Source organism: Macaca mulatta, chromosome 13 (assembly GCF_049350105.2).
Source record: "Macaca mulatta isolate MMU2019108-1 chromosome 13, T2T-MMU8v2.0, whole genome shotgun sequence".
NCBI classification, from domain to species: Eukaryota; Metazoa; Chordata; class Mammalia; order Primates; family Cercopithecidae; genus Macaca; species Macaca mulatta.
In genome coordinates this window covers 119,743,834-119,815,922 of record NC_133418.1, presented here as the reverse complement: position 1 = coordinate 119,815,922, position 72,089 = coordinate 119,743,834, and the positions used below count along the sequence as shown (strand labels likewise).

At 38.5% G+C, this 72,089-nt stretch overlaps 1 long non-coding RNA gene across 2 annotated transcripts; it reads right to left on the bottom strand.

Annotated features, from left to right (window-relative positions):
* Positions 1-37,144: 37,144 nt before the first annotated feature.
* LOC106992819 (uncharacterized) lies at positions 37,145-68,653 on the bottom strand. 2 transcript variants are annotated; one of them, XR_013402545.1, is made up of 5 exons: positions 68,401-68,653; positions 59,491-59,625; positions 58,200-58,427; positions 54,688-54,804; positions 37,145-39,167 (listed from the first exon to the last, which is right to left on the bottom strand). It is a non-coding gene; the product is annotated as an uncharacterized LOC106992819 (long non-coding RNA). The 2 variants fall into 2 exon arrangements; XR_013402546.1 differs by lacking the exon at positions 59,491-59,625 and having other exon boundaries at positions 38,939-39,167; positions 68,401-68,630.
* Positions 68,654-72,089: the final 3,436 nt, after the last annotated feature.

Genomic DNA, 72,089 nt, shown 5'->3' with positions numbered 1-72,089 from the left:
TACTGCCACTGCTACCATTACTGCTATGACTACCACTCCTACTACTACTATTGCTACCACTACTACTACTATTACTACTACTGCCTCCCCCGTTTCCTACTACTACTATTACTATTTAATCATAATTCATATAATGGGGAAAAGGATGTCTAACTCATTGGTTTATGCCAAAAAGGAAATCTCATTTTTTTCTTCATTTTTTCCCAATATTTTCCCAACCATTCTCCACCCCTGTCCTTGGTAACCACCTTTCTACTTTCTACTATAAGTCCCACTTTTAAATATATTCCACATACAAGTGAGATCACGCAGTATTTGTCCATCTGTACTAGGCTTATTACACCTCCATAATGTCTTCCAGGTTCATCCGTGTTGCTGCAAATGGCAGTTTTTCCCATCTTCTGAAGGCTGAGTAGTGTTTCATTGTGACATATGCCATATTTATTGATAAATCCATTCATTTGTTGATAGACACTTGGGTTGATTCCATATCTTGATATTGTGACTAGTGCTGCATTGAACATGGGAGTGCAGGTCTCTCTTTGACATACTGATTGCCTTTGGATATATATCCCCAGTAGTGGGATTGCTGGATCATGAAATCTGATTTCTAATGCAATAGTTCTAAAACGGGGTGTGATTTTGCCTGTCTCCTTAGGAAAATGTAGTAATGTCTGGAGATTTTTGGTTTTCTTTTTGATTACCAACAATGGTGGTTGCTACTGGCACCTATTGGGTAGAGGCCAGAGGTGCTGACTGGCACCCAACACCACGCAGGATAGCCCCCAACAGAGAATTATGCAACTCCGAATGTCCCTGGTGTTGAGGCTGAGAATCATGGAAGTAGGCCAATGCGTGGTCCATTGCTGGGGAGCGACGGGCAGCTCTGCCCTCGTCTGCTAACACTGGCCTGTCACAACCATCTCACACCTGGAGCACAACTCTGCCTCCTGCCTTGAGCTCACTTTCAGGAAACAAGGCAATGAAAATCAATTTGATGCCATCAGGCTGCTTTCATGGGCAGGCTCTTGCCACCTGGGACTTCTCACCTTGTCTCTGTTTTCCTCCTCCGGAGACCAGCTGGGCCCCGGGAGCTGGCCACGTTGGCGCCAGGAGCCTGCTGGGCCCAAGTCCCTGGAGCCAGCTGGGGCACATGGCTGCCTGCACGTCAGCTGTCTGGGAAATCCTGCGATTCGGTCACACGGGGGCTAGGAGCGGAGCACCCAGGCCCTACCCTCGCCCCTCACTCCTCACAGGGTGCTGAGGGCTGCCTCGAAGGAAAAATGAAATAAAATAAATGAGTAACAATAAATAAATCCCGAATGTGTCATCATGGGGCATCAGATGTGCCTCCCTTGAGACACCTCCCAGGGTAGGACCCATTGCTATGGTGAACAGTGCCGGGGAGCAGGGGAGCATGCTGAGGAGTTTCAGGGGAGGGTGGCATCACCCGTCAGCCTCTAGAAACCTCTCTCCTGAGCTTCAAAGGAGATCTCGCCCTCAGAGGAAATGCAGGAGGAGGATGTCCTTTCCCTTTATAGATGAGGATATTAGCAACAAGAGCTAACGCTCACTACATGCTGGGTCCAGCTCTAGAAAGTGTTGTATGTGGGAACTGATTTCACTCTCATTACTGACCCTAAAGGATTGTAAGGTGTGGTCAACACTCCACAAATGCATGGGATGAATTGGATTCCTGAGTTGGTTTCTCTTGACAGTTACCTGGGTTTAAGGCCAATGGAGACATTTGGGGGAAATGTGCGAGGATGAGGTTCATTGAGACTCCTTTTAGAACCCAGCTGATAAATAATATTCTCAGTGTAAATCTGGGCTCCAGACTTTTACGCATGTCACTTTATACACAGCCTGGTCTAAGCACTGGCTTATTGTGACCATTTGGGTGATACCAGGTGAAATTAGTGAAAAGTCAAAAATACGGAATTTTTAGACGAATAGGCACTTTCTTTCAAAGGTTGTTAAAGAAGCTGATTTTGTACTGCTTTTGCTGACTTTGATGAGGTGAGAGCACTGTAATTAGCCCAGCAAAATAAACACTCATGTTATTTCATGTATATATACTTTTTAAATCTTTGAAGATAATTTTATAGAGAAGACAAATAACTTCTCCTATTTATTTTGAGATGTCACTTTCCTAATTTGTGAAATCTAAATTTGTGAGAGTTAGAAAGAAAGCCAACTACCTAAGTTAGGCCTCCAAACCACTGTGCGTCCCTTTCAGGGCCCTGCCCATCTCTTTCTCGTTCCTTGGTTGAGAACACGAACTTCAGGACTTGCCTCACGTTAGGGCCTGTTCTTTGTTTCCCAGAAAGAAAAGGCTCTCAACACAGAGTCCCATGTACACCAGGCTGCCAACAAACACGAATTGAATGAAGGAGTGGATGGCTGGGTGGAAATGATTTAAGAAATCCTAACTAGGGAATTTCACTGGAAACTTACGAAATTCAATTTATGTGAAGTCTATGAATTGTCCATTTTTGCGTCTGCATATTCAATGCCGTAGCTAATTTCCTGCTAAACAGTAGAAATTCAGTAAGTGTTCATGTTGAAAGAATGAAATTTGGAGCTGGGCATGGTGGCTCATGCCTGTAATCCTAACACTTTGGGATGCTGAGGCCGGCGGATCACGAGGTCAAGAGATTGAGACCATCATGGCTAACACGGTGAAACCCCATCTCTGCTAAAACTTCAAAAAATTAGCCAGGTGTGGTGGTGGGCATCCGTAGTCCCAGCTACTCGGGAGGCTGAGGCAGGAGAATGGCTTGAACACGGGAGGTGGAGCTTGCAGTGAGCCGAGATCGCACCACTGTACTCAGCCTGGGCGACTGAGCAAGACTCTATCTCAAAAAAAGAAGAAAAAAAAAAAAAAGGCCAGGCGTGGTGGCTCACATCTGTAATGCCAGCACTTTGGGAGGCCAAGGCGGGTGGATCATGAGGTCAGGATTTCAAGACCAGCCGGACCAATATGGTTAAACCCCGTGTCTATTAAAAATACAAAAATTAGCCAGGCGCAGTGGCAGGTGCCTGTAATCTCAGCTACTCGGGAGGCTGAGGCAGGATAATCGCTTGAACTTGGGAAGCAGAGGTTGCAGTGAGTCGAGATCACGCCATTGCACTCAAGCCTGGGTCCTGGGTGACAAAGTGAGACTCTGTCTCAAAAAAAAAAAAAAAAAAGAAAAGAAAAGAAATTTGAGTGCTCTTTCATCCTCAAATAAATCTAGTAAAATAGAAATAAGATTAAGTCATGAGCATAATCATGAGAAGGCGGTCATTCTAATAACAGTGTCTTGACAAGTAGATGCTACATGTAGTGTAATATTTTGATTTAAAAAGTCCCTCTCAAAAGTTTCCGAAGTGAGATAACGTACAACGATCCATGTTTTTAGCTACCTTGATAAGTTTAGTGCATCCAGAGCTCTTTCTTACTGGTTAACCGCCGAGTTTCAAATGCTAAGAAATTCTTGATTTTCTAACACAAATATTCAGTATAATTGCTGGTTGTTTGGGAGAAGAAAAATTTAGAATTCAGGAAGAAATAGAGAATGAAATGTTCTAATCAATCGAAAAAGGATTCTATAGACTTTGACGTTGTCTGGTTTACAAAGCAGTCTGCTAATCTCTCACGTGAAATGAATCCTAAGTTGTAGCATTAAAATAGTGATACTTAGATATAAAATTAGAAATGCAATTACAGTTAGAGGGCTTGAAAGAATCATAGAACCCACGTAGGATGACAGCACAATCGGGTGTGGGGGATGAAGTGTGCTGAATCCATCCATTTTGGTGCTAAAGCAGCAGCAGGAAGGAGCGCAGGGAAAGTGCTTAGAGGACAAATTAAGCTTCTAGCAACTGCAGCCGGATTGCATCAGTTAGCATCAATTAGGCTGCCAGGCACAGGACCGAGGCCACTGAGAAGGCTGCTGCAGTAATGAGAGAAGGACATTTTGCGCACCTGCAAAAGATGAAGTCTGTGAACTTGAGTTCATCACCGTAAGAGAAGATGCTGTGAGGGATGAGAGAAGATGAAAAGCACCCTAGGCTCCTGGAAAATCTGGAGTCCAGGGCCTGGTGTCCGGCATGAGGCCACTGTGCAATCTTGCCTCTCTGTGCTCGCATCTGTAAATCAGGACATAGAGGTACATCATCACTTAGGGTACGGCTGTCTTCTTATAAACCAGTCTGAGTCTGTGGTACCACATTAAAAATCACATATTGCAGAAACCAGGGCAGCCACTAGCCCCTGGGACATAGTGTGAATATAGCGATGGATGGTTTATTTTTCTATACCTGCCCCTGTGCATTGCTGGAGGACAGGGTCACTATCTTCTTGATATTAATAGTGACAAAACTGACAACACATCAAATTTCTCTGAACAGTAATCTACTATCTACTGCACATTCAAAATCTGAGAAACTCCTCATGAATTATATCACTGAACCTTTACTTGTGCTTTATGAAAGTGCACAAGCAGGTTAACAGTAGGAGAATTCACCAGGTCACTTCCTTACCCGAGTTCCATGCTTTGTCTTCTCATTAACTCCTGTTGACCTGGACCCAGAAAGTCAAGATTTTATGTTTTTTCTAGAGTTAAAATGTTTGTCAGTTATATAATTTATAAAACGTAGCTTAGAAAGGTAAATAACTACCCCTCAGTCATATAACTAAAACGGGATAGATTTATATTTTAAATACTTTTCTCATCTGTTTCCAAACCCCACACTCTTTTCACGTCTCTACTGTTTAATAAATGATCATGTAATAGAAAATATGGGAGTGTATGAAAAGGGAACTAAAGAAGAGGACATTTGAAGAAAGAAAATTGAAGAGAATTATCTTCCACAAGGGAATGTATTTTTAAAAAATATTATCTAAGTCCTAATTTTTTAGACAACATATGAACCAAACAAACAAAACCACCTACGAAGTGCAATGAACATGTAATGTTCTCTCCTGGACTTTTGCATACAGAGCACATATTTTAAAGAGGTGGAAAGAACATTGGCCAAGACCCAGCCTTCCGTCTCTCTTCCCTTCCTCTCTCCCTCTTTCCTCTATTACTTCCCTCATTCATAAATTAACTCATTCATTCTTCAATGTGTACAGTTTTTTCAGATCTTGTCAGCTTATCTGGAGAATAAACTGTATGAAGGGAAGCAGTAAACAATGAGTTTGGACAGGCAGATCTGAGTTCAAAAATCATGCATTCAGGTAGGTGAGCAAACACAAGGCAATGAAGCTAAATTAATTACTATAGTAGATTCCTATGTTCATGGCAGGTTTAGGGAAGACTTCTGGAAGGCAGGAATGAGCTGAGATATGACACAGGGTTAAGAATTGCCAAACTGAGGACACATTATCCACTAGAATACTCAAAGGAGAAATTGGTGATTTCCACTTTATTCCATTAAAATAAACTCTTCCCAGAGGAAGGAACTTGGTCATCTTCACTTTATTCCATGAGGACAACAAGATTAGGGACCTCACCTGACTAATCGTCACTGACTTCCACTCATCTAGCCCAGCTTGTGATAGAGAGTAGTCTCTTAATACTTAAATAGTGAGTCAAGGAATATTTTTCCTTGTCTGTTTTCAGAAACTCTTATCTCAAAAGATCACATGCTTAGGATCGTTGGTACTGAGATCACAAGGAAGGGGAAAATGGAAATAAATTGAGATGTCATAGACACAAAAGTCAAACTGCATCTTCTCATTTATTACCCCCAATACTATGAGCATCCTGAGGCTGAGGTTAATGATCAGGGAGGGTTACATCACCAAAGTCACCTTTTCAGTAAGAAATCAAGCTCAATACTATGAGTATTCTGAGGCTGAGGTTAATTATCAGGGAAAGTTGCATCACCAAAGTCACCTTTTCAGTAAGAAACCAAGCTGGAGCTTAAGACTTGAGCTCTGTGATTCTAAAACCCTTGCCCTGGACCATGTATAAGATGCAAGTTTGCAAATGCTTCCTCAGGCTAAACATTGGAATACATAACTAGGCATGGTACCAACTTGGAAATTAACTTGAAGAGCAACAGAAGCACTTGCTTTATGAAAGTGCACAAGTAGGTTAGCAGTAGGAGAATTCACAAGGTCACTTCCTTACCCGAGTTCCATGCTTTGTCTTCTCATTAACTCCTGTTGACCTGGACCCAGAAAGTCAAGATTTTATGTTTTTTCTAGGACCAAGCTCCAGCCTCATCAATCATTTAGTGTGCTCCTAATGTTCTCTCAGGGTTTGACTCACACGTCGGCTGTATTCTTGTTGAGGACAGAGCAGATTCAGCCGCCTGGTGCTTCTTCTCCAGCGCAAGGGAAGAAGACACCATTGTGGCTAAATAATCTGAACTTTGCAGTGTCTTGCAGGATAAGGAAGATGGCAGAAACCACAGTAATACTAGATCAGGCAAGCGAAACTTCAAGTCTGGTGAGACAGGGCAGCCTAGGATAATGATTAGTGATGGGGACTAGAGGCAGTTCTTAATTTGAATCACTATTTTGTCACTAACTACTAGTTAGACATGATGCAAGTTATTTATCTTCCCTCAGTGTCATGTCATTTTTTTTTTTGTAATTGATGAAATGGTGATAATAACGGTGATACAGATCTTCTATCATAGAATTGTGTCAGCATTAAATGAGACAATCCATAGATGGTTCCTTAGTACTGAAGGAAGGTTTGTTATCGTCTTTGACTAAGTAAACCAGTATGCATTGTAATAAATGTTTTTGCATGTTACATTAATTTTTAGTAAATAATAACATCCTGATCTAATAATAATTAAGCTTTTACAAGCAGGTATAACAACAACAGTAATAGCTTCCCTTTCCTTCCCCGATGCCCAGTAGGGATTTTGTTTCTAAATATTGACCAGGCTCAACAGATACTGTGAACATGGTCAGTCCTGTTGGCCTCACTGACATTTCTTGAACTCATCTTTCAAAGCACAAGAAGGCAAGGAAGTGCTGAATCCAGAGGAAGACAATGTTGACCATGCGCAAGTCAGCTCAGCACCATCTGCAGGAGGCCTCATTGTTTTCTGTTTAGATCTTATTTCTTTTTTTCTTTTCATTCTTTGTGATACTTTTTATTTGTTTATTATTATTATTTGGGTTTTTTGGGGTTTTTTTTTTTGACGGAGTTTCACTCTGTCGCCAGGCTGGAGTGCAGTGGTACAACCTCGGTGCACTGCAGCCACCACGTCCCAGGTTCAAGCGATTCTCCTGCCTCAGTCTCCTGAGTAGCTGGGATTACAGGCATGTGCCACCACGCCTAACTAATTTTTGTATTTTTAGTACAGACGAGGTTTCACCATGTTGGCCAGGATAGTCTTGATCTCTTGACCTCGTGATCCACCTGCCTTGGCCTTTCAAAGTGCTGGGATTACAGGCATGAGCCACTGAGCCTGGCCTATTTGTTTTACATATTACTGCACTGGCCAGAACATCTGGAAAACACTGAATAGCTGTAATAGCCAACATCCTTTCTTGCATTCCATGATTAGGCAGGATGCTATTTAAGATAAATTTGGAAAGAATGTATTTCCCCTTTTCTAATTTCTTATACATATTTTATTTTATTATTTATTTTTGTAGTAATTTCAACTCTTATTTCAGATTCAGGGGGTCCATGTGCAGGTTTGTTACCTGGTTATATTGCATGAAAATGAAGTTTGGGGTGTGACTGATCTCATCACCCAGATACTGAGCAATAGTTTTCAACCCTTGCTCAGGGTTGTTCCTGAGCCCTTTGTCCACCTTTATGTGTCCTATGTCTACTGGGTCCACCTTTATGTCCACGAGTACCCAAAGTTTAGCCCCCGATTATTGGTGAGAGTATGTGATATTTGTTTTTCTGTTCCTGCATTAATTTGGTTAGCTTAATTCTTCCAGCTCCATCCATCTTGCTGCAAAGAACATGATTTCATTCCTTTTTATGGCTCTGTGGATTATATTTTTAATTCTTTTCTTGAATTTGACTTTGAATGCATATTAGAAACTTATATTCTCTTTATTCTTTCTTTCTGGATATTTCTGTCTCAATACTTTGTGATTTTTCAGAGATGCCTACCACCAAATTAATGTTTCATGAAATAGTATGTGTGGGCTTTAAGAGGTTGGATGAGACTATGAACTTTGATATGAAAATGAGGGTTATATATTCATGACCTTCTAGAGGAGAGAACTCCTAATTCCATCACCAACACAGTACCTGGTACATAGCAAATACTCAAATAAATGTTGAACTGACAAGGTAATCATCAGATGGCTGTTTTGATTTGCACATGGCAAAAAAGAACTGAGAATTAGCACGGAGACCTAAGAGAGATGATCCATCTCCATCATTCTCACTGTACTTGTTGGTGTTTACTGTATTATAGTAAGTCGATTTGTTATTTAGACGGTTGCTTCTGGAAAAAAATTATGAGGAAGGAAGACTTTACTCCCTGTTTAATAGACAAAAAATAGGCCATTGAGGACACAGACCAATTTTCCAAGGTCAAATGTGGACATTTTTACCAGGGCTCTACTTTTCACTCTGTGGGATTTTTAAAAAATCTTGATTTTTAATATCAAAGTGAATAGCATTTCAAGCCCATTTTTTTTTTTTTTTTTTTTTTTTTGCTCAGATGTGACATTCTCATACTATAAAAGAAAAAATTCTTAAAAGAACAGATAAATTTAGCCCATGAAATGGAATTACCAACTGATTCCAAACCTGTATCTCTCCTTGACTGACTCTTAGATGGTAGGAAGTCACCTTGTGAGCCCCTATCTATAGAAATATTCAAAGACAATGGTTACCAGGAGGCTTGCATCAGAGAGTCATTTGGGGCCTTAATGGATTATTGTAACAAAAAAACCTTTTTGCCCTAAAGTAGCCATAGAATTATTATTAGATTGCTGGAATTGAAAGGACTTTTAGAATTGTGTAGTCCAGTCTTCTCATTTTTTGGATAAATCAGTCAAAACCCAGGAAGACTAATTATATTACCAGAGATCTCACAGCTACTTAGTGAAAGAACGGGAAGGAGATACCAAGCTTCTGGCTGAGCCATCTTTAATACAGCACAACGTCTTCAGAAAAATACACCCTAGTGTTACAGGTGACCTCCCCGTGACTTTGGGGATGCCCTTACAAAAAGCAAGCCATTTGGTAATACCAAATACGTCCTTCTGTTGATTTTCTAGCTTTTCTCCCTTAACTTCACCCTATTATTGAGGGACTATCTAAAGTTGGAAACAATTTTCTGTAACTAGTGATTTATAAAAATAGAACAGAATGATATCCTCAATCTCTCTCTCTCAACAGAAAATATTTCCTGAAGTTGGAAAATGATTTTTAAAAATTGTTGAAGCCCCTTAATTATAGTTTTCATAAAAAATCACTCTAAGTTTGAAAGAGGATGAAGAACACTCATGCACACATGCACAACACAGACACACATACACACACACACATATCCTAAGAAACTAGAATGTGCCTAAAGATTTGGCTGAAAGTATTGAATTTGTGAGAATAAAAGTTATGTTATAATCATATAATAGAAAAGATACATAATAAAAAAGATTTAAATTTTACATTATCACATTAATCTGATTATTGTACAGATAGGATAAAACAGTGCAATATAATATATTTGATAATTTCAAACACTCAGAAAGAACAACAATTAAATTACATATTGGCATAAAATAAGATACTAAAATTTGCATTTATATAACATATTTGGGATTATAACACTTCTTTCATAAACATTAACTTATTGTATACCTTTAAGAATTTGGGGGTTAGGTACAAATATGTTAATATTACCTTTCCAGATGATTGGCAGCTCAGTGAGATTGGCTTGGCCCAAATCATATAGCAAGTCAGTGGTGAGGCTTCAGATCATCTAGAATTTCATCCAGCATTCTTACCCCAGATCGGAGTGGTTCCTGGAGGATAAGGAAGTACCAATGAGGAAGACTTACGTTGCAGAAATGATGACACATAAAAATGTTGAAAAAAAAAGGAATGCATGATTTTGAAAGCTGAAGATTAATGACATGTAATAATTAGTGACATGGAACTGGTCTTATTTTGTTCACAAACTTTTGACTTGATAAAGGGAAAACAAAATCCAAAATCAACCTATGCTGACTACATATCAGGAAGTCCATTTGATGTTGAAAAACTAAAAATGATTAAAAAACAGACTTTAGTTTTCTGGTGCTCACAAATGAGAAACTGAATTATAGCCAAAAAAAAACCAAAAACAAAACAGAAACTTGGAATATGAGTTCTAATAAGAAACAATTTAAATACAATACACCTTCAGTTAAAAAGGAATATGAGGTCAATATTAAATATTAAAAGAACAATGTAAAAATATTTGTATGCCAAAAAAATTATAATTATCTTTCAAATCTGATTTTTAAAGAAAACAAGGAAGTTATTCTCAAACAAAGAGTTAATTTTATATAAATGTAAATTAAATAATCATTTGAATGTTGGACTTGTAAATTATACAGAAAATTTACAATTACGGGTCAGGTCAAGTAGCTTCTGATTTAAGAAAAAAAATCCTTAGTTTATGTAATATCAGATTTTCCTCATACAGCTATCAGACAACTACAGCTAATGCACATAAGCACACACATGCATATATACATACACTGATACATAGTTATATCTATCAGAAAGATATAAGAAAATTATCAGGTTTCACATCAAGTAAATTGCTTTCCAATTTTATTAAATATTGGAGGCAAGAAGGTTTTTAAAAATTATTTATAAAATAGTTCATGTTTATTGTAGAAATATAAATGCTATAATCTAGAATAATTTAAAAATAAACTTATTTTTCTGCATATTTATAGCCATTTAAAAATGAAAACTGGACTCATAAAGCTTTTTGGAATTCAGGTTAATATTTTTATATTATCATGATTAGAAATTCTTTTGAGAACATAATTTTAATAATTTATAAAGCGAAAGTGTATACCCAATAGCGTTGCTAACAATGGTTTCCTAATCTTAACAGAGAGGAGAACACTAATGGCGTGGTGTGAAAAAGGGTCTTGGCAAACGTGGATAGAAGGAAGCCTGTGTGAGAAGTGGGGTGCGGGGCTGTCGGTGTGGGAGCAGAATGTAGACACCCAGGAAAGATCAAGCGGAGGACAGATGAGGATGAAGTGGTTCCACTGTGCAGGCTGTTGGACCCTGAACGTGGCTGGGAACCCTGTAGATTGTGAAGCAGAAACTCTGAATCCCAGAGCTGACAGGTTAATTGTTAATCACATAGGTTAAAAAAAAATACATCGTATATATTTCACTTCCTTAACTACTTCCTTAACTTCCTTAATCTTTAACAATCTTTAATCTAAATCTCTGACTTTCATCTTCACTTTGGCTTTTTGTTGTTTTTTTTTTTGGTGGTGGTGGTGGTGGTGGTGGTGGTGGTGTTTTCGACATGGAATCTTGCTCTGTCACCCAGGCTGGAGTTCAGTGGCATGATCTCAGCTCACTGCAGCCTTTGCCTCCCAGATTCAAGCGATCCTCCTGCCTCAGGCTCCTGAGTAGCTGGGATTACAGGTGCCGGCCACCATGGCCGGCTAAGTTTTTTTTTTCTTTTGTATTTTTAGCAGAGATGGGATTTCACCATGTTGGCCAGGCTGGTCTCGAACTCCCGACCTCAGTGGACCCACCCACCTCGGCCTCCCAAAGTGCTGGGACTACAGGCGTGAGCTACCACACCCGGCCTTGTCTTCACTTCTTTTATATAAATTCTTATTGCATGTCCCTGAGAAGTTACCTAACATCCCTGAATCTGTTCCCTCATCCATATAATGGATTTCATGATTATGAATGCAAGTATTTTAATATATGTATAATACCTATACAACTATATGCTATAGCTAGTTTAGTATATAACATTCAATTTAAAATAAATTTTCTTCAATTACAGTAAGTATAGCATTTTGCCTTCTGTGTTTTACAAATAATTTGATAATTAATTGATCTCAATAACTGATATCAATAATAATTTTAGTTTGTTAGGTAAAGGTATAATTTGACGGCTTCACTACGCCTTTCTTTAACCCATCTTAAAACCAGAGAGCCATACTTCATTATTCACAGGGCGGAATGTTGCCAGAAGAATAAAAATATGTCTGATAATTATTGATAATTATTGCTTTTACAGAGTCCGTGCCTGAGTGGCTAGCACTCAGTGAGTGAATATCCTCAACACTCAGTATTTTGCAAAAAGCCTTGCATGATAGATGAATGGCTTTTATGCAGAGATGGGATGATGCATAAGGAACAGAAATCTATTATAGATTTTCTATTAAAATTAGCAAGTAAAATAAGTCATGGTTATTCCAAGCTCTTAGGTAAGAGAGGAGCAAATGTATTACTGGTGACTTTTTGGAGGACTCCCCCTCCTGTGGTTCATGCTCATTCTAAATTGCCTGAGAGTAAGCTGGAGACGGCACTGCACAATAATCCCATATGTAATGTGCTGATAATTAAATCCCTCTGACAATTACATCATGCGTTAGCAGGCTCACCCCGATCCATTACTCATGATCACTGTCTTGGACAAAACAAAATGGGCACACGAGGGACCATTCGTACAGCAGATGCTCCTATGGAAGAAGGTAGCCAAATTCTGTTTATGTAATGTGATCCAGGCAAGGCTAAAGCAAGGGCTCCCTTCACCCTCCCCAGTGAGCACCAAGTTCATGGAGATAATGACACCCAATCTCTGCCACCTGCCTGGCCTGGTCTCATTGCCAGTCTAAAAAAGTACATGGTAAAGGTCAACCAGCATGGATGGCACCAGCATATTCCAGAGGGACTTCTGGTGACTTTGAGAGAAGCAGCAATGCTCTCATATTAAGCCTCACAGAACAAGGTTCTCCATTTAGAAAGAGCCAAACTATTTTTTAATTGCTAGGTTGAAATGTTACTCTTTATTTGATCACATAAAGATCATTCTGAAGTGACAAAAGATAAACTGTTACATAATTACAATATTAAATTATAAGTACTTCCAAAATAGACTGTTTGTATGTGTACACACACACACACTCACACACACACACACACACAGTGTTGAAGTTTCACATGTCCATGTATTTAACACAAGAAGTTAAGATATTCCTCAAAATTTTTGCAGACAACATGCATAACAATTTAATATTTACCAGATATATCCAAAGCTGCTAATATTGTAATTAATAAGAATTCAAATAACCAACATTGTCAATTATACAAAATGTTTTCTTCTTGCAATAGACTTTTAACATAAAAAAGAAAATAACAAGAGATGATCAGATATTCATGTTAAAAATTAACAAAAAGCAAGCTAATTTTTAAAAGTCAAGTTTATCCTGGAGTCATTAACCTTCTGTTTGGATCTACATATTCAGTATAACCACTGCTATTTTTGGATAAACATCAGAGTAATGACTTTGAAATTTTTCTAAGGAGTGCTGACACTCTACCAGTATGTACTTACAGGATCAAACAAGGTATTCTGTACTTAAAATATCAAACCATGGTCTATTCTGATTGGTTGTATATCTACTTCACTGATACTCCAATATTTTGACTATTATTTCTGCTTCCAAGCTACAATAAACATGCAATAATTTACTCATGTTTATTATAATCTATTAGCTCAGCAAGTGATGTAAACTCATATTTTATAAATTATTTCTAAGACGAACATAAAATACGAAGAGCTTAAACCAATGAGAGAAGTCATCAAACTGTGGGAGAGGAGGTGGGGAATTGCTGGAACAGCTTCTTCCCATGGGCCTTGTACATATGTGCATGGGCAGCCATCTGTTTGTGTCTGCAGACCTGCTCCCTGGGAAGCTTTTGCTCTGGTTTGACTCCTGGAGACTGAGCAGGTCCCCTATCTGAGTGAAGCCAGGAGAATATATTAATTATGCACTTGGCTATGTGGGGGTCATACTAGCCTGATTTCAAAACCTGGCCCTGCGATTTTCCAATCTCTGATCTAGGCTCATTCTTTACCCTCCCTGCACCATGCCTGCTTCTTTTTCCATTACTCGAGACTGTAAGGCTCTGCTGCTGTAATAAACAAACCTCATAATCCTGGTGACTTAACACAATAAATGTTCATTTCTTACTCTCCTAACCTCCAAAGTGGGTCAGAAAACCCCAAGAGCACCTGCCTTCTGCATGGTAACATTGAGATCCAGGCTGCCTCCATCAAAAGATGCCACTGCACGTCTGGTCACGGTGGCTCATGTCTGTAATCCCAGAACTCTGGGATGCTGAGGCGGGCGGATCACCTGAGGTCAGGAGTTCGAGACCAGCCTGGCCAACATGGTAAAACCTCATCTCTATTAAAAATACAAAAAAATTAGCCAGGCGTGGTGGCAGGCGCCTATAATCCCAGCTACTTGGGAGGCTGAGGCAGGAGAATTGCTTGAACTCGGGAGGCAGAGGTTGCAGTGAGCTGAGATCGCGCCACTGTACTCCAGTGTGGGCAACAACAGCAAGACTCCATCTAAAAAAAAAAAAAAGATACCACTGCACATCATGTGAGAATTTTGCACTTGTTCTTAATTGCCTGTGCTTGGAAATGACGCACAGCTTCTCTCCTCAATTGGCTATAACTATTCCAATGGCTACAAAGAAACTCTGAGAGAAGCTGGTTGGTCGGTTCACACGTGCAGGAAATGCAGAAGAACCAAACATCAAGAGTATGAGTAATCTCCACACAATAATTCATAGAGGAAAAGTTAAAAAAAGTAATATTTTCCAAAGCTGTTGGTATACTACTTGACAGTAAGTATGCAAGAAATGATCATTTTTATTATGCTGTGTTTTATTTCCATTATTAATTTATGATTCAGTTACATAGGAGACTCCTTTATCGATCCCATCCCTCCATTGCCTATGATGATTTTATTGCCTTTCCAGGATCCTCTTCGGCCGGCTAGGGCCACGAGAAGATCAGGCTGTCTTCCCCAGATGCCTTCTCGGGAGATGGCTGTACATTTAACAGGCTACCTTTCCTGCTGGCCAACCAGACCAAGCCAAATAGTAAAATACGCAATGTTTTCTACCTCCCTTTTAGTTCAAACTTCTGACATTCATAGGTATTCTGGTGATCTGCTTTTATTCCAAATGTCCCAGGATTTGCCACTTGTGATAGCCTCCTGGCTTGCCTGCTTCATCCCATCTCCTCCACAGAAATCCAACCCAAACTCCAAATATGGCTTCCCACAGGGCTGAGAAGCAGAGCGCTAATAAAAATTTGGAGAAGCCTGAGGCAAAACAGATGAAATTTAATTTTAAACTAGGGAAAGAGAATCACTGTCAAATGCTATATGAGGAAGGTTGTATTGAGTTTCAGAAGGCGGTCTAGGTGACACGTGATCCAACGCATTACGAGAGAAGAGTGGGAAGAAGTGAAGTAGAGAGGACCCGAATCTCGAAGTCTCTGTACTGTGTGATTTTAACCTATGTCCTAGCCCCTGCTGGCCTTAAGACTGACTTAACCTCTACTCTAATAATTTCTAATCAGACATTTGATCAATTTTATGTCTGGTCCAATTTTATGTCTGGTCCTACAAGCATGCCCAATTGCTTAGAGCAAATAATTCTTCCTTCTTCACCTTGGAGGCCAAAAGAAAGCCCCGAGAAGCATAAGTCAATCATGTGCTCTCTTAATGCCTTCTTTTAAAAGCTATATATATTTAGGATTCATTTGCTTGTTTGCCAATTGTGTTAGTAGTTTTTCACAGTGATATAAAGAAATACCCGAGACTGGGTAATTTATAAAAGAGAGATGTTTAATTGACTCACAGTTCTACATGGCTGGGGAGACCTCAGGAAACTTACAATCATGGCGGAAGGGAAAGTAGGCATCCTCTTCACATGGTGGCAGGAGATAGTGAGAGCAAAGGGGGAAGAATCCCCCTTTAAATTATCCCTTGAAAAGGTTTCACTCTGTCACCCCGGCTGGAGTGCAGTGATCCTTTGAGGCTCTCTACAGCCTCAAACTCTCGGGTTCAAGTGATCCTCAGCCTCCCAGTAGTCTTTGCAGACAGCCTGATGGAGTCTCATGGCACAAGAAGATTAATTAAACAATGTCTTCTAATTTTAATAAATTTCTACAATCCAAAACAAAAAAGAATCCTTTATAAAACCATCAGATATTGTGAGAACTCACTCACTTAATCATGAGAAAAGTATGGGAAAAACTGCCCAGATGATCGAATCACCTTCTCCCTCCACACATGGGGATTACAATTCGAGGTGAGATTTGGGTGGGGACACAGAGCCAAACCATATCGCCAGTTCTTACTATTTTCTCATTCAGTAAGACTCAGTATTCGGGATCAGTCTCTGGAATCTAAGGGTTAGAACCATCTGCTCATGAAAGCCATCAGGGAACAATGCAAAAGATGTGGTGCATTTCAAAGGTGAAGTGAGAACCATGTTGTTTTAATGTGCTTTGCATCTGTGTGTATCAGAGCAACACTAGTGTTCACTAAGCTGTCTGCCTGTCCTGGCCACCATGCTAAGCACTTTAATTGCATCATCTCATTCACTGTACAACACAAATCTATGACACAAGTGTTATTTTATCCTCATTATACAGCTAAAGACATAGAAGATGAGAATATTTTGTGAGCTTATCAAAGTCACACAGATGCAGAACTAAAAGTTTCTACTGTATGTGCTCTCGGATTGCTGCAGTTCAGACAGCAAATCCTTGGCTTGTGAATAATTCTCAGTTCATTGCAGAATACAAGCAAGGTACAGCCTGCTCTTTCTTTCATTAAATAAAAAGTGTGTGTGTCATAATAGGAAGCTGCTCACGGAAGGGACGAAGGCACATTTGTATGTCTCATCAATCTCTCCCCTATTAATTCACTCAGAGCTTTGAATGAAGCAATGAATGGATTCTCTCAGGCCCTCAGTGACTAATTCAGAGTCAGTGCCTGGCAACCAAGGTGTCTTTAAATACTTTTAGAAGGAGGAAAACAAACAAACAAGAAAACCTGACTGAATAACTGATAGATTTATCACCACAGTAACTAGTCTTAGTAATTCTTCTCAGGTAAACTGGTTTATTCAAGCATTCCCCTTGATTTTGATTGACCTCTGAAAAAATAATTGAGATGCTTTTCTGGGTTGGGAGATGGAAAGGTGACAAAGTACTGTAGTACTCAACCCCTTTCAGCTCAAGGAGTATCCTAAGTGAAGCGGATAAAGGTCCTTCCAAGCAGCCTGTCATCATCTTGGACGAAGGCAGCATCTTGCGCATAGGACACTTCCCATCAGCTCTCTCCATTATGGAACTTTTTCTTTTTTCAGAAATTTAGTCCATAAGTTTTGAGGTGATACTAATCAACCTCCTGTGAGAACTTTGCAGCTCTATCTCCTCTATTTGGGTTCCCGAATGGAGAGGACTAGGAGAGCCTGACCCCATTCCCTCTTCCCTTATTTAGTTCCAAAGTCTGCTCCATAAGTACTAAGACGATGCATTCCAATCTTATATGAAGGTTGAGTGTGAATGCAACCTGAGGATGCCTGAATACTGGTTGAAGTGCCCTTTCACTACAGAAGGTAAGACACAAAACAACACTTACACTGATTAGAGAAAGAAATAGAAGCCCAAAGACACCATGAACCAGGAGGGTCCAAGAGAAGACACTCATTGCTTCATAAACCTGTGAACAGACATTCAAAACCTCCCGTCTTCCAAGCAGGCCGCAATCTACTAGCCCTACCGGGTAATTAACAATCCTGGGCTTGGGATGCTAACGGCCCCCGTCTTCAGGGAGGGGCTGACTGGTTGGAGCACATTTTTGCCCATCTGCTGTCTAGCACTAGCTCTGAGTGAATTAATGGGGGAGATTGATGAGACATACAAATGACTGCCAGTATTTTTAATATGACAAGAAGGCATATGGGTAAGGACACAGAGGATATTCCTGTACTCATTTAGATAGGAAATAAAGCCAATATACAATCCACTCAAAAACTCTGAGTCTGCATACTATTAAGTAAGATCTCAAGTCACAGAAAAACTACTATAGTCATAAGTTTCAGTCACTTGGCATGTTTGGGAAAACGAGAATTCCACAGAAGTGATTTTTAGAAACTGCTGCATGCCCTTTTCTTAGAAGTGGCTCCGCACCCACCCAGCTGCAGGGACACCAGGCTCTCCTAAGACTCAAGCACGCTTCCTCTGCACTCCACCGCATATTTTATTGGGCCAGTTCCTCAAGTCTCTGATCTTAAGATCCCAGATTACATGTCAATTCCTCAGATTAAACATTACTAAGACTTAAATCTATACTGCTTTTGTCTATGTATTCGCCATTTAAAAATGTCCCCCGTATGAACTGAATTGCTTATCTAGTGGTCTAATACTTGATTTTTCCGGCCAAGTGTAAACCCGGAGAGCAGAGTCTAAGACTCATTTACTCTTGCTATGATTTGAATGTTGGTGTCCCTCCCAAATTCCAATGCTGGAACCTTATCCCCAGTGTAATGGTCTTAACAAGTGGAGCCTTTACGAGGTGATTAGGTCATAAGGGCTCTGTCCCCAGGAATGGATGAGTGTCTTTTTGCAAGAGACTTGGGGAGCCTATTTATCCCTTCCCTGCCTGAGGACACAGCAGGCATCACTCATGAGGAACAGACCATCTCAAGACACCGATTCTGCTCGTGCCTTGTCTTGGACTTGCAGGTTTAATAACTGTGAGCAATACCTTCCTCCCCTCCCCTCTCCTCCCCTCCTCTCCCCTTCCCTTGCCTCATTCCATTGAGACAGGGTCTGGCTACGTCATTGGGGCTACAGTGCAGGGGAGCGATCTCGGCCCACTGCAACCTCCACTGCCTGGGCTCAAGCGATTCTCCCACATCAGCCTCCCAAAAGCTGAAACTGCATGCACACACCACCACAGGGGCTAATTTTTTTGTAGAGATAGGGTTTCACCAATTGCCCAGGCTGGTCTTGAACTCCTGGATTCAAGCGATTTGCCCGTCTCAGACTCCCAAAGTCCTGGGATTATAGATGTGAGCCACCACGCCGAGCCAATTTCTATTGTTTATAAGTTACCTAAAGGTATTATGTGATGGTAGTCTCAAAGGACTAAGACAATCCCACATTTCCAATGGGTGGCAAATTGCTCTGATGAATATTTGCTGACTGTTGCCTAAGTATGCCCTTGACCATTTTTCTTCGAGACTTAACTGATTCCCATGTGCCCCATCTTGCCCTCTGCTTCCAATACATCTTCCAGATTAAAGCCAATGTGGTCCTGCTAAAACAAATCTTATAATAACATTATTGATTCTACTAATGTCTCTGGTAATTGATGGAAATGTAACAAAACACCCTAAACTGAGTAGTCTACACCAAGAGCAGTTTGGACATGGCGTAATCGAATACACTCAGGATTCCCTTCCCTGGGTAGCTCCCAATTCTGTCGATGTAAATTGGCCAAGTCTCGCAACTCCTTTGTATATACTTCATTTTCTCCTGGGTCACACTTTTTTCCTGTTTCTCTGGGAAATGCCTGGACTTGAATCTGGTTATAGGTTTAAAACTACAGTTCCCAGCCTGTGCATCAACCTGCCCCAGGGTACCACAATAGCTTTACAAGGGTTCTACAGGATATTTTAAGGAAAATACAGAGATAGTCAATGTTTGTCAGACTCCATGGGAACGACTCGCTTGGTGTACGTCCAGTTTCAGCATGAGATCATGCTGCAGCCTCCCATGGTGTCCCGTGTTTCTAGATTGAGATTTTAGGTGTGCACGTGCCATTAGCAAATATTTGTGGTTGCTTAAGAATGAAATACAATTATTTTTTCTTTTGGTTTATATGTAGTATTCTTTCAAGTAATAACAAAATAAAAAGAAATAAATGAATAAATCAATAAATATTGAGGGGTAAACTTCATGAACAGAATTATTGGGTATTTCATTTGGCCCAGGGCACTGCAGAACATTAGAGATGCTAAGGTAGCCATCAGTTGAGGAAATCTGGAAATTTCTAGACTAGAAGCAATGAGATTTGGTGAGAGAAGGCCCAAAGAATGATCCTAAGACTCTCCTTAGGTGATTACTTCAGAGAATGCTATTCCAGCTTTCTCAGGCAAGGGCTGGCTAATGTCCTCAGACAGGAGAAAAGGCTGTTTCTGTGGGCAGAAGAGGCTCAGCAGAATGTTTGAGGTCCTCAGTTCATAGGGACCTTCCCACCTGCTCCCATCCTTAGCTGTACTGATCCAATTTTCATGGCAATCTGGCCACCCACTAGATTAGACTTCAGGTTCAGCTTATAGAAATCTCAGTCCTGTAGCTAGAGATCAGATTGCTTTTAGGGCAATCTCATAGCTTTCCGGTACATTTTGGACCTAGAATTGAGATTTTTAAATCCATGCAATTTTACCTGTTTTTTTTTTTCCTCCAAGATCTCTAGGATGTTTGCAAGCAGCCAATTAATTCCATTCTAGGCACATGTTGACTGGTGCTCACAGGTGAAAATTTAATCAAGAGCTTTGTCACTGCTTGGGAAGGGCCCTCAGTGCCTCCTGTGCCCCTGCAACATGGTCACTGATGCCCTTTAACCTCATCAGAGTATCCAAAGAATTCATTTCACTTTCTTATCCTTAAAGTTATGTTGCCCTAGAGCTACTCTTAGTATCACCAACTATATTAATGGAAGCAGAATAGAATTATAAAATATTCTGCATTAATAAATTAGATCATAAAAATTATGGTAAAAACTGAAAAGTAAAGTTCTAATAAGGAAAATGTGAAAAACAAAACAAGTCACTCACCAGCTCAGGAGAATGTGAATGAGTTGGAGCTTGGGGGAAGCTCAGAGCTGGACCTGCCTAGATGCTGGAGTAGAACCTGAAGGGTCAGACATGGTCGTCTGTGGGAATTTGTTGGGTGTCAGCAACTATCGCCTGCCTCTGGGTTTACGGCAAAGCTTCTGGTGATCAGCCGGGATTGCTACAGAGTCAATAGTTGAAAAGAACAGGGCACGCAGAGCAGAAAAGAAAAATGAAAAGCCTTCTGTCTCATTGTCTGTCACTGCCTGCCACGAATGATGACCTTCAGAGTGTGATGCAGATACTTCACTTCCATCTCCCAACCTAGCACAACTTAGTGGCCCAAAAGGACAAGCACAACCCAGAAATACAGAAAGAAGAGGATTCCAGGGACTTCAGTTTCCAGTTAGTCAATTTGCCAATGGAGCCATCAGTTTGCACACGCACCCATTTGTCACCGTTATCTGCTAACTCCTCTGTGGGCGTCTTTCACCACTGTTCTCTCTGGTCCTATTTAACTACTCACAACTTTGAAAAAGAAACCGATTTCTCAGTTTCCTCTGGGCTTCTTTATCTACCACCCCCCAGTTGCCATATATTGCTTTTGGAACTCATTGACCTCAATATCAGTAACTCTTCTCCATAAAAACCTTCCCAAGCTCTCGAATAAAGGTTAAACACTGCTCCTCCTCCATCTGTAGCCCCGTGTTATTTCTGTCACGGTGTTTTCCTCACTCTCTTAAAGGTGTCTAATTCTTTGTTTACCCAGTTATATATAAACTCCTTTCGACTAAGGATTCTAGTTAATATAGTGTAAATACCTAGTGTAAATCTTGGCCTATAATAAATCCTAAACTAATTTTTCTTGTTGGAATAGAAAGAAAAAGGGGAAGAAAGAACACAGGACTGGAGGAAAAGAAGAGAGGAAGGAAAGAGGAAAAGGAGAAAATCAATTAGAAAGGGCTGACTTTGAGAATCTACTATTTTCCATACCTCTCTCCCGGCGCTTATCCTTTATAGGTCAATGAACCCTCAGGGCCCATCCAAGGTAACGTTTTGTCTTCTACCCTCTGGCATTCACTATTTACGTCACTGTAGGTAATTACTTTTTCCAGCTGGAACCAATCTTTTGACCCTATGATTATAAGGGAAAAATCTTAAGTTTAGTTTCTTTTAATAATTGCTATTTTTATAGTTTTAGATGGTACAAGTGCAGATGTGTGACATGTATATATTGTGTAGAGGTGAGGTCTGGGCTGTTAGTGTACCCACTACACAAATAGTAAACATTGTACCCATTAGGTAATTTTTCAAACTTCACCCCCTCCCCACCCTCCCACCTTTCGTAGTCAGCAAGGTCTGCTCTCCCCCTCCCTACGTCCATGTGTACCTGTTGTTCAGCTCCCACTTATGAGTGGGAATATGCAGTATTTGACTTTCTGAGTTATTTCACTTAGCATAATAGCCTCCAGGTCCATCCAGGGTGCTGCAAAATACATGATTTCATTGTTTTTAATGGCTGAGTAGCATTCCATATATTCTATGTATATATGTGTATATAAACATATATACATCTATATAGTACATGCATACACTATATATACTATACTTGACATATATGATATAGACATATATATTACATATAGTATGTATGTAGTATATACATATACTGTATATACTAACTCCTCAATGGGCCTCATATATATGTATGTATAGGTAGATATACTGTATAGATATGTATATGTATATACATGTACTATACATCCACAGTATATGTATATACTACATACATGTATATATAATATGTATATACACAGTATATGTATATATGTATATAGTCTATATACACAGTATATGTATATACTACATACATACATAGTATAATGCATATGTGTAATTTATATATGTATAATACAGTATATATGTACTGTGTATATACATACATGTAGTATATCATAAATGCTATATATATGGTAGTACTTATATAGGTAATATGTATGTATGTGTTTGTGTGTGTGTGTAGTATACCATAATACTTTTATAGTGTGTATATATATATATATGTGGTGTATATATATACACACACTATATATAGTATAGTATTATGGTGTATATGCAACACTACACACATGAATGAAATACACACACACACACACACACACACACATTTTCTTTATCTAATTCTCCATTGATGGACACTTAGGTTAATTCCATATCTTACTATTGCAAATAGTGCTGTGATAAACATATGAGTGGAGGTATCTTTTTGATATAATGACTTATTTCCCACTGGGTATATGCCTAGTAGTGGGATTGCTGAATAGAATGGTAGTTCTCTTTTCAGCTCTTTGAGAAATTTTCATAGGGTTTTTCATAAAAATTATACTAATTTACATTTCCACCAACAGTGTATAAGCATTCCATTTTCTCTGCATCTTCACCAACGACTGCTGTTTTTTGACATTTTAATAATAGCAATTCTGACTGATGTAAGATGGTATCTCATTGTGGCTTTAATTTGCATTTCTTTGATGATTAGTGATGTTGAACACTTTTTCGTGTTTGTTGACCACTTGTTTGTCTTCTTTTAAAAATATCTGTTTATGACTTTTGCCATTTTTTAATGGGATTTTTTGTTTGTTGTTGTTGTTGAGTTGTTTGAGTTCCCTGTAGACTCTACATATTATCCCTTTTTCAGATGCATAGTTTTCAAATACTTTTTTCCCATCTATAGGCTATCTGTTTACTAGGTTGTTTATTTTGCTCTGCAGAAGCTTTTTAGTTTAATTATGTCTTATTTGTCGGCTTTTGTTGTATTTGTTTTCGAGGACTTGTTCATAAATTACTTGCCCAGGCCAAAGTCCAGAAGAGTTTTTCCTAGTTTTTTTTCTGGGATTGTTATAGTTTCAGGTCTTACACTTAAATCTTTTAATTCATCTTGAATTAATTTTTATATTTGGTGAGAAATAAAGAGTCCAGTTTCATTCTTCTGCATATGACTCTCTCATTTTTCCAGTACCATTTATTGAGTAGGGTGTCCTTTCTCCAGTGTATATTTTTGTTGACTTTGTCTAAGATCAGTTGGTCGTGGGCCTGTGTCTTTTTTTCTGGGCTCTGTATTCTATATAATTGATCTATGTGTCTATTTTTATACCAATATCATGATATTTCCTTTGCTATAGCCTTGTAATATAACTTGAAATCAGGTAATGTGATGACTCCAACTTTTTTTCTTTTGATTAGAATTTCTTTGTCTATTCAGGTTTGACTTGTTTGATGTCACAAAATTAAGAAGACATAAAGTCACTTTGTTTTGTTTTTTCAGTTCTGCCATTTGTCTGCAAGCTGACTTGCAGTCTTTAGGATTTAAAAGGAAATTGCATCCAGGTAATGTCTTAAACAAGTGATTCACCACATAACAGAATTACTAACAAAAACCATATGATAATTTCAATAGATGCAGAAAACTCATTTGATAAAGTTCAGCATCTTTTCATGGTAAATCCCCCATCAAACTTGGTATCAAAGAAACATACCTAAAATATGAAAAGCATATAAGAAGCTATATAATTGATCTATGTGTCTATTTTTATACCAATATCATGATATTTTCATTTGCTATAGCCTTGTAATATAACTTGAAATCAGGTAATGTGATGACTCCAACTGAGCTTCCATTTATGACATTCAATGATGGCAATGGCTCCCATTTACTGAGTGTTGCTGAATGCTTCATGTGCATTATTTGACTTAGTCTTTTCAACAGCCGTGTTAGGTAACTATTATTATCACCATTTGCATAGTGTCAAGAATGTTACATTACTGTCTAAGGTCACACATCAACCTAGAGGAAAATCCAAAATTCTATTCTAAAGATCATCTATTAGGCCCTATGCTACATAATTTATTATTGAAGGGAATGCTCCATATCTACCCTGCTTATGACACAGGACCAACCCAACTAATACAGGTGAGTGCTGTTTGTAAACCACTAACTATAAACTATAAAATGTGAAGATTTTATTGGAATAGTACTTTGCCTTCTGAGACAGTTGCTATACAAAATAAATTTCTGACAGTTTTCCAAGCTTGTACAATTTTTGATGTTGGTTTTGATTTTATTATTTTTGTCTTTTCCTTTTGTAAGGTAGTCAGCTATATTTGCTTTTTGTTCTCAGTATTTCTATTTCTAGGTGCCCTTGTCACAACCTGCAGAACTTAATCTTTTGTGGGTGGAAAACTAGATAGTCAAAAGAAGTGCCGAGTAGATTTAAATGTGGAAAATATGAATTATGAAATACGGGTTACATGGGATTTGGAATATGAATTTTGAGTATAAAATATACTTTTACCCCATTTTAACAAAATCTATGTCCAGTTTCTCAAGAGTTGAGGTCAAAAGGACCACTTGCTTTTGAACAAATACGATTTAATTATATGGTAAAGCCAATGACCTATTAGTGACAAAATATCCCATGCAAATGTTTAGCATTAAAAATACTTTTACCAACAGACAACATAAAAACGACTGTGACTAATGTAAACTAGCATCAATATCTTGATTTTATCCTAAAAAAACAAAACAATATGAAAATCGCAGAAGGGGTACATTTTTTTCCCGTTAGCAATTTATGAGAAAACTGGAAATATAGATTATGAAGATTTTTGGAAAAAAGATAACTTCATTAAAATACTGCATAAACCAAAATGAAAATGAGAAGCCACAATTTCATTTCTGCAACTCCAGTTTTATGTCCGCCTTTAATTTGGGGAATCCAATTGCACGTAGGGAGAATTATACTATAATTTACTAAATGTGGCCATAATTTTCTTTCATTTTTGAGAGTACAATTGGCTTGCTTAGCCCACAATTACTTTAGTGTCCAATTGCCTACACAATTAATTGCAAATGTAAAATGTTACTGGGTAGAGGCTCTGGGAAATGTGTTCCTGATGCCTGCCAATGCCAATAGTTGCCCGATGAGGACCAAAAAATTCACTTTGAAGGACAGAGCTGGCTCTGCATACTGACAGAGACTAATATTATTAAAATTGCCTTTGAACATAGATTGCAAGCAAGACATTGGCAAAAATCAAAGTGTAATTAAGAGATTTAAATGTAGATTTCAAAGGAGACTTGTTGTTAGGGCTTTTTAGCCAGTGGAGGAAGGATTAGCAGAGACAGCAAGCAAAACAGATGTAAAAGATTCTTCTTTAATGAAGTGTTTCTGTGAGTTCGTCTCCAGAGTGTTGGGAAGCAACCAATAGGAACATTTTGACATTTTGACATTTCAACCAGCAGCTGGAAGAGAAGCCTCTGCTAGTTTTCAGCACCTTCCATCACACACCACAGGGTGTCAGAGAGGCTTTCACAGCAAAGGTGAGAGGTATTACATGCAATGGACCAGGCTAGACTTCACCATTTGAAAAAGTCCTGAGAATTGATAGCTTCTCACCCAGGTATGGTTGTTCATTTGCAATACTTCCAGAGTTTCTACTGTGTATATAAAGAAAAGAAAGAAAAAGCAGATTGCAAATACCTTTTATGTTCCTAGAGAGAGGACTGCATTTTGAACTGCATTTTGGGACCAGTTTAAATAATACATTTCTATTCGTGGATGTGAAAATAGGTTCAGAATTCAAAGAGGTTGCTGACCTATGATTTGGTGATATCATGATAAAATACAAATTACATTTTATTAGATAAAAGCAGCTTTAGCCTTTCTTCTACTTCAAGGCTATGGAAGAAAAAAAAAAAGTAAAACCGTACAATCTGCCATCTCATTCTCTCTGTGAACATTTTTCTCTTCCCAGTGCAATCGAAACACACATATGGTGCCCAGAATTAACATCATAAAAGGGATCCCATTGCTCTGCAGAGAAGACAGTAGTGAGTCATATTCTGAATCCATTTGCACAATTTAGGAATTCAATAGTTAAGGTCAACATACATATGTGAATTTTCATCTCTCACTCCCTCTCTCTCTAACCATGATTTCACACTCCAGTCGCAATCCAACACTACACATTCATTCTTGTTTTTCTTCCTTTCATATTTGCAATTCTTTTCTCCAGTGGTGAGAAAACCAACTCCTATTTTTTTATCTGATCAATTTCCCCTTATGCAAACAATGTCTTCTCACCTACAGGCACACCCCTATGTAGGAGCCCTCCTTACCCATCTACCCTAGCACATGAGTGTCGTGCTCACTCTCCTTGGGCTTCTGTCCTCTGCACCAGCTGTTTGTTTGGCTCTACATCCTCCTCACTCCCTTCTGATTCTGAGACGCCCCCTGCAGGAAATCTTAGCATGGATGCCCTTGCATGGGTACCTGAATACCCAGCTACATCCCCACACCTCACACTAGGCCACCCCCCTAGAGTGGACCTTCTTCTCACTCTGGTTGGGAGTTAACGCCTTGCCCTGGGCCACTGCTCCCTCCACTGCCGGACTAGTCTAGAAGCCTACTTTGCCCCATCTGATGGATTTTTGCACAAAATTCATCAGAAATAGAAGGGAAAGAAAGGAAAAGGAGAGAAGCTGGGAAAGAAGGAGATGGAGAGGTGAAGAAGAAGAAGAGGTAAGCTCACGGTAGACTTTTTGTGGATGAACTTCATCAGGTGAAGAAGTTCTTTTCTATGCTTTCATTACCAAAATGTGTTTGTGTGTGTGTGTGTGTATTTAACACAATTCACATACATTTTAAGTTTTATTAAAGCTTTTTTACTGTATAGAAATATTCTCATATGGCATTTCTCCTTTTCATACATTTAATGGGATGCAGAAGTCTGACTTTGTTAAGTATATTAAATAAGTTAAACTCTTGTCTACATTTGTATTTGTCTTCTTTATTATTATTGATATGCTATAGTTCTTTATATAGTCCGGGACTAGTTCTTGGTTGACTATACGTGTTGCAATATTTTTCTCCCATTCTGTGACTTCTAATCTGTTAATGTATTTTCTGACATTTATTGACTTTCAAAAGTTAAATCAGGTATGGATTACAGGGGACTGGAAGCAGGGAGATGTAACTGCGTTGGGTTTGGATCGTAATCTGGAAAGACACTATCTTGAATGCCATAATCCCAAATGTTGAAATCTCTAAAGATGAGAATCCCTAACGTGTAAGTCCCTAAAGTTGAAAATTCCTAATGTCTAAAATCCTGAAAATCACTATCACAGGATAATTGCCTAATGTTAGGCAGAACTATCACCTTGTTATTTTCTTTATGCAGCAGAAAATGGGTTTCAGCTGAATCCTCAAACCATGTCAGATTTGGAATTAGGTGCAATCAGACTTTGAAAAGTGAATTTCAAGATGTTACCAGTAAAGGGTTTTGTTACTGTTGTTGTTGTTGTTGTTTTTTAACCTTCAGCCCAATGCATTTGGCCGAAAAATCAGGTGAGTGGATTGGCCATAAGCTACGAAAACAATGGAAACTTCAGTTTAAAAATATGCTATTCGCCTGCATTGGCATTCATTCCAACTGATGACATGTCACGACCTTTTAATGAATTAAAGCCATATTTGCTGTAAAAAGCCAGCGAAGTTACTGACTGGTTCAAAACTAATTACATGCATGGTGGGATGACAAGACGTACAAAAGTGTTGTTGGTTGATCACCAGTAATTGTTCCTGCCAAATGTGTGGACTGTATATGAGCACATGTGGAATAAATTTCTGTGGACCAAAACAGCAAAGAAGTGTGGCAAAGAAGATAGGAAAAATTATTGCAGAATGCTCTTGTTGGTGTATATCAGATCATGAAAGAATTTCAAACTGAGTAGCGCCACACAGAAAATGAATGTGAATGTATTCTCTAAAAAGAGGACGTCCTAACATCTATCCCTGTAATACACTTATTTGTTTGAGTTCCTTGTAGATTCTGAATATTAGCCCTTGGTCAGATGAGTAGATTGCAAAATTTTTTTCCCCATTCTGTAGGTTGCCTGTTCACTCTGATGGTAGTTTCTTTTGCTGTGCAGAAGCTCTTTAGTTTAATTAGATTCCATTTGTCAATTTTGGCTTTTGTTGCCATTGCTTTTGGTGTTTTAGACATGAAGTCATTGCCCATGCCTACGTCCTGAATGATATTGCCTAGGTTTTCTTCTAGGGTTTTTATGGTTTTAGGTCTAACATTTAAGTCTTTAATCCATCTTGAATTGATTTTTTATAAGGTATAAGGAAGGGATCCAGTTTCAGCTTTCTACATATGGCTAGAAAAATAATAAAAATGAAAAATATTTAAGCATATTCTTTTGTATCTTTAGAAAGAGAGAATAACTCTCTTTCTAAAGATACGATCATATAAATATACCTAATTATATTTTCAGGATTTTAGTCTTCCCGGATTTCAGCACTCAAGATTTTAGCACCTGAGATTGTGCCTTTTGGGATTATGATTATCTTCTAACTGAGCCCTATTAAATATTGTTGAATTTGATTGTCTGTATTTTGTTTAGATTTTTTACCCATGTTGACATAGGTGAGATTAGCCTGTGGTGTTTCTTTCTCACAGTATCTTCTCTTGTTACTTTTCTTTGATTAACGTGGTTATGATAACCTTATAAAATGAGTTGAGGAGTATTTGCTCATCTTCTATCTTCTGGAAATGTTTAAAAATTTTTAAAGTTGTTATTGAATAATTGGCAAAAGTTGTTGGTAAAGTCTTTCAGCTTTGCATTTTGATTGTGACATGAATTTACTGCAGATGTGGTTTTACTGAATTTAAGATTACTTAGATTTCACTGTGGGCTAGTTTTGTTAAGTTGTAGTTTTCTAAGAATTTATCCATTTTATGTAAATATGCAAATTGACTTAAATAAAGCTATAACTAATCTATTTAATTGGGTGTCTAGGTTATTAAAAACAGTAAAATTAAACACTTATTTTAGGCTATGGGTATATTAATTCCCCTTAAGTTAAAAATGAGGATATAAATAGCAGAAAGCCTTTAAAATAAAATATAAAATATGATCATAACCTCAGTGCAGGGAAAGAGGTTTTCAAAACGATACAAAATTATTAAGTATAAAGTAAAATATTGTAAAATTTGCTTTACTAAAATTAAGATTAAAAAAATTAAAGATACCGTAAGAAAAATGAAAAGTCAAGCCACAGAATGGGAAGAAAAACTTGCAAAACATATAGCTAACAAAGAATGAATACCCAATCTATGGTAAAAAACAAAAGAGACTATAATATACCAATGAAAAAAGATACATACAGCTATGGATTAAAAATAACAAATAAAATTGACAAAACAAGGTATCTACATCAAGACACCATAACTAGGAATGCATTTAAGTCTGACCAAACATTTACGGCGGTGTGGAGCAATGGGAACTCTTGTATGCTGTTGGCCAAAATAAAAACCAGTGCAAACACATGGGACAGTCTTCTGGCAATATCCAGTAAAACTTGAGTATGTGTGAATGTATGATCAGCAATTCTGCTCCTAGGTATCTGCCCCTGAGAAGTTATTGCTCATGAGTACGAAGATATATCCTAGAATATTCATAGGTGCATTTTCTGAAATAGTCTGAACCTAGAAACTACTCAAATTACTATGCCTTATGGAATAGATACATATATTGTGGTATGTTTATACAAATGATATTACATAAAATAAAATAACTACAGTTATCTTCAACAACATGAATATTCAACAAAGCATATTATTGAGGAGAAAGGCAAGGCCCAAGAGAGAAGGTGAAATTTCCAGTGTGATTGTGTCACTCTGAACCATCAGATCAGGGGACACTTCTGTCCTAATCCCTTCATCTCATTGAAGTGTAGCAGTGTCTCAGGCCAAACCATCAGACTCCCAGTTCTGCTTTTGGCTTCACCTTCTACTGGCCACCACCCCCTGACTGTCTCCACTCTAGTCTCACTGGCTGCCACGCTGGTTTTGAACACACCAGGCAAGGTCACTCTTTGAGTCTTTGCATGGCTCTCCTTCTGTGGAGAACCCTCTTTCCCGGATGGCTAGAGGGCCACTGCAGCACTTCCTTCAGATCCTGATGAGAATGTTCCACTTTCAATGAAGCTTTCTCAGGCCACTGTCTGTCTTTTGCTCTATTATTCTTCAAAGCATCATCACTACATAATCTAATATTCATGTCTTCATTCTTTATTTATCTCATTAATCATCTGTTTGCTCCTAGTAAACTGTTACCTATGTGATAATACTGGTGCAAAAGTAATTGCAGTTTTTGCCATTAAAAGTGAGGGCCAAAAACCTCAATTGCTTCTAATGGCAAAACCCACAATTACTTTTGCAACCACCTAATATCTTTTTTTAAAATTGCTTCATCCTTAGTTCTTATACAGTGTCTAACTCGTGGTTGTTATTAAATAAATACTAGTTTATTGAATGGTAAAACAAATGGGAAATCCACACTCCAATTCCAGGAAAGCGATTACCACTGAGGGTGGTGAATGCAGACAGCATTAGAAGCTGGTGGCTTATATATACCTATTAAATGTGTCTCATTAAAAAGTGAATAATCAAAAAGCATATAATGCAAAAATGTTAACAGCACTTTACCTCAGCTGTGCATATATTGGTTCCTATTTGCTTTCCTGTGTGCTTGAAATTTAAAATGTTTTATGATTTTTTAACATAAAGAGGAGAAACAACTTTGGAAGTTTGGCATATTGCATTGTTCTTTTGGGATATAACATATTATTTCCTTTAAACTCAGTATTTCTCAGAGATCTTTTAACATGAGACACATTTTTTTCAAGTGAACAGCTATAAATGATTTCTGCAAATAAATGTGGTTCCCTGTTTGTTTTACTACTCAACCAATCAATATTTATAAAATACCGATTACGAGTTAGACACTTGTCTAAAAACTGAGGATAGAGCAGTTTAAAAAATGATACCATGTTACCAGGTGGGTTATAGTCCAGTGAGAACAGACAGATGACAAACAAGTGGAGTAAATGAATGATTCAAAGCAGGGATGATAGATTAAGTAGCAGGGATGTTACAGAGAAAAACAAAGCAAGCAAGAAAGACAGTGGCCTGAGAAACGAGATAAAACTTTGACTTCATTTTCCTTTCAACTTGGGTCTTGTTTATCTCTAAGGTTTGCCAATATGTACTAGGACCAGAGCTCTCCTGTAAAATACTTTAACACTGAGACATTTACAAAAGTAGATCTCATATCACATTGTATTACTTATGTATATATGTATATATGAATGTATGTCTGTATATATGTATCAGTTTTCTAACCATGCTGCTTGATTTCCCAAAGCAAGTGCATCATATTAAAAAACATCATAAAGAGTACCTCATATTAATTTCCCAAATCAAGCTGCATGATTTGGTAAATTCAAGCTACATGATTTGGGAATGAATATGATGTACTGTTTATGTAGATCATATTAATTTATATTCACTTCTGCACTTGTCTAACTGAATTCATTTTTTAAGTTATATGTGGAGCTCTGCCTTAGATTTTGAGGGCGTGGGGGCTACATACATACATATGTCCTCAAGGAAAATGACAAATATGTAACTGTTTTTCATTTTATTTTGGCTTCCTGGGAGCTTATAGCCCATTTTGTTTTTCAAATAAATTACATAAAATCTTGGACAAACTAAGCTAAACCAAGGTGAACCTGGTCAGAATGGTAAAAGAATAAGAAAACAAATCCTTTGAAGGAGAAAAATGGCAGAAAAATTTGCTAAGAGAATAAGCGAACTTATTTTTATGTTTTCAAATATTTGAGAAGTGTATACAATTTATCTGTTGACCCCAGAAGGCACAACTAACACCGATGAGTAAAAATGCAATACAGGAAAGAACTTTCTAGTTATCATAACCATCAAGATGGACTGAAACATATCATTAATGTCTAATGAGCATGTCTAGTACACATGGAAAAATCTTGAAGTTTCTTTCCAACTCTCCAGTTCCATAAATCTATAAATATTGGTCCTTTGATATTTATGCCAATCTTCTCTGTAATCTGGAATGAGGGAGCTCACTTCCCACAAAAGACCAACGCTTCTTCCTCATTTAGCTTCTTTCTAAAGGCTCTGACATCTATTTACAAAAATTCTTAGTGTCACAGAGTTCAATGAAGGGTGTTTGCACATATGTAAATAAGTGTGCATGCCTTGTCCAGGGTTGTTAAAGGTTACTGATGCGTGCCATAAATTTTTAAGAGTCATCTGCTGCTCTGGGCAGAGGCCACGGCTGGTAAGGCTGTTGTGCTGCCATCCACTCATCATAAATCCTTCAGAAGGCTTCGCACTGTCATGGGCAATTTTGTTTTTATTGTTACTCTTTCATTTAACAAAACATGATAAATTGGTTCTGTCTATTGTGCGTTTCTCAAATAGCCACTTCCTGGTTCATTATCATGATTATATGACACGTGAAAAGAATAGGGAAGGCTGAGTTAATGGGGCTGTCTATGAGCCACAGACTGCTAGGAAACTAAAAAGATCTGCATGTTGACAGCATCACAGCTGAGTATCGGGACCCACCAGATGTCCCTGAGCTGTGACCAAAATCAAGGAGCCTTTGTTGACACCCCACCCACACACACCAACACCCGCAAAGGTTATGCATTAAAGAAGGATGATAGATCAGTATTGTGCAAAAAGGAATAAAAATAAAAAAATAAAATATTGAATGTTTTCCTTATGAGTCTTCCAATTGCTTTCTTTGTATCCCCTATAACTCTCTCTATTGTGCAAAAATTCAATTAACAATTTCATAAATCAATTACAAGAGTCTTTTTTTTAATGAAGTTATCAAATATTTAATGGATGTTTTTCAGAGCACAATGGTGAAATTCAATTTCTAGTAAATTAGTTTTTTTAACCTAATCCCAGAATATGCTTAATTATGTAACATAATTTTGCGTTAGGTATTTAGTGACAGAAACAAGTACTATTTGGTCATTACAATCTCATGATTATAATTCATCAAAGTACATTCAGAAATGATTTTACCATGATTCAGCAACAATATCAACAAAACAGCAAATACTAAATTGAAGTGGAGTTAGATATTTTCTAGCTTCAGAAACCATTTTTCTAGGCCCAGAGTTTTCTGTGTGCGCACTGCACATAACCAACAATAGTAGTGATGAGAGCGAACACATGCACAGGGCTTTGGAGTCTGAAATGAATTTGCTCACCTGGTCCCTTCTTTGATCATCCTGATTATGCTGAGAGGTAGACAAGCTCTACTTCATTTTCCACATGAAGAACTGAAGATTCAGGAAGGTTAAGTGACTCTTCTTGAAGATGAATCTAAAATGTGCTAGGCTGGAATTCTGGCTTCAAAATCTGTTTTCTTTTCCATTTTATTTTCTTTTCCAACTCTGTCTCTCTGTCCATTAAAAAATCTGTTCCTTCCCCTGCCACACCATGCCTTGTGGTTGATGCCTCAGTAACACTGAAATGCTGTCGGTGAACAGACCTGCCATGTGATTCCAGAAGCCCATGGCTTGCACAGCCTGTTCTGATTGCTTGGAATTCTTCTCCAGGTGAACAATGAAGCTCCTGTTGATCTTCTAAAATTCTTCATTGTCATCATCTCCTTAGTATCACATTTCCAGACACCTTTCCATATTTTTTTAAAGCTTTGTATTTAATGCCCAAACACACCCCAAAATAGAATTTCTTCCAGCCTCAACATTTGTCAATCTTCAGTCCTTTGTGATTCTTCCATCATTTCCTTGATGTATTTGTTGGTTTTGTGTTGCTGTTTGCCAGAAAATTTCAAAACAAATTTTAGACATCTGTGAATATGTTCATATACATTCTAAAACATTTTGTTTCCCATTTGTAACCTATTTATGATTATGTCATTTCTTTCCCAGTATGTCATCAATTGTCCTCAGTTTTTTCAACATGTATCTTCTGTTGGCTTATTCAAATAAGAATTAGAGGAGATTCTCATACTGTACCTTCTTGATGTGGAACTTGTATCCCCCTCAGTCTATAGCAGGCTCCCCACCTACCTCCGACATTTCCCCCATGCTTTTCCTTTCTTGAAGAAATGGTAGAATTTCTCAAAGTCTGGATTTGATTCATTGCATCTCCTGCTATTTAATATGTTCCTTTATCTTATTTCTTATTAACTAGGCAATTAAGTCTAGATGCTTGATTACATTCGGTCTTTATATATAGATAGATGAAACTTGATTAAATGCTTGATTAAATACATTTTGTATGTATGTATATGTGAATAATTGAAATGGTGTATCAAGCATTTCCTATTGCACCATCTCAAAGAAATACATACAATCTTATTGTTCCACTTTTAAAACAGTAAAGTTAATGTCTGGGTTCAGACATTATCAATCTGATCCATTCATTAATGACATCCCTGTCTATCTTTCCCGGTGGATTTCACCCGTGGTAAAGTAGTAAACAAAAGAAAACAAATATTTGTTGCCTAGCACCATTATTTCATTGGAAGTAGCAAAATGGTAATTTCTAAATTCAAACATTTGTCCTTTTTTGTAATTTTTTTCTGTAACAAACTTAGCCTCACCAAGTATTTTTTTTTCTAAAATGCAGTCTGTATTAGAAAGGCAGGATAAATGTTGTTATCTTCTTTTACTTAGCAATATTTAGAATAATCAGTGAGTGCCCTAGCAAACTCCAAAGTTGATCAATAAGGTTATTACTTTTAAAAATGTATTATTATAAATGAATGGACGTGTGCACATTTGTGTGTATGTATATGTGTGTGTACATTTTCAAAATATTTTTATGGTGTAATTCACTCCACTGCAGTTGACATTCTCTTGGTTGCTCAAATTTTCTCATCAAGGGCAGTAGAACTCCGTTTTGCAAGTTGCTTCTTATACAGATGGCCTCTTGTTCATCTGTGGTAATTTATTTGCTTTCGACATGACCAAATGTCCCAGGCTCACATTTTATTAGATGAGACCTTTTAAATTGCCGAAATTCAATCATTTTGGACCTACAAAGGGACAATGTAATACAGTTCAAACTAATACATATTTTGCTCCTATAGTAGAGTGAGCTAGTTCAGGGAGTCCTGGTTCCTTATAGTGAAATAGTGTTTAGATATCATAGGGGATGAAATGTTAATTGGTCCTGGCTTTTGATTACTTCAATATATATTTCTTAAAAGAGAAAAAAAAACACAAGTGTGTAATAATTTTTCAATTTATGTAAAGATTATATGATTTTACTTTTATTGAAATTCTTTTTATTTTTGTATTTCATTTCTCTTATGAAAATCTTCCTTTCTAATTATACTAATAAAAACATATTTTCTTTATCCTATTTAAACTATGCTAGGCATATGCAATAGTCTCAAAAAACAAAGTAGTAATGTCAATATTGCTGACACAACAAATATATTATAACAAAATTGTTATAGATTACCAGATGCAATATAAGATACTGTGTTAGGTTTTTCTTTCATTGCTGTAAAGAAATACATGAGACTGGATAATTTATAAAGAAAACGAGTTTAATTGGCTCATGGTTCTGCAGGCTGTTCAGGAAGTATAGCACTGGCATTCACTTCTGGAGAGGCCTCAGGAAGCTTCCAACCATGACAGGAGGTGAAGGAGGAACAAACACATCAATGGCAAAAGGAGGACCATCCGGGCGAGGTGGCTCATGCCTATAATCCCAGCACTTTGGGAGGCTGAGGCGGGTGGATCACGAGGTCAGGAGATGGAGACCATCCTGGCTAACACAGTGAAACCCCGTCTCTACTAAAAATAAAAAAAAATAATAATAATAATAAAAAAAAATAGCCGGGTGTGGTGGCGGGCACCTATAGTCCTAGCTACTTGAGAGGCTGAGGCAGCAGAACGGCGTGAACCCAGGAGGTGGAGGTTGCAGTGAACTGATACCGCGCCACTGCACTCCAGCCTGGGCAACAGAGCAAGACTGCGTCTCAAAAAAAAAAAAAAAAAAAAAAAAAGGACCAAGGAAGGTAAGGAAAAGAGCCACATGCTTTTAAATGACTAGATCCCCTGTGAAATCAGAGCAAGAGCTCACTTCTCACCAAGTGGATGGTGTAAACCATTCATGAGGTATCTGCCCCCACGATCCAAACATTTCCCAGCCGGCCCCACCTCTGACACTGGTGATTGCATTTCAGCATGAGATTTGGGAGGGACGAATGTCAAAACCATACCAGATACCTTGTGTTTACTTTTAGCTTAGATTATACTTGGGTTTTAGAGTAACTTAATCATTATTTGACTTCCTGTACTACTTAATTGATATATTTTAGGTTCATTTATTTCTACTTTTACAGATTGTTTTCTTTTTCATTCTTAAAAAAATTACATAATATTTTTCATGGTTTTAGAGTCCTCCAGCTATTTTGTAACACCATCTTAATATTTATATTATTTGCAATCATTGTATATATGATATTATACATTTGTGTGTGTTCATGCCAGTATATCTCACTTGACCAGGAACTAAGTGGGGTCAGGTTCCGTGTCTATATATAGCAAAGTAGTTGGCAAGAGAGAAAGTTCTAAACTTAGACGTGAGTCGTGTGTGTGTGTGTGTGTGTGTGTGTGTGTGATGTGAATACAAGAATGAAACAGTTGTACATCAGAAAGGTAAACTTGTAGTGTTCATTTCTGGAATACATAACATGTGTGTTGATCTCAATAAAGACTAGGAATATAGGTTGCTGGGGTATATTTGGAATCACTGGGTGTTCTTCCATGCCGAAAAGTGAAAAAAATTAGTGCTGAGTTAGGTAAAATGAACACATCTTAGTAGAATGAAGATGGGATATTAGCTGTGCAGGGCTTTTTGAAATTAGAACCTCAATGGTCAAGCTCTACAACTCCAGTTAGACAGATCTGGATTCAAATCCTAGCCCAGCTCTACCTCTGAATAAATATATAATATTGGACAAGTTATCTACATTTTCTCTAACCCAAATTCCCTTATTATGCAATGGAGACAGTAAAAATTCCTGCCTCTTAAGGTTGCTGTGAGGAATCTGTGATAAAATAAATATAATGTGCTTATCACAGGGCTATGAACATAGAAATTAAGTAGCTATTACTAAAGAACTCTTATTACCACCATCATCATAATTATCTACTGCTACTGCTAATACTACTATTTACCACACTGTTTTTAAATGCACTTCAAATTTATTAACTAAGGTAGTAGTTCTACCTTAATGACAAGTACATGACTCCACATTTAATGCCTAAGGTAGTAATTCTCAACCTTTACTGTACTTGGAAGCGGGGGAGGGACCTAAAAAGTACAGATGCCCAGTTGCCACCCCTGAAGATCTGTTGTCCTTGCTCTACAGTGTGGACCACGCGTGGGGTTTGAAAAGCTCTCAGGTGATGATAACGTAGCACTAGGATGGGGGAAAACTGCTGAAGGCCTTCAGATTTCAAACGATCAAGTGAGAAGCTGTTTGTTAACATTTGACTTATTCATTTATAGGCACAATTCTGCCTGGCAGTTTGTGAAAAGTCAAAATAATCAAAATCAATTTCCATTAAGAGCACTATGCACACCCCAGCTAGGATTCAGGGACACCCTTTTTCTTTCTGCCATTCTCTATCTGCTAATCTGCTAACTATGGATAAAGGTTTTCATTATCAGTAAAAAACCACTTGTGACTCAGGCTAAAGTACCAGTGAATCCCATTCACGTCATATGAAATAAAGGTAAAATGAATCAGTACTCCCAGGGACTAACATCCCGAGGTCAGTGAAGACCATTCTGCTTAGGAAAAAATAGATATGAGGCACATTATCTCCTGTCCCAGCTATTGTGTTAATCTCTAAGTTTGATACACGTTAAGAATGAATCCTTAAAAAGAAAAAAGCACGCAGTTCAACCCCCTGCACCAGCATGAGCTGAATCTCTAAGTGCCGTTGTGCTTTGTATTTTTTCGTCTTATTCTTCCTAATGAACGTAAAAGCATTGAGGCTCAGAACGCAACTAGGATAATCAATAAGGACCTTTACAAACAACTCAGGCATTTTAAAGCTCCTCATCATTACAATGGAGACATAATTACATAAAAATTTTAAAAACCCACAGCAGGGCAGTGCAAGTATTACTGTAGTACCTTAGCTTTAAAATCAGATCCTGGGCTGGGTCCTACATTTATGATTCATTAATTTTACTCGTGATTTTCACATGAACATAGTTTTCAATGCTGAACAGGCACAAGGCAGCACCATCATCGATGCAGCAGGCTGGACCACGCCCCTCTCTGCTTACTCCACGTGTGTGCCGCAGGACAGCTAAGGATGGGGAACTGGAAGGCTGAAACTATTTTCCTCAGCTCTGTTTGAAAACTGTATCATTTAGAAGAAAAATTCAAGAACTTCTGATTTCTCTTTAGGCCACTGTACTTGCACATCTGCTTAATTTTCCGTTCATTGAGAAGCCTAGTTTTGAGTTGTAAAGATTCAAGGACAATAGTAAGTCGTATCTTTTGAAAGATCTGAATAATAAGAATCAACGTCACCGGAATTTTACTCCATTCCATAAATGTATAGATATAGATATAGATACAGATGACTTCTTTTTTTGATTTCTGGCATTGGAACCAGGCTCCATATTAAGAAAAAACTGAGCTAATAGTGCAATGAGGAATAACTAAACTTATTTGTCACATGAGCAAACTTTAAGAAGAGAGCCCACAGGGCACCAGACATTCAGGACTGGATCTGGATTATTGCTAGTGGACTCTCATCAGAAAGCCATTGACATGAACACAGATTCCCATCAATGAGTTCCTTACACACAATGAGTAATCATTGCACATAATGTGTAATCTTACATGTAATGTGTCTCATTAGAAACAGAATATCTTGAGATACGCTATATATAAATGGCATGTCAACATAGTTGGTGGAAGATTAATATTGTTTTGTGGGTGGTCCTAATAAGTTGTCCAGGGTGTTACATGTCACTGACTGTAGAATTCCCTTGGATTTACCATTTACAGTGATATCGACCACAAGTAGCAGTGGATGAAGACATGGTAGAATTGTTGGCACTGAACCCTGACTCAAAGTTTCCTTCTCCACTGCCATTCTCAGGGCTTGAAATGAAGCTTTGGGGTCCCCGAGACTCCCCTCTTAAGATATGTAGAAAATTAGAATATGCCATCTCAAAATATGCCTCTTTTGCCTAAGGATTGTTGAGCTCAAGGCAATTAAGAAACAGCAGATGCAAGAGTGCTCTCTGCATTGCCTGTTTGCCTAAATGCAGGGAACTGATTTACAAAGACCAGAGATATTCCACCTCCCTTTCTACAAGGGAAAACAAAGGTTAACCCCCTTAAGGCAAGTTTAGACCCTTTCTGGCTTGGAGAAAGGCAGAAAAAACTCATCTGCCAGTTATCTGCCTTCCCAAGGGTTGCCACCCCCAGGAACTCAGATTCCTTTCCCATGTCTTGTCATTTGTCTAAAAATTTACTGCTCTTTGTTGAGGATGCTACATAAGCTGGAAATCAGAGCCATCTTACTGAAAATGTCTCACTCCCTAGGCATCTCTCATGTATATGTGAAATATGCATGTTCGTAAACTTCTGTTTGTCTTTCACTTGTTAGTCTGTCTTTTGTTATAGGGGTTCATTTCAATGAAAAACTCATGATAATTAAGGAAAAAAGTATTTTTCTTCTCCCACTAGGTGCAAATACTCCAGGAAAGAAAAAGGAAAGGAAATGGGAGCAAAGTAAAACATAAATATTTCCATACTCAATTTCCAGCAAATTGAGGCATAGAAGCTCATCACTGACTTGTCATTTCGTTGGAAAATACAGTTGCATATCTAGACCTTGCTTTCCAAGCTCAGTCACTCACCTTGCTACACGCACTAATATTTCTGCTCTGTTGCTGCCTCTCCCTCAGTGGCAGACTATTTTTTCATCTCAGTGTCCCTAGTGCCAAGTAAAAGCACTATGACTTTTTAGATGCTGAAAGCATGTTGAACTAAACCATATTTGTTAAAAATAGCAATGTTACCCATTTCCCTATGTAGATCACTATAGATGATGCCATTCAAACTTTAAGACAATGCTGTATATATTGTCCTTGCTTTCATGGGGAAAAGCTCAATACTGCCTTTCAGCAAAGGGCCAGGTTGCTTCTCATCACAGACCTGGGGCTTCCATGTGCTACCTTCCCACAGTGTTTCACTGAAGAATGATGGGAAAAACATGGCGAAGGGTGCAGAATGCAGAGCTGAGGTTAGCACTTTGACGGCAATTTTATCTTTCCTATATTCCTCAGTTTTCTGAGATGCTGTATCTTTTACAAGAAAAACTTTTTTTTACCATGATCATTTTCAGATGTAGATTTTCTCTTTTAGAGTTTCTCTAACGTGCTGAATCCTGCATTCTTGCAAGTAAGGTATGGCAGCTTGAAAACGTGAAACATGGCATTTTCCTGAATTCTACATAGTTGTTAGTGTTGCGGCAAATGTATAAAATGCCACACTCTATGTGTTGTGTTTTGAAGCTCTGGTACTATCATTTATAAAGATGTCCTTGCTTCCAATGTGCACTACGTATTATAACTCAGAGAGGTCTGAGTTTCCTGGAAGCCAGAGTGCCTTAGCTGGCTATCTCACTCACAGCATGGGGACCCACAGAGAAACCCAGGAGATTGTTAGTAGTTTGGCACTACCTTGGCATAAGACTTGTTGGCTCAAAGGATGCAGGGAACTTGAATTCTTTCTGGGTAAATGTGAAAACTCATTTATTAGTTTCTCTGCACCAATGCCTACACATAAAACATTGTTTCAAATGACAGAGGCTGTCACCATGTGGAGTAGAAACAGTCCTCCTCTTTACTCCTTTCTGTAGCATCTTCTTTTCATCTCAGCATATTCCTACCTCTCAGAGACATGGCATAGGACCTAGGCTAGAGAAAGCAAAATGTTTCCATTAACTTCTGCAGATGTCCTGTGCCAGTCAGAGTTTCTGAGAATCAAAGAGGATAAGTCATCTCCTTGGGTAGGAGTCTCTCGCTATCCTAGAAAAGGTGGGAAATTGTGATTTGGAGGTGCATATCTTTGGAACCAACCAGCTGATGGGTGGACCAATGTCTTGAATACTGTCTTACTCTACTACTATTCAATCTAGCAATCCCATCACTGGGTATATACCCAGAGGGAAATAATTTATTCTATCAGAAAGGTACTTGCACTCATAGGTTCTTTGCGGAGTGATTTACAATAGCAGGGACATAAAGTCAATCTAAGGGCCCATCAGCAGTGGATTGAATAAAGAAAATGTGGTGGACTTACACCACGAACGACTATGCAACCATAAAAAAGAATAAAACCAAGTCCTTTGCAGCAACATAAATGGAGCTTACCAGCATAAGAACAGAAAACCAAATACGGCATGTTCTCACCTATAACAGGGAGCTAAGCATTGAATAAACATGAACATAAATATGAGAACAATAGATACTGGGGATCACTAGATGGAGGTTGGAGGTAGAGAGGATGTAGGCTGAAGAACCACCTATTGGAAACTATGCTTACTGCCTGGGTGGCGAGAGCATTGGAATCCCAAGTCTCAATGTCATACAATTTACCCATGAAACAAACCTGCATGTATACCTTTTCATCTAGAATAAACTTTGAAATAAAAAAAAAAATAGACTTCAAAGATCTGCACCAAACATATAGCAGACAAAATTACAAATTGTGTAAATGCCAGTTTTTACCACAAAAATCACTGGATGGTAGATACAGGAAAAAGAACATTAGACAGGATTGAAAAGTCTGGGTTTGAATCGTAGTGTGAAATTCAGATTCGCAGTAGTTTAGTTCTGCATCTGTTCACAAGCAAGAGAGAACAGGTGCTTCTGGACATATTGTTCATATATGTTCTAATTAATCTAGGCACTCTATTTGTAAGCCAATGGGGCATATCCACACAGTATAGCATATTGATTAAGTGCATGAGCGTTGATCATAGAGAGCAAGATGTAAAGACTAGCTCTGTACTCACAAGCTGTGTGATCTAAGCTACTGAGTAGATTTTCTTCATCAATAAAATATCCTTCATAACTCCAACTGCAATGATGATTATGAGGATAAATGAAAAGGAAGGCACAGGAGAACTTACCAGTGGCAGCTATTATTTTGGGATGACTATTGTACCAGATCCTCCTCCTAGGCTGAATGTGTGTTACTGCTGTTGCTCTCATTCTATTTTGTCTCACTGCCCAGCTGCTCAACTTCTAGTTTCAGAACCCAAATCTCTTCCCTCAGCAAAACACCCTCTCAGGAAATGGAACTATGGGAAACGTACTGGAACCTGAAAATGAGGAGATCACCCAATTTTCAGGTTCCAGGTCTGGGCTTTCGAGCCATGGCTGGAATTCTGAAAATTCTAAGTATACATTAACTAAATGTTAGTGCAATAAAAGGACCGATTCAGCAGCCATGGGAACTGCCTCAGTCATGGTCATAGGACCAAAGCCAGTTCACCAAGTCTTCCCTTTGCTTTTGCTGAGAATGTTGGGAAAGGGTCATTGTCTTCATGCTGAGACTTCCTGCTATTTGTAAAGAATGTACTAGGAGGTGCTGACGGGTATGGACGTTGTACATGTATGAGTCTGCAGGAAGGCAATCTCACTTGAAAGAATAATAAAGACCACCTGGATCCAATGAATTTCTACCTCAAACGTCTCAGTTTCTTGACGTATTCTATTTCATTTTTTATTTAAGTCAAATTGAATAGGTTTCTGTCATTTGTCACTAAGAGAGTTATGGCTAAGACACTTTTATTACACATCCCTCTTCTGAAACAAGACCAGGCCATTTATGATTTGTTTCTTGTTCAGAATTCTTCCCCTATCCTTTGAACTCGGTGTTAGAAGCTGGCCTCCCAAATGCCTGTGTCCAGATGGCTTAGGTGGGACTTAGGCTTGGACACAAGTTTATGATTCTCCTAGATCAGCATTTCCTGCAGTATTTATTCCATTGTAGGCAAGCTTATTATTAATTTATGTGAAAATACAAAGGCCACAGGATAGCTTAAAAATAACCTTCAAAATGAAAAAGAAAGTGGAAAAAATCACTCCGCCCAATATTAAATTCTATTATATAGCTGCATTAATTGAGACAGTGTGGTATTGGCCGAGAGACACATATATCGACTGAACAGAAGAGAAATTGACCAAAATAAATATGACCAACTGTTTTTTGATGAAAGTGCTAAGGCAATGCAATTAAAAATTAATACCCTTTTTAACAAATGGTGATGGAGCAGTTTAATATTTAGAGTTAAAAAAAATTTTTGACCTAAAATTCACAGCTCATATAATAATTAACTCAAAATAGATCTTGTACATAAATATAAAATGTAACCTGATGAAACTTTTAGAAAAAAAATAAGAGGAAACCTTGGAGATTGAGAGTTGGGCAATATGTTCTTAGACTTGACACTAAAACAAATAATCTACGGAAGGACAAAGTAGTAAATTAGACTTCATCAAAATGAAAATCTTTGGCTCTGTAGAAAACCCCACTAACAGGATAAAAAGGCAAGCAATAGACTAGGAGAAAACACTTGTAGACTACATAGCTTTTAAGAATGGGTACCTACAAAAAATTAGCTTGGCGTGGTGGCAGGCACCTGTAGTCCCAGCTACTTGGGAGGCTGAGGCAGGAGAATGGTGTGAGTTTGCAGTGAGCCGAGATCGGGAGGTGGAGCTTGCAGTGGGTCCAGATTGTGCCACTGCACTCCAGCCTGGGCGACAGAGCGAGACTCCGTCTCAAAAAAAAAAAAAGAAAAAAAAAAAAAAGAATGAGTATAAGAATGAGTATCTAGAATAGATGAAATCTTAAAGCTCAATAGTAAAAGTACAAACGTTCCAATTACAAAGTGGGTCGAAAGACATGAAGAGACATTTCACCAAAGAGGATTGTGTGAATGCTCAATAAACACGTGAAATAAAATAAAGTTCAAGATCACTGGCTGTTAGTGCACTTGTGCCTCCATAATAGCACCCACCATTGACCGGCAGCTTAAACAGCAGACGTTTATTTTCTCACAGTTCTGGGGCTGGAAGTCCAAGATCAAGCAGGATTGAATTCTCCCGAGGCCTCTCTCTGGGGCTTCATCATGGCCACCCTCCTGCATCCTGTGCAGATGGCTGCCCCTCTGGATATGTCTCCCTGGTGTCCTTATCCCTCTTCTTATAAAGGCTCATATCAGATTGGATTAGGGCCTAAACCAGAGACCTCATTTTGACTTAATTACTTCTTTCAAGGACCTGTCTCCAAATAGAACCACATTCTTAGATATTGAGGGTTAGGGTTTCAACATATGAATTTTGGAGAAACATGATTCAGCCCATAATGTTGGCCATTAGTGCAATGAAAATTAAAACCAGAGTGAGACATCACCACACACCTATGAAAACAGCTAAAATAAAAAACAGTGATGACACCCAATGCTAGTGAGGAGGCTGATAAATGGGATCACAAATACCTGGCTGGTAGGGCTGTAAAATGGACATGCACTCTGGAAAAAAAGTTTGGAAGGTTTTTGTTTTTCAATTGTTGTTTAGCTAAACATGCAACAATCGTATAAACTCAGTAATGCACACTTAGGCTTTTATCCCAGAGAAGTGAAAAAGTGTGTTCATACAAATACCCATACACAAATATCAAGGATTGTTTTATTCTTAATAGCCAAGAATAAGAAGCAACCTAGATGTCCTTAAACAGGTGACTGTTCAAACAAACTGTGGTGAACTCTACCGTGAAATATGACTCAGCAAACAAAACCAGCAGACGATTGATGCAATCAACCACCTGAATTCCTCTTCCGGAATTTGTGCTGAGTAAATAAAACCCCTCCCAGAAGGATTGTATGTAACATTTGAAACGTGTTTATAACGTGTGAAATAAGAAAACTGTAGAAACAAAAAACTAATTACTAATTGCCAAGGGTTACAGAGAAAAATGTAGGCAGGGAGCAAGGGGGTGTGGTAAAGGGCAACTGGAAAGAACTCATGGGGTGGAAATATTCTACTTCTTGGAAATGTTCTGTATCACTGGCTGTGACACTGCCGGACAGTTATTCAAGATGTTGCCTTCCGGGAAAATTCGGTAAAAGGTGGAGGATATCTCTGATATTTATGTGTTAACCTACAAATATCTCCAAATTAAAAATATAATTAAAATATCCTTGATTGTACAAGGAACTACTACAGAATGTACTTTAGCAAGAAACTGACCTCACATGGAAGAGAGCATTATTTTCCTATACTTTGAAATATTTCAGAAAAAAACTTCTAGAGAAAGGACACGTTTATCAGCTACTAACTTTAAAACAAAACTTGTAGGATTATGCTGTCAGAGAAACTTTGGAGATTTTCCAAAATTCTTATTTTACCAAACCAAAAAATAAATGACAACTTGGAGTAAATGTATATTCACCAAGATCACACAGTGAACGGGCAACTAAGCCAGGATGACGTCTCCCAGCTCCCTGGCCACAGCGACTGCCACCACACCACACTGTTTGATTTGGCTAAGCTTGAAAATTAACTACTCTTAAATTTAATATACAATATTTTTCATTCTAACTAGTTAAGTACCTACATAATGGCTTTCTCTGCATTGGAGGCCGATATAATTTGATGGATATTAGGGAAATTAAAACTTTGAAAATCCACAGCCAGCCTAGTTGGGGATACAGTGAGGAAGTGTTAGGGACAGACACCACCTGTAGGTTGTATGAGGCCAACTAGGGTGATGCAGGGACTCTGAAAGGCACACAGCTCTGTAGCTGAGATGAGCCACTACAGCTTCACTGTAACCAGCTACACAGTGAGGGAGTTGGTCAAGACCTATATTCTCAACGTGCATTATCCTGCTTTATGCTGGCACATACAAGATCTCTACCATGACTCCAGCAAGATGGGAGACAAAAAAGGGAAAGTGAGACCATGGCTATTACTTGAAGAAAGCTGTTTGTTACAAAGCAAAAGGGGAAGACCTTGCTTGCCTATAAATTGATGGTAAGAAAATGTTGACCTACATTGACTTTTAATTAATGTCTAGAACTAAAGTCTTGTAATTTCACTAACCATTCCTAATAAAAATACGTACACAAATCTAATTCTGCCTGCTATGGCACATATGGGACAGCTATGCTCCTCACGGCCTCTGCAAAGGATGTGATGCCCAAATTCAGTGGGAGAGAAGTTTCTAGGATCTATGTACATAAGCTCCAAGCTTGAGAAGACTGGCCTCAGTTATCCTCTATGTTGTACCTAGGTGCCATAAGCTCATAGTTATTTTCCATAACCCTTATGCTCTGTGAGCAGTTTACCTATGCTCATTATTTCTTATCAGGACCTTTACATTGAATACAAGGAGAGCAGCCTGTTACTCAAAGGAACACACACAGAGACGCACACACAGCAGATGCATACATGGGCGCACACACACACACACACAAATATACATGCAGATGCACACAGAGATGCAGATACAGATGGGTACACACATCCACACACACAGAGGCACACACAGATGTAGATGCACACACGGGTACACATACACATGCACAGGCACATACACAGATGCAGAGGCACATGGAGACACACCTACAAACATAGGAATACACACAAGTACAGATACATACATGGGTACACACATGTATGCATAAATACACAGATGCAGATCCACACAAGCACACAAGCACATACACATACACAGGTACACACAACTGCAGATGTACTTGGGTACACACACATACACAATGCAAATACACAGATGCAGATGCACACAGTTACACACACATACACAAACACACAATTTCAGAAGCACATGAGTATCCACACACATACACAAATACACCGATACAGATGCACACAGGTACACACTCAGATACACAAACACACAGATGCAGATGCACACAGGTACCCACACATACACATGCCCAAACACAAAGATGCAGATGCACACAGGTACCCACATATACACATGCCCAAACACACAGATTGCAGATGCAGACAGGTACCCATACATACAAATACACAAATACACAATTGCAGATGCACAGAGGTACCACAAACACACACAATGTACACACAGATGCAGATACACATGAATACACACACACATCATTGTGAAGTGTTTATTTCTAAGGTTTTTTGTTCACTAAATATGCTGTGCCAAATACTCAATGAACTCACAAATTGATACTATTAAATGAAAAAGTTTTAAGCAGCTGATTAACATTTCTCCATTTACCCATTCATGAGATCCAGTTATGAGTTAATATTAAGTACACAGTAGACTGAAATTTACATTGAAAATGGAAACAGTAAGCTTTAGCACGGTTGAAAATCTTCTCTATATGCTATGGAAGGAGTGTTCCTCCATAATTTATACACTGAAATCTTAACCCCAATGGAATGATGTCAGGAGCCATGCACTTTGGCAGATCATTAGGTCATGAGGATGGAGCATCCATGAGAGGGATGGGGGTCATTATAAGAAGAGAAACAAGAGACCTCGCTCTCTCTTCTCTGCCCTGGGAGACGACTGTTGATGAAGGACAGGGAGCGGAACCACCCCAGGCTCTAAGTCCTGATCGTCCTGGACTCCCCAGTTTGCATGACATTTGAGAAATAAGTTACTGTTGTTGAAACCATCTATGGTATTTTGTTAGAACAGCCTGAGTGGACTAAAATGTAAACGCAGAAAGTGAGGGGTGAATCACGACTTGAACTCCTGTCTGCCTAACCCCAAGGCCCACCTCCTCCTCTGCCATCTTGCTCCCATAATGTGCTCTTACTAAGGATCTTCATGTGCCAGGCACTGTGGTATCAACTCACCTCTCTCCAGCGTCAATGCCATTTTCTGAATAATACAAATAAAATTACTAGACTCTTGTTTTCTCTAAGCAGAATAAAAATGGGTAGGTTACTGAGATGACGAATTATTTAAAAATGACCTACACTCTGAAATTTCACCTGCTTTGTATGCGCTGCAAAATGGTATTTTGGGTACAGGATTATGTTGCATGAGTGTCTTCATGAGCATTAATATTCTCTTTGAAAATATGGCTTTGTTGTTCATTATCTTTGAATTAAGACTAAGTCTTTCATTTCTTTTTTCTCTTATCTTTTCTCTAGCTAAAAAAAAAAGAAAGAAAAAAAAAGAAAAATCTCAACCATTAAAATACTCATCTTCCAAGACAGGAATAATAAATCTTGAAGTGGTTCATTAAATATCAAACACTTATTTCAGTTGTTTCTTCTGATTTTGGAATGCACTTTATACAAAATGCCTCTAAATGGTCAGTTTTACTGATTACACAGTGTTTATACTTGAAGGAAGTGATGATTTTGTCACACTTGCTCTGTCTCATTCAAAGACAGTCATTTAGTAACAGGCAAATGGGGTGTAGCACCCTTGGGGGCAAAGTAAGCAGGTTAAAAACGGTAGAGAAAATGGGAAATTTGAGTCATACTTTTGTTAGCCAATGTTTGACTTCCAATTACCAAGATCTCCTGCGAGCTGACTGACATGTACATGTACACAGAACTGTATGTAATTCTACGAATAACACAAAATGGTCCTATGAAGATGGGGGATACTGAAAGCCCTCATAAGTGTGTGGCACTTGGGTAAACTTTTCAAGCTTCTGACAGTCATTGACAAGATACCCTGTCTGTTCTGACCTTGCAAGGCTGCTACTGCTACACCCTCACCTCAGCACTTTTGGGCTCACTACTCACTCTCAGACTTTTCAAGAATGTTATGTTTCTACCATCACAGCTGTGCACTAACTGTCTTCCTGGCTAGAAATCCTCTTCCTCAGAATCTAGCAGGTACTTCCTACTCATCTTGCAGAGTCAGCTCTGGCTGTTCTTCCATCTTCCTTCTCCTGATAGCCAAATCGGGCTTTGCACCTTGTGATTTAATGAATGCAGAATCTGTATGATAATGATTTTGGTGTGTCCCCATCTGACCTCTTCAGAATTCTGTGAATTCTTTAGGAACAGGAGGTGTTTTTTAAAAACTTTCCAATGCCTGAAAGCATCTAATAGATGATCAGTTACCATACGTTGAATTTAATTTGTTAGATCGTAGAGTAGAAATCCAACCTCCATCTACTGACACAGAAGTAGCACCCAACCCCCTTTCCTATGCATTTTAGTTGGCCTAAAACAGACCTTTTCCTGCCAGCTGATGCTTATGTATCTTTAGGTATGAGAAATGTAAGCCTATAGCTTTATACAGTTGCCCAAAGGCTGAGGACTCAAGGAAAGCCAGAAAGGGACAGAGTTTATCTGGTTAGCCACATGAACACCATGAATATCAGTTGGCAGCCTGAGTTCCCGCCTTGGTGTTCTTATCTAGTACAGGATGACCAGCTGGGTGAGCTAATTAGCCCTGGAGTCTTGCTTATCTTCTAAGTCAGCCAGCTCCCCCCCATACACCATCAATTCACAGCTGTAAAAAATGCTATAGCACAAAAGAAAATACTTCACAAAAAAATGTGCTTTGTAGATTTTAATAAGGATTACACATGGCCTGTGAAGGAGAATTAGGCAGAAAACACAGGAGCGGTGTGTGTCCTGCAATTAGTGTGGTTTTTGTTGTTTGTGTTTTTGTTGTTGACACACAGATCAGGAGAGATTTGTGTCCAGAGAATGATAAACGTAAAAGCCAAACGTTTTCTGCATTTTGATCGTATTCTCTTATATTCTTTTCAAAAATACACTAGAGGTTATGCTTAAAAGAGATCTTTGGATGCAATCATCTATATATCTCTTAGGATATTCCCAGAGATTGCTTTTAAATGTTCTGCCCTTATTTCAGATGCCCTTAGAAAATAAATGATAGTGGTATAGAGTTAGGAGGAACCATGGAGTTCATCTGACCTGAGCTGCTCCCCTCTACATTTTCCTAAAAATGGTGATGCAAGTTAAAAACAGTAAATTACAATATAAAATTATTTCCTTTGAAAATGGAATAGAAAACTGCAGAGATGTAAATGGTGCACATTTGCCCTAATGCAAAAATTGCCAACACGTAATTCATATTATAGCCTGATTGTAAGTTGCACACTTAGATGCCTCTTGAATAGTGGAGTTTAAAAAATAAAAGCAAAACAAGCCATTAAATATGGCAAATGGCTTTCTCTATTGATTTCTCTTTTAATCTGTTAAGTAAAGCAAATTCCAAGACAATTTCTATTATGCACATATTTGATAATTACTTGAAGTTAAAAATGAAAGAATATAAATTAAATTACATCAAGCACCTCATGCAGTAGACTATGTCCTTTATGCTTTTATTTATACTACCTCATTGTATATAAAAGGTTCATGTAAATACTAAGGAGGATGGGTTTGTTCCCATAATATTTAACTTTTGTCTACACATTTTATAGTTCCCATTAATTAGTCAAAGTGAGATTTTCCAATCTCAATTTGCCTAACATGGAAATTAATGAAAGCTTTTATATATTTTATTTCAGATATTTAAAAAATTATATTGACTTTGCAATTCAACTTGCAGAGACTACTTCATAAGGAAACGAGGAAGAAAAAGACAAGAACAAAAAAATCCCACTTTCCTCTTTTAAAAACGATCATTATTTAGGTTATAGATTATTCTATAAAAATATGTACCAATTAAGTATGCATTGCTTTCATCCATATAATTTGTATTGATTGTACAAAAATGAAACTCTGTATGTAAATATAAGTACTTGATGCACTTTGGGCTTGAAAACAGCAATGAGATACACAGACATGAAATAGGAATGAAATGAAGAACAAACACAAACCAATCAGAGATTACATTTAAATATTCTCACACCTTATGAATCAGTGAAAGTCACTGTATATACTGAACAGAGCTGTGTTATTATAATGTAATATAAATACAGTTTCCAAACACTTCTATGGCCAGTTACATGCCAAGGATGCAAATTTGATTAATGTAAACCTGATTACTATGCTTTGAGAGAATTTGTGGCTTGGTGGAAAAGAGTTAAGGATTTGGACAAAGATGTCCTTAAAATAACTATTATAATGGAGGTAAGTACACTTGTGAGATGGTGCACCTAGACTTCTCACTGTGGATGTAGCCCTTCAACTGAGACCCAGGGGGCCTAGGACTACCACAATCAACCGCAAGCAGTATTCTTTCTTTCTTTAATTTAGGAAGGCTTCTTGTTTGGGCAGAACGCATGAAGACACCACTGTAAGAAAATAAAGATCATATTTTCATGTAGTTTGACTTTACTGAGTGGGCGTGGCCTCCCTAGGACGGCTGCCGCCTTCCCTGTTTTTTCTTGCCAGGTTGACCCCTCCTGGATACTCGAAGGGCCTCTACCTGTTCTCCTATCTGACTTCTGTCTCGGCAGAGCCCATTCCTAGCTACTCACTCAAATGTTGCTTCTCACTAAGGCCAGACCCGGACCATGCCTGGGTCCTGAACCAACTCTCTACAGTGTCTCCTGGGAAGAAAGGGTCTCTGGATACCAAACTTTATCACACCTCAGCTGGGACCATGTGCCAACCACTTCCTTAACTCAACAGTTTAGACTGGCATTCACTGCTGGCCTCTAATTCAATAGCATGCATAGTTCCAAAATCAATAAGTCAAATATACTTGTCTTAAAAAAAAAAAAAAAAGAAAAGAAAAGAAAAAGAAAAAAAAAAAGAAAAGGCTTTTGCTTATTAGGGTCAAAGTATAATCAAATGAAGACCAGGCCTGAAGAATCCCTGAACAGACAAAACCAGTGTGGTGTCATAAATAATTTCAACCTTGCTTGATTTATAAACATAAGCAAAACTTAACTTATTTCTTATAAATACCTACATTAAAAGAAAAAAACAGAACTCAAGCTCAACCAATCAGAAGTAGCCAACAAACCTATAATTATGGAACTAGGGACTTTTCCCAACGGGATATACGAATTAAGGCCACTGTATACCTGTAACCAATCAAACATCTTCCTTGCTTTATTTCCACGTACATCCTATAAATGCCTCCCCCTCGGTGGAGCTCTTGAGACACTTCTGGTTTGGAGCTGCCTGATTCATGAATTTTTGTGTGTTTAAATAAACTCATTAAAATTTTATTGTGCCTCAATTTAACATTAGCCTAACATACATCCTGTGCATAGAAAAAGGCTACACAGAGAAACCCTTTCTTCCTTAGACAACAGGGGACAAAAAAAAAAGAGCGAGAGAGAGAAGAAAAAATAATTAAAGAGATCCTTTTACCCATGAAAGTTTTGGAGGAAGATACTTCCTGTGATTCAATGCTGTAGGTATGCAGAGATATTTGAAACTGATAAAGCCAGGAAGTTGCTGATGGGAAGTCAGATTTCTTTATGGATATAAACGTCTTCCTGAGAGAACTCTGACTAGAAGAAGACAGTTGTTCATCTGCAACTTAGGAGATATACTGGGGAAAATGAACAGTCTTTCCATTAGACATGCAGTGGGAAAAACCAAGGGATAAAGTCAACGACAAAGCAAAGTTTTTTAGGTGGATGTGGCATTTTAGAATTGCCTATAATAAGTGGAAAGCAACAGATGATGTAATTTAAATTTCTTCTCAAACTGAAAGCAGGAAACGTAACATAAAGGATTGTCAGATTAATGTTCTTTACATACCTGGTTTATTTTAATCCCTGCTATATTCTTAGGTGATATTAATGCACTTTATAAGATTAAATAAACTGAGGTTAAGGAAAAGTGTGTGCGTGTATGTATGTGTGTGTCTAGTGTCTGTGTGTGTGGTGTGTGTGCATGTGTGTATACAAGCTCACATGGCTGATATGCTGGGGGACAGTGTTTAACTGTAGGTCTGTCCAAGCCACTCAGGGTAAAATAAATTACACCAAAGGCCACAGCCACCCTGAAAAGTTTGGTGCATCATGTGACGCACCTTTCAGCCCCCTCTTTTTTTATCTATTTAGACACATGATATTTAATAAAGAAATTAAAGTAACATTTTAACTTCACTTAATCTTATATAATAATTGATAGCAGCATTTTTTTGAAATAGGCAATATGCCTTAAAATTATAGATGATGTATGCCATTTTTCACCCAGAAGAATACTGCTCCCAGGAAAGTGTATCTATGCTCTATTCTCAATCCTACTTTCTCTTGGGCTCCCTCTCACTTCCATCTTTCTCAAAGACGTTGGTTTCATTTTACACTTAAAAAAAACATTTATGATTCTACATTTCCCCACTCTCTTACTTCCTCTCATCAGAGCCACCATCCATTGTGTTTCAAAGTAGTATCTGGCAGAAATTGTCTTTCCCCTTATCCTACTGAGGATCAGCACCCACCAGTATCATACCATTTCTTTGATTTTCTTTCCTTGTTATATCCTCATTAATGGATAACAAAAACAAATTAGCTGAATTCATTATCTGGTAAGAAAGATGCAATGTTACTGGAAAGATAACCAACCATTGTACACTAGATAGAAACATTGCCTGCACCAATTTTTTGAAAGTACTTCACTAATACACAATAGCCAAGATTCTCAAGTCACCTGCCTCTACCTCTCTTAACCATAGACACTTATGTCCAAAAGCACCTTCATTTGGCTATTCAAAAACAACTTTAAGTCCCAATTCCAAAAGGAAACTCAACGGGCCCACCAAAATAGCTCCTTTTCCAACCAGTTAATGGCTCCGTCATCCGCCCAGTCACTCAAATTCGAAACCTCCAGCCTTGTTGATTCTTTCCTAACTGCCCCCTCTGTCCAATGTATCCTTTAGTTTATTGTAATTTTCCAGAAAAGTAATTTACAAATATTGTCTTACCGCTCAATTTTCATCTTCATATTAGCTCAGGTCTTCTTCACTTTTAAACTAATCTGATCAACAGCCAGCAACTATGTTTATAGCTTCCAATCTCACACCTTTCTTCTCCTGGAGTTGCTGTTTAAAATACAAAATTGAACACACATCATTTCTACTAAAAACTTAGTTGACTCTCATTGCTGATGATGTAAGGTTTAAAATCCTCAATAGAGCACACAGACTCTTACACTCTCTACTCAACTTGCACATGTAACTCCAGCCACTCTCTCCTCTAAGTATCCTATTCTTCAGCCAGCCATGCTGTACAGCTTCTTTTCCTGACAAGTGAATAGCATTTATCCATCTCCAGAAAGAGACCTAGCAGAGTTCTAGACACAGAGACACTCAATGTTTATTAATGTAAATGGTATATTTGAATTTTCCACCTCTCCAGCTGGACGTGGCTTTTCTTTCTCAAATTTTTATGTTTATCTGTGCCTCTCTGACAAGTGACTCTCAAGATTGGAGAGAAAAAAAGTTTCTCTGTGCATCTTTCGAAAGAGTTGGCCATTGATTCCTGTAGCAGGTGGTGCATGGTTCTCACAAATGTGGTGGACAAAGATGGTAATCAGAAAAGGAGATATGAAGAAGACAGATGTGATGTCCAAAGCACTCTGTGGGACATAGAAAATCAGACCATTTTCCCCAAAGTGCTAAGGGTCACTCTGACAGCGCTAATGAACTCCACAGGGCTCGTGGACTCAGTCATACATGATTCATGGTTTGATGGAACCACTTTATGCTTTAAAGTCAGTAAAAGCTGAATATAAAGTCTGGAATCACCACTTAATTTACAGTAAGTCCTTGGGAAAATCTTAATTAGCCTTTCTCATCCTGATTTCTAAAATAAAAATGGGGATTGCAGTTTTCACCCTGGGTGGCAATGAGGGTTAGCAGATAAGGCTTAGCATAGGGTCCAGCACATGATAATAGATACAGGAAAGTGTTATTTTTAGTCTTTCAACAAATGTTAGCAGAAGAATTATATTTCAAGGTCTAATTATGCTATTGATACCAATAACCATTTTAATTATTAGGATTTTTTGGAGATACAAATTAGGTCCAGTGGAATAGATCTAAAAATATTTATATTTAGACTTATGATAAGTTTATCTTGTGTGCCTGAAAATTAATTGAAAAATGTTATCACAAATTGAATAATAATTCACAATTTTAAAACACTGAGTTTATTATTCTTTTAATCAATGAAAAATCATAGCACTTAGAGTTACAAAAATCTACTAAAAATTCAAATATTAATTTTACCCCTTAAAATCTGTATTTAGTCAAATAACTTAATTTGTCTAAAGACTGGGATAAGAACAGTTTATTATTGAATAACTATGAATACCAAAAATTGCTGGCAACTTGGTAAATTAGTGTTACCCCTTTCTTCTTCCATTCTGAATTACATTTCTCCTTAAGCAATTGTTCATAGGATTTTTCTGGAGGAAGAATTGAAAAGCGCTTTGTAGAAACAATAGTTTATTCTGGGAAATGATAACATTTCGTAAATATCAAAAATTTCCAATAGAGAAGTCATTAAAAATAATTTTCTCAAGATTTCAATATTTTCTTGTTATTTTGGAAAAATGTACAAAAGCATGTTGATTTCTCTGTGCCTTTTCCATTGTGTGCATGTTTTAAAAACATGTTTGGTTATAAACATTTCCCAGTTGGCACCCTGGGAGGCTTCTCGCTTGTTTGAGCACATTGAACAATGAGCATTTCATGGAGCTGCATGAATATTGCTGTAATCCACTTGTCTGAACATCCTGACATAAACTAAATTTCATAACAAAATAAAACAGCCACAACATCATAAAACAGAAAAAAATAAAACAAAATAAAAGCTCTTCAGCAGGTATATATAACTTCCCATGAGTTATTTTTCTCCTCTGTAAAATGCCAACAGTAGTTATGTCATATGGCTATTCCAGAATTTAGTTTAAACGTGCTTAAACCAGCACGTGACACCAAGTAGTAATAAATGTCAGCTAAAACACAAAACTGAGTGACATCAACTCACTGAGTGATATCTTTTATTTTAAGGCTCAATTTTGTCCTGTCCTTAGAAATTTTCCAGTAGGTGTATTGGTTTTCTTTCTTTTTTTTTCCTTCTTTCTTTTCTTTCTTTCTTCTTTCTTTCTTTCCTTTCTTTCTTTTTTGTTTGTTTGTTTGTTTGTTTTTGAGACTGAGTCTCACTCTGTCTCCCACGCTGGAGTGCAATGGCCCGATCTCTGCTCACTGCAGTCTCCACCTCCCGTGTTCAAGTGATTCTCCAGTCTGAGCCTCCCGAGCAGCTGGGATTACAAGCGGCCGCCACCACGCTAATTTTTGTATTTTTAGTAGAGACAGGGTTTTGCCGTGCTGGCCAGGCTCGTCACAAACTCCTGACCTCAAGTGATCCGCCTGTCTCGGTCTCCGAAGGTGCGGGGATTACAGACGTGAGCCACCATGCCAGGCCTGGTATGCCGCTTTTCAATTACGAGAGAGAAGCTGATAGGCTGATGATGATGTCGGGGGAGGAGTTTAGGTTCAAAATGAGAACAGGGAGCGGTGGTATGGGGAGCGAGAGGTTTGGTTTATTTCATAGTTTGTAAACACATAATATAGATATGGGTAATCTGTATATAATATACATAGATGTCATGATGCACATATTCAATTTAGAGTTTGCTGCAAGCTCTTTCACACTCTGTTTATGAAATAGAAAGCATAGAAATGATTTTTTTATTTTTATTTTTGCTAGATAAACAAATTGAGCATTCTGAGCTGAGGGAGGTAAACCCATTAACAGAGAGATCTGGAATTTAAGTCCGAGTCTTACACTGCTAAGTCAAATTTTATTTTACTCTTTACCATGGCCACTTTCTTATAAATGATTGTGTATTAATTTGTGTATATATATGTATAAATATAAACCTATTTTATATACTTGTGTGTTTTTATATTTTATATACTTTTGTGTAATTTTATATAATTGTGCTTTAGTCTCTCTATGATAAATACATATATTATTTTATAACCATATAAATATATTTGTATAAAAAGATATATTTTGATGAGTATAAGTTTTATACCAAATAAGCTGCAACTTGCCAAATTTAATTCAAGTCACATAAAACGTAATCAATAACAACATATTAACCAATATGATATAGCAGGAAAAACAAACATTTCTTTAAACTGGATAGGGTGGATGAGCTTTCTACTATAGTTTTATAGCACCTGCATGCATTTTAGATAATGGAGTTACATATTTTCTAAAAGTTTAACTATGGTGTTCTTTCTTGCATGCATTATGCTATATTAGCAAGTGGCTTACAGCATGTTAACATGCAAAATCATGTCTCTCCAGTTAGCTACAAACCCCCTTCTATTAAAACTTCCGAAGCAACATTAATGATATATTTGATTTTGAGTCCTTCATGTGCAATTTCAAAGAAAAGAAATCTTATTTTTCTACATACTCTGAAAGGCTGCTCCATACATCATGGGCTGAAGGAAGCAGGTCCTGCATCAGTGAAGTGCAAGCATGTTCTCCTGCTCTAGTTCCTCCAGTCGAGGAATGGCAACAGGGTCAAATGAGTATGACATCATGGATATGAATCTCTCCACCAATCATGAGCATAATTCCAAGTCAACCTTTTCAACGACGTACATTTTTGCATGAATTCTCTCTCATTTATTGAACCACGCTAGGAAATGAAAGGATTATGGTATTAAAGACAGAGTGATACATTCACAATCCAGGTCGTATTTCAATCTAATTTAAACCTCAGCTGAAGGCTTCTTAAGTAGACATGGCCATTAAAAAGAATATCTTTCCCAAATGGAAAGTAAAATAAATCTGATTTTATAGGAGTTACAGACATGGGTTGAAAAATTAATCCCTGGTCCTTTTTTCCAAACCAGAAAGATTTAGGTGAACCAAAACGTACTAGGCTTTAGACAAACCTTTATTTCAAGTAAAATGGAATTTTTCTGTAAGTCCTCTGTTGTTTTTCTTATCTATTCTTTTGTACATTGGACTTGAAAAGTCCTTGCCCGGAGCTGGTGTGAGAGCTCTTGTATTCATAGCTGGAACCTTGACGGAATTCTAAAAAAGGCAACGCCATACATGGTATTAATCCATAGTGGCGATTTCCTACCCATCACACACGATTGCATTTCACATAATTTGAATCTGGTGACGATGCCCACCTGTGTTAAGTGCTAAGCACAGGTCACAGTCAGATGGGTGTTCTCTGGAAATCCAGAGCCCAAGGGCCAGGTGAAAATAACACAAGGAATCTGACCCAGGGGTGAGCACAGTGCAGGAATGGGGAATTTAAAAAAAAAAAAAAAAAAAAAAAAAAGTCAGGTGTCACTTAGATGCAGGAATAAAGAGCAAGCAAGACAAAGGTGAAAATGCCATAAGAAATCCCAGGTGGGAGCCAAGTGCTCCCGTACAGGGGTGTGGCCAGTGAACAGAGAGCATCACAGTAGCAAGGAGTGCTCGCCACACAGGGACTGGATGAACTCATTCCTCTGACTTGAGCTTCACCCACATGAAGGCTATGTCTACAAACTGGTTCTGGCTTTACATGGTTCCCAATCCCTGGGAGAGGAGCAGTGCAAGAAGAAGGTAAAACACAGGCTTGGAGCTGGACTGCTTGGGTTACCATCCCAGCTCTGCCACTTACTAGTTTTGGACAAGTGGCTTACATTCTCTGTACCTCTATCTCTTCACCTATAGCATGGGAAACTAATAATACTTACTTCAAAGTCTTATCAAAAGAAACGACTTATTCCAAGAGTAGCATTTACCACGATAAGCGTTGGAAAGGTGCTTCATTGTGATGGTAGGCTGTTTCCATGCAATTTTCTCCTGCATTTTTCAGTCACGAGTAATTGCTTTTGAGAGAAGAATGTTTTAGTCTTTAAAGTTTGAGTTCCAAATGTCTTTCTTAGCAGAGAGTGTGTCTAAACTAATATTGTCACATAGAAACATTAATTAAGGAAAACACTTCACTTAAGTTAATTCAGCCCTGTTTTTCAAGGCAGAGGTATGGCAGGTCCTCAAATAATGTCATTCTGTTCCATGTTGTTTTGTAATAAAGTTTATGAGAATAAACATTGCCCCCGGCCAGTGCAACTCTCTGTGTAGGTTTTCTCCAGGTACTCAGTTTCCTCCCACATCCCAAAGTAGGGCACGTTAGGTTCACTGGTGTGTCACAATGGCCTCCTTCTGCACGAACTGAGTGTGTGTATGAGGGCATCCTGCGATGGGATGGCGTCCTGTCCAGGGTTGGTTCCGGTCTTTGACCCTGAGCTGCCCAGACAGGCTGCAGTCACCTGCACCCCTGAACTGGAATCACCAGATAAATATCTTATTTGTTTTTATTAGCCTTTCTTAAATGTACACATAGCTCACATTTATTCCAACGTTCAATATTAGAAGTGTTTTAGGGTCTTTATTTTTGAAGTTTGGTGATGTTTTTGTGACCAGAAGCATGCCACAGGAATTTAAGTCATGTTCATATCAATTAGCCTACAGTAATACTGACTTCCTTATACATCATTTTGCTTAAAATCCCAGTTTCCAAGAACTTATTGATGACATAAGGAAGGACTCACTGTATATGCAAACTCATATTCACCATAATGAGCAATTACATAGGCTGAATTTTAACAAACGACATCTCATTTTAATAAGTAGAACTGTACTTGATGGCAGGGGCCGTTTTATTACAGTAAAATTCAACACAGTATTTAGGAGCATTGCTCATGGATCCAATTTCTGAATTCAGCACATACTACTTTTGTGGCCCTGACACTTTTAAGCTCTCTGAGTCTCTGTTTTCCCATCATTAAATGAAAGTAATAATAGTACTTGCCTCACAAAGTTGTGAGGATCAAAAAAGATGCTACATGAAGAGTCTCTAGTATAAGTATTAGCTATTTTTATTGTACCAATTTCGAAGTTCCTGATGCTAAGCAAATTTAGCTGACTTGCCCCAAATTATATACATTTATTTGAAATAGACATTAGAGAACTGATGAGTTTCAGCTGTGAACAATCATATCAATCACCAAAATGATTATCGTATTTTCAAATCTCTTGAGACAGTTTTTATTTAGATTTTTATATTTGGAAGGCACATTGTTGAGATTGAATGATAACTATACTTGCAATATTGCCAGTGTCTGGAAAAAAAAAATCCACATAAGTGGAAGGCATCAGGTCCAGACCTGCCACAGTAATTTCAGAAGGTTGGAGACTATATTGGAGACAGAATTTCCAGGACTTAAGATTGTTTATTGAGAACCAATCAAGTCTCTGCAAAACAAGCAGTCTCCAGAACTGGAGGCAGCATGGTGGGACAGGAAAAGAAACAGACGTGAATTCAACTTGAGCACTTTCTATGCTTGAATTGGACATCCTGCACAGCCCCCCTTTATCTTCCTGTCCACCAACAGGAGGCGCCAGTACCCTCTACTCACCTTTACAGCCTTGTTTTGAAGAATAAAGTAATAATGAAAGCACTGTGTAGACCCTAGAGTAACACACACTATAAAGAGTGGAGAACCCAGGCGTGGAACTGAACCAAAAGCTACGTCAGAGTATGGAATCTGAGAGCATCTCCACGCAGATCCAGGGTCCATTTCTGACCCCAGGCGTCTGAGTTAAGGCAGTGGTAAAACACTTACTATGTCATATTCAGGATTCGGTGGGGGGTAGTTAGCAAGAAGTCAGGGGAGACAAGGAGGACAAACAGCCAAACCGAGGAGGCCTAGTCTAGCCCCTTCACGAAGAGGACAATGGGTTGGTCTTTTGGCAGGGTCTTCTCCAGGGGAAGTCACCAGACCTTGGTCAACACGCAGTAGAGGAGTGATTGGAGGCTTGGAGGTTTGGAAGTTCATACAAAAATATTGTTTGGAATAGCCAATCTGTAATAATATAACCATTCATGCCAGTCACAAAGACACTCAGTAAATGACAATTATTAGTATCACTAATACAAAACTATAATGTGGTAAAGCTACCAGTGAACAGTGGAATGAAAGGAGAGTGATGATTATAGGTTGGTGGAAGGGGAACTGGGAAAACTTTATAGGAAGGGTTATTTTTTTCATCATAACCCTAAATACATTCAGGGCTTCCTAAATTACATATATATATTGTTTATATATATATTATATATGTTTATATATTATATATGTTTATATATATATAATATATAGATAGATTAAGAGATGAATGTGCTTTAGGCCAAAAAAGCCACATAAGAAAGAAAATATGCTTTGGCTTAAGATGTATTGTGTTCAAGGAGACAGCAATGTGTCTGTATTAGTCTGTTCTCACATTGCTATAAGGAACTACCTGAGACTAGGTAATTTATAATGAAAGGAGATTTAATTGACTCACAGTTTCACAGGCTGTATAGAAAGCATGACTGGAAAGCTTCAGGAAACTTACAATCATGACGGAAGGCTATGGTGGAAAGGGAAGTGAGCACATCTTTACATGGCAACAGGAGGGAGAGAGAGAATGAGAGAGAGAGAGGTAGCACTAGGGCATGAAGGGAGAGGTACTACACACTTTTAAACAACCAGATCTCATGAGAACTCTACCATGAGGCAGCACTAGGGGGATGGTGTTAAACCATTAGAAACCACCGCCATGATCCAATCACCTCCCATCAGGCCCCACCTCTAACACGGGGAGATTAAAATTCAACATAAGATTTGGGTGGGGACACAGAGCCAAACCACATCAGTGTCCGAGATAAAATTTTCCACTGAACTACACGTAGATCAACATTTGGCTGGAGGAAGAATTGGCAATAAATAGCATTAATTAATTAACTAATTTTTGTCAGCTTTATTGAGGTATGATTGACAAATAAAAAAATTATATACTTAAGATGTAAAATGTGGTATTTTGATATAAGTATAACTTGTGTAATGATTTTCAGAGTCACACTAATTAATATCTTTGTCACCTCACAATTACCTTTATTTGGTAAGAACACTTAGGATCTAAAAAATTCAAGTATACAATACCTTAACTATGGCTACATGTCAATAGTATTTAATTAACAAGAAAAATGCTTACAGGTCATCTCCTAAGTGCCAACCACTGTTTCATACTTTAGAGTTACATCAACAACAAACCACGAACAGAACCAAGGTGATACTAGAAGGTGGACTGATATTATCCTTCAACAAAAGGATGCTGCCAAGTCTTCCACTGAGAAAGCAGATCCTAAATTCCAGTCATATCTCCTAGGATAAGATTAAAGAGCCTAGTAGACCTGGTTATCTAAACCACCAAACGGGCTGACTCTGATTGGACTCTGAGGCTACAATCCATCCCCAGATTAATCTCCAGAAGGCTACTCAAAAGCTACAAAAAAGATCCAGTCAGTGTCCAGCTATAGACACAGATTAAATGACACCAAAGCTTATCCCTGCATGAGTTACCTTGTAAAAATACCAATATTTAACTTTACCAGTATTGAAAGACTCTATGGTTGATTAGTGACAGATTTGAGAAAATCTAAAGCAGAGTCCTATGTGAAAGCAGTGAAGAGTTTTCTGTAAAGAGTTTTTTCTTTTTTAAGCCAATGTACAAACATCATCAGCATTTAAATTAGACTTTGAGGACTAAAGGAGAAGTCTGAAATAATGTGGTTATTCTTGGCGCGCAATGCCTGTGCCTAGCATCTTGGGGGATACCGGTTTTGAAGACTACATTCCAGATCTAATGTCTTGGTGTTTCCATTTAGTGATTTTGAACCTCTGTGTAGTTGAAACATTGAAAGAGAGAACAAAAGAATGAAAAATAAAAATGTAAATGAGCTTATTTAACACACAGCCAAAATTCTCTGATGTTAGGTAATTGCTCAATATACCAAGATAAGCAAGAAATTATCAATTCATCATTTTGAAGTGTCTGCTAGTCTGTGTATATTGACTATTTTTGAAATTATGTACATCTACAAAATACATCTATATCTATAAACTGGTTTATAAGCATGATTAACTTTTCTCATATATATTGTAACAAATTTTATTAGGATTCAAAAAATTGCATATTCTAGAAATGATGACACTGACTGAGGCTCTGTCATGTAGCTCACCTGTAATTACCTGTGATGGAAAAGGGCCCAGGGGCTGGCTGTGTACAATCAAGAGCCACCGATGATAAGCTGATGCATTTCTATTTGTGTGTGTGTGTGCCTGATGGCTGACTCTAACTGACACGAAAGAAAGACCCTTTCTCCCTTAGGTAAAGCATTCATGTTTTGAAGAGAAAGGCCAGCTTTTAGGCCTTTGCATCTTGGAGAAAGAGATTATAAAAATGAGACTCCCTCCCCGTATGCTGCAGTTCAAAAAGACCTGGTATTGAACAACTTAATCTTTTGCAGATCTCTTTTTATATGCTGACCTGACAGGTTCCCAGAAAGCACTGATACTACAAAGCAATTAAAATCAAACACACAGGGAGTTAAAAGCTTTTGCTGTCAAAGCAGAGACCAGGAGAAAGACATCTCTTTTACAGCACTGTGCTAGACCCCAGAGACCAGACCAACCTGGGCCCTACAGGCTGGAAGACACTGAGGGGAACCCAGAAGCCAGCACAAGCAGAATTTGGATTAAGGTATACTCCAATTTTGGGGAAAGAAGACAATGACATAAGCTGGGCATGGATGGAACTGGTACCTGAATATTTTTGCTAGAGGGGCCCTGTGTTCTGGGCATGGTCCAGATTGGGTGGTACCACACACCTGGGACAGTCAGGAGAAGTCACACAGGCGCTGAGCTCTAGTCTGAATGTTCTGGAATGCTGGTCTACATCCTAGGGCTAGCAAGGCTCATCTGAATCACCTTGGAGACTTTTTAAATTAGAAGGTTCTTCTTCCTCCTTCTTAAACTCCTTCCTCCAGGAATCATAAACTAGTATATTTCAGAGGGTAACCCGAGAGTCTGTCCATATTTTTATGCATTCCCACATAACAATCATTATTAATTATTCCTCACTCTTGTCTCACTCCCCAGTTCAGTCATTCTCAATCCTGGCTGCACCCTGGAATTGCCAGGTAAACCTGGACACTACCAATGGCTAGTTCTCCCTGCTGATGGTTGGTTTTTATTGGTTTTAAGCAGAGCCCAGGTGTTAGCAAAATCTCCCTCATGAATATTGCATGCAATCCATATTGAAAACTGCCTCTTCTGATGCAGGAGTATCTTCAATAATATGCAGACCGAAGGGAAGTTTGCCCTCCTTTTCTAAAGGCCCCAGTGATACAGAATCTCCTTCGTCATTATGAAGTCAACTTCAATTTGGAGGGTCCAGTAGCAAAATAAAAAATTTTTTTGAAACCAGAATCTGCTTCATGGCACCTAATTGTCATGGTCCTGATTCTCCCTATGGATTAAATTGGCCCATGGGCTGTTAGAATATATCTCTGCTTTAGCTGACGTCTCTTCTCTAGGCTGGCCACACTTCTTCATAGTTCTAGGGCAGGAAGCAAGGCTGGCAGGAGATCTTATTCAATCAATACATACTTATTTGGAGCCTATTAGCTTTCAGGTGCACCAGGCTTTAGGAAAACAGGCCAGACATGCGAGCACAGTCTCACCAGTGTAGGGTTGAAAACACATCCCAGTGGAGGCAGCTTGTAAGTGCCGGCATCCATAGTCAGCCTGGGCTCCAGTTCCAGTCATGCCTTAATCCGCCTGTCACTCCAGGCAAGCTATTTCCCTGAGCTTCAGCTCCTCCAGTCATAGAGTGGTGATAATAACACAAATATTTGTGGGGTATTATGTATCAGATAATAGAAATTCAAAAAAGGTACAATATGATATCCAATTTAGGACAAAATATGCATGTAACCCACAATGCACATTGATAATGTATCATAGGAAGTGACACTAGAAGAATTGAGAAAGGGAAAGACAGCATAGTTTTCATGAGCTTCACACCTGGGCACATCACATAAAAAAACTGGTAATCAGGTTGGCCAATGTTCAGCATATAATACCTATTGACTCCTTGCGTAGCACTAACTCGGTGAGCTAGATGAGATAATGTGCATGCCCTTTGTGGGTCTACTATAGATATTAGCTGTCATCCTGTTGCCTCAATTGTCCTTATTCCAAAATGGACAAGACTGACTCCAGACCTGAGAACAGAGGTCTCAGAGTGCCTAAAATCCTTCTAGCTGGAAGAACCAAACTACAAGACTGTACCCTGGGATACAGATACCTACAAGTCACTGCAGGAACTGTAGAAACACAACACCTGCTTTTGGAGGAGGGTCCCTGTGTCTTCTCATTTTAATCTTCTAAGCAATAGGGTTCAGTTCTATTGCTTCCTCCCCAAACAGTTAATGGCTTTTGACCACTGTAAAATAAATCCAGATAGGTACACAGGTAGTATTGATTTACTTAACAATAAATATATTTGTAAATGTCTATGTTTTCAGTCTTGTCAACACATTATGCAATTTTCTACTTCCTTGCACTAGCTAATCAATCTTCCTCATTGGAAATACTTTCCTCTAAGTTTTGCTGATCACTCCTATCTTTCCATTACAATGGTGCTTCTGTACCTGGGCTAGAAGTTAGAATCGACTGGAGCACATTAAACAATCCTGACACCCGTGGTGAGGTATGGTCGGTGGGGTTTTTGAAAACTGCTCATTAATTTTATTCTACATTCATTTTGAACCCCACTGCCTCACAGCTGGGATAAACCTTCAGCTCTAAGCTGCAGCCTTCTCTAATCACAGCAACTGTAGTGATGGCTCCTACATCTGAATTCTAGCAGTAATTACTTCTCAGGAACACCAACTACAGACAGTTTCACAATATAGTTATTTACAGAATGATCACTAGGTCAAATTAGGTGTACATTCTAGGTTAGATCGCTTCTACTATAGCATGTAGAAATCTTAGAAAGTGAATCCCTGAGCCTTCATTTCCTCATTTATATTACAATACGAGCATTGTATTAGATGATTTCTCAGTGGCCTCACAGATTAAGTACATATTTTGAAAGTCAGCATCTTGTCTTCTAAAATAATTTGCAATTCCCTGGAGGGCAGGGACCACATCTCATGCTGCTTTTGTTCCTCACAAGCAGTGGAGTGTTTCAGTTAAACTACGTATCTTACTTTTCCTGTGCCTGCTCCATCACAAGTTTCTAGAGAAAGCTCATTCTCACCATTTCTTTGGCTGTTACTAAAAAAATTACTCACCATTCTTAGCTCCCACATTATCTTTGGAACTATCTGTTATAGGCACCATTTGTTAGGCACTACAATAATCACTTTACATCCATGACACATGTTCAAATATAATTATAATTCTGAGTGGTGGATATTATGTCGTCCAATGTTTGTTTGTGGGTTGGTTTCTAAATTAGTCCTGTTTGCATATGTTATTTTTTCAATAAAAAGAGAATTATGATAGCTTGATGGTGTGGACCTCCACTGACCAGATAAATTGGTGAAAACTATAAAAAAAAATTAAAGATCCCTGGAAATGGTACAAAGTACAAATAGCAAATAAAGAAACATCTATTCGAGAACAATTACAAAAATCAGCAAGGAAGAACAGAATCTGTCTTATTTTGAATGAAGATGGCTACAGCTCAGTGAGGTAGACTCTCCACTCCAGACTGCTGGTGCTGCCAAGCACTGGGGTCCCTTTCCCTGGCTCTCAGCTGGAGGCTGTCTTCCCAGAACATCCACATTTCTCATCTCCCCTCCAGCTACTTTGTGTTGGGGCTGAGTCTTGGGTGACTGCATTGCCCACTCAAAACATGGCAGGCTGATGACACCAGGCTCCTCATAACCCTGACCCAACTAATGAGGTGGTGATCCTAGGCCTGCAGACATAAACCAAGAGTCCCGCAGCTGGCTGCTTCACTAGCCCACCCAGCACCACCGACTAGAGTGTGATGTCACTCAAAGAGAGACTTGTCATTGTCCCAACCCAGGCTCCAGAGTCCTGGTTAAGAGATATGCTGGGGGAGAAACAGATTTAAAACAGCTCCTGATCCCTTCCCAAAGGCATTGACTTCATTTGCAATAAAATAAGGAAAAAGTCAAGACCAAGGGCTTTCTCAAGAAGAATGGAGTTGTGGTGAAAACCGTGAAAGGAATTTATGAGTCACATAATGGTACAGGTTAGACCATGATCCAGCTAGCTTTCAGAAGACAGATGTACACTTGAGCCTTGAACAACACGGAAGTTAGAAGCCCTGACCCCCTATGCAGTTAAAAATCTGTGTATAATATTTGGCTGCCCCAGAAACGAACTATTAATAGCCTACTGTTGACAGGAAGTCTTACTGATAACATAAACAGTTGACTAACATAGATTTTGTAGGTTATATGTATTACACATTGTATTCTCATAATAGAGTAAGCTAGAGAAAGGAAAATATTATTAAGTAAATCATAAGAAGGAGAAAATATATTTACTATTCATTCAGTGAAAGTGGATCATCATAAAGGTCTTCACCTTTATCGTCTTTACGCTGAGTAGGCTGAGTAGGCTGAGAGGAGGAGAAAAAGGAGGTGTCACAGGTAGTTAGACAAGCATGAGCGGGGCAGGAGAGGGAGGGCTCCTTCCCCACCAACTAGAAATATCCGGTGATGGTTTGGCACTTACCACATTGCCTCTTTAAAAGTGATAAATTCGCAGCCGGTGCCCGGGAGAGGCCATTTTCGGAAGATTCACAAGTGCTGTACTAAAATGTTAATTGAATGCAGGCACCACGGAGACACAGCTTCCTCAGCGTGCGCATTAAGAGACAAAACGGCAGAGTGTGACGTTCTGAGGACAGTCCCCTGGAAAACGGAAGAAAGCCTCAGAGAGGCTTGTCTGCAACTTCCTAAACATACCGCGCATGCTCACCTCCCCAGGGTAAGAGCGTCCTTACTGCGCATGTCCATACCACGCAAGCTCACCTCTCCAGGGTAAGAGGTTGCTTACTTCCACCCTAAGGGAAAAACCATGGGAAAGGGCCCAGCGTTTAAAGTCTTAGGATGAAGGTTAAACACTGCACGTGACCTCGGTGCCCCCTTGAGTCTCTTCCAAGCGTACTTTCCTTATTTTCTTTCCCGTTTTAAATCCTTTTAAAATAAACTTCCACTCCTGCTCTGAAACCTGTCTTGGTCTCTTTCTGCCTTGTGCCCCTCAGTCAAATTTCTTCTGAGGAGGAGGCAAGAATTGAGGCTGCTGCAGACCCATGAGGATTCGCCATCAGTAACTCGGATACCTTCCACCTGTTACAGAGGCGTTGGTTTTACTGTCTCATGGGTGGCAGAGGCAGAAGAAAAACCACATATAAGTAGATTTTTTTTTTTTTTAATCATAGCTCATACCTGTGTTGCTCAAAGGTCAACTGTAGATTAGAACAGCTGGGTAGAGTCCTCTTAGTGTCAGAACAAATATCAAAAACTGACTTCACAGCGTGGTCAAAATGGTGAAACCTCCTCTCTACCAACAATACAAAAAAAAAAAAAAAATTAGCCGGATGTGGTGGTGTGTGCCAGTAATCCCAGCTACTCAGGAGGCTGAGCCAGAAAAATTCCTTGAGCCCAGGAGGCAGAGGTTGCAGTGAGCCGACATTGTGCCACTGCACTCCAGTCTGGGTGACAGTGAGACGCTGTCTCAAAAAAAAAAAAAAACCAAAAAACAAACAAAAAAAAACAACTGACCTCAGAAACAGATTCATCCAAGAAGCCACAATCTCTGAAGAAGAGATACAAATGGTCAATTAGCACAAGAAAATATGCTTGGCATCATTAGTCATCATAGAAATGTAAGTCAAAACCACAATGAAATACAACTGCACTCCCATTATGATGGCTAGAATCAAAAAGTCAGATAAATGTTGGCAAGAATCTGGAGAAATTGGAACACTTGTGCATTACATTACATTACTGGTAGAAATGTAAAATGGGGTAAAATCCTTTGGAAAACAGCCTGTCAGTTCCCATAGTAATTAATGGTTTTTGTATCATTCAGCAATTCCACTCCTAGGTATGTGTCCAACTGAAATGAAAGGATATGTCCACAAAAATGCTTGTACATGAATGTTTATGGCAGCATCATTCATAATATCCAAAAGGTAAAAATAACTCAAATGTCTGTCAATAGGTGAATGGATAAGCAAAATATGAAATGACCATACAATGCAATATGACTTGCCTATAACAAATATGGAGTACTGATACATGTTAGCATATGGATGAACCTTAAAAACGTTCCACCAAATGAAAGAAGCTCAACACAAAAGACCACATATTATATGATTCAGTTTATTTGAAATGTCCAGAATAAATATATCTACAGAGATAGAAAGTGGATTAGTAGTTATTCAGGGCTGAGGTTGGGGACAAAGGGAATAATGATATTCTAGAATTGATGGTGATACTATTTGCATGTATCTGTGAATATCCTAAAATCCACTGAATTGTACACTTTACATTGGTAAATTTTATGTTCTGGGAATTATATCTCCATAAAGCTATTAAAAAAAAAGAAAAGGAAAAACAGATTAGACTTAAGGATATCAAAACAAAAAGGAACAGTTGCCAAGATGGTGTTAGAGGAAAAAAAAATTATTCGGGGTTCTTCCCATGGAGGATAAAGAAAGAGCAAGCAGCGTTGCCAAGGAGAGCCTTCAGAGCATAATACAGACCTGACTTGAACTAAGGGAGGGTAAAAGCGGGGGATGCTTGGGTAGAAGGAGCCTCAGAGTGCAGTGAAGCTCTGAGCATTTCTAACCCAGCCTCAAAAGGAGCTCCGGCATAAAGCATGGCTATTAATGAGTCTTGCATGGGTGGATGGTTTCTTGTACTGCTGTCTTGCCTAGTCACTGGCTGGGAGCTGCTAGGAGAAGCATGACCTCAGTTCAAACACTGTCATGGATCCCAAAGGTGCAATTGCTGAAGGCCATCAGCTAATTACCCTTCTTATAGCTGATCAACAAGTTCTTAAAGATAAATTGGAGTATCATAAGTCCATGTCTGCCACAAGGAGCCTTGAAGTAAATTATGTTTTAGATCTTGAAATCATCATTACAGAGGAAATATCAGTGTTAGCCGTGGTGAATCTGTACAGGTCTCAGCAACTCAATTCCTGCTTCCTCACGGGAAAGAATTCATCTGAGCAGCATAAGGCAGAGTGACAGACTGAGGCAAGGTTTAGGGTTGGAGTGAAAGTTTTATTAAAAAGTTTTAGAGCAGGAACAAAAGGAAATAAAGTACCCTTGGAAGAGGTCCAGCCGGGCAACTTGAGAGATTCAAGTGCACCATTTAGTCCTTTGACTTGGGATTTTATATGTTGACATATTTCAGAGTTTTTTGCATCTCTCCTTCTTTGATTTTTCACTGGAGTGGGCTGCCCACAATGAGCAGTGGCCTGCAAGCACTTAGGAGGGGCTACAAATGCAGTGTGTTTACTGGAGTTGTGCACATGGTCATTTGAGGCATTTCTTACCAGTCAAGTATTCCTAGAGGAGGGTCATTATACCAGTTAAACTATGCCATTTTGCCTCTTAGTGCACATGCTCAAGCCTACTCATGCAACTCCTTGAATCTTACTGAGAAGCTGCTAATCATCAGCTGCAGGCATTTTCTATATATTGGAAGACTACCTTTCCCTAGCTCCAGATGTGAGCAATTATTATTTTAGACAAACAGTTTAACAACCTCCTGACCATCACCTGATGGTTGCCTTCCATTCCTCAGAGGGGGCTCCCTCCTGCCCTGCGCATGTCTGCTTAGCTACCCACTCTAACATCAGGATTCTGATGAAAATGACAGTAAATCCAGTGTCATGAGTATATGGAACTTATTTTCTAAATCCTAAATCCCAAATCATAATAAATAGTTTGATCAATTTTTAAATTATGAAATCATATAATTTCTGATGCATAGTTTAGAAATATTTCCTCTTAGTACAGCATTTATAGCACCGTAAAGATTATTGACCTATTGAACAGGCACAGCTGATACAACATTCTTACTAGACTTTTTAAATTATTATTATTTTGAGACAGGGTCTCGCTCTGTCACCCAGGCTTGAGTGCAATGGTGTGACCTCAGCTCACTGCAACGTTCACCTCCTGGGTTCAAGCGATTTGTGCCTCAGCCTCCTGAGTAGCTGGGACTACAGGTGCATACCACCATGCTGGGACGATTTTTGTATTTTTAGTAGAGAGGGGGTTTCACCATGTTGGCCAGGCTGATCTCAGATTTCTGGCCTCAAGTGATCCACTTCCCTCGACCTCTTAAAGTGCTAGCATTACAGGCGTGAGCCACCATGCCCAGCCCTTTTTAGGCTTCTTC